The 60,948-nt window shown below is 28.7% G+C and overlaps 1 protein-coding gene across 1 annotated transcript; it reads right to left on the bottom strand.

Annotated features, from left to right (window-relative positions):
* Positions 1-9,317: 9,317 nt before the first annotated feature.
* LOC107447757 (putative arginine--tRNA ligase, mitochondrial) lies at positions 9,318-45,146 on the bottom strand. Its single transcript, XM_016062758.5, has 19 exons — positions 44,976-45,146; positions 44,639-44,727; positions 41,196-41,301; positions 38,060-38,152; positions 34,768-34,865; positions 34,028-34,167; positions 29,581-29,657; positions 26,323-26,401; positions 26,157-26,221; positions 23,768-23,874; positions 22,078-22,173; positions 21,907-21,967; positions 19,044-19,117; positions 18,822-18,946; positions 17,823-18,000; positions 16,786-16,881; positions 13,476-13,550; positions 11,867-11,936; positions 9,318-9,473 (listed from the first exon to the last, which is right to left on the bottom strand). The coding sequence occupies exons 1-19, from the start codon at positions 45,009-45,011 to the stop codon at positions 9,366-9,368; spliced, it is 1,773 nt and encodes a 590-aa protein (XP_015918244.3). The 5' UTR covers positions 45,012-45,146; the 3' UTR covers positions 9,318-9,365.
* Positions 45,147-60,948: the final 15,802 nt, after the last annotated feature.

The raw sequence follows: 60,948 nt of genomic DNA, 5'->3' as shown, positions 1-60,948 counted from the left end.
GGTAGTATCATGTTACATACATAAATCTTGGTTTTCAAAGTTTCAAAATTTAAAAAAAAAGAAAAAAAATTATATATATATATATATATATATATATATATATATATATATATATATATATATATATATATATATATATATATATATATATGAAAGGGTAGCAGTCATGGTGAGTGATGTTAGGCCACGCAGATAGCAGTTGGAAGGCAAAACATATTTTATTAACTTCACATAGTATATTTAAGACATTTTCTAGCAAAGGCGGAGCTCAAAATCGCACTCAAAAACTGTGTGCTTAAGTTTTTATCTTAGGGAAAGTAGCAAAGGAATTTCCCTCTATTTTGTTATATTTGAGGGGAAAAGGGAAGTGATAAGGATTACTATTGGTTTATGAAAGAAATCTAGCTTTTCCCACACAGAGCATAGGGAGATATGTCCTGCTCTTAATTAAATGCATAGTTGAGCCAAAAATAGATTTAAGAACAGGATGTGGCTTTTAAAAGTGTGAGAAAGAATTTGGAATAGAATAATTAATTAGTAATAAAGTAGGAGTTGTTTTATAGCAAAGAAACTAACGTAAAAAGATTAATAGAAGCTTTTTATGTTACATCCCCCCTCGCCGAAAAATTTTAACTAACATCAAAAATTTTTTTTTAAAATTATCCCTTTGCAAAACTTTCCTTATGATGACACAATTAAAATAATAATAATAATATTTGTAAAATCAACAAGATATAAAGTAACATGAATTATAAAAAAAACACACTTGCACACTATGTAAACAAAAGTTTCATACAGAGTTAGAGGAAGAACAAGCCGGCAGGATATCTGTTTCACGAGCAACGCCGGCATCTCCTAAAACTTCATTCGATTATTTTCTTTCCTTTTATATTTATATATTTTTTACTTATTTGAAAAAAGCATTTTTTTTTAATGGAGCCAGTGAAAAAAAAAAGTGCCAAACCAACTGCAAAATTTATCTATCCTGCTAGGCTTGAAAGGGTAGCAGTCATGGTGAGTGATGTTAGGCCACGCAGATAGCAGTTGGAAGGCAAAACATATTTTATTAACTTCACATAGTATATTTAAGACATTTTCTAGCAAAGGCGGAGCTCAAAATCGCACTCAAAAACTGTGTGCTTAAGTTTTTATCTTAGGGAAAGTAGCAAAGGAATTTCCCTCTATTTTGTTATATTTGAGGGGAAAAGGGAAGTGATAAGGATTACTATTGGTTTATGAAAGAAATCTAGCTTTTCCCACACAGAGCATAGGGAGATATGTCCTGCTCTTAATTAAATGCATAGTTGAGCCAAAAATAGATTTAAGAACAGGATGTGGCTTTTAAAAGTGTGAGAAAGAATTTGGAATAGAATAATTAATTAGTAATAAAGTAGGAGTTGTTTTATAGCAAAGAAACTAACGTAAAAAGATTAATAGAAGCTTTTTATGTTATATATATATATATATATATATATATATATATATATATATATATATATATATATATAAACTGCTGTTTGTAGAAAATGCAACACCATGAAAGAATCATCAGAATCAAATGAAATTTAATGCAGAAACGACTTGTACTGATACAAATAAATGATGAAATTTTCAAAACAAAAGAAACAAATTAAGCGTCCGAAATCAGTATTTGGTGCAGCCACCACGCGCTGCAATAAGTGCTGCTATACGACGTGGCATGGAGTCAAACAGATGTTGAATATCTGCTTGAGGAAGAGAATTCCATATCGCTTGTATGCGCAACCAAAGTTCGTCTTTGGAAACTGCAGGACGCGGATCACGAGTGAGACGCCGACCAACCATATCCCACACGTGCTCAATAGGCGACATATCCGGCGAATAAGCAGGCCAAGGAAGAAGTTGCATGCGTTGTGCTGAACAGAAGTCTCTAACAGTCCGCGCAACATGTGGGCGTGCATTATCCTGCTGAAAGATAGCTCCAGGGATGCCTTGAAGGAAAGGAACGACTTCGGGCTGTAGCACTTCACGGACATATCTGTTGCTATTGAGATTACCCTCAATTCGTATCAAATTGGATCGTCCATGATACGAAATCGCACCCCAGACCATAACTCCGGGTGTTCGACCACTATGTCGTTCAATAATACACTCAGGAAGGCAGCGTTGACCGGCATAACGTCTAACACGAACACGGCCATCATGGGTCCACAAATTGAAGCGTGATTCATCTGAAAAGACAACTTGGTGCCAATCAGCTCGCCAGTCTCTGTGCTCAAGAGCCCACTGCCGACGCAGCCGTCGATGATCCGCCGTGAGGGGAATCCTGTATAATGGCACCCTTGCACGCAATCCACGGCGCAGCAGACGACGACGAATTGACGAAGCCGACAATTGTACACTTGTAGCAGTAGACCAATGTGCTGCCAGCTGCCTGGAGGAAGCTGTGCGATCATTCACCGCCATGCGGAGCAGGTGTCGATCATCGCGCTCTGACGTCACCTTCTGTCGTCCAGTGCCTGTTTTTCGAGTTGTTCGGTGCTCGTCGGTCCACTGCTTCCAAACTCGCATCACTGTGGAACTGTTCCGCTGCATACGAGCTGCTATTGCGCGATAGGAAAATCCTCCTTCTCGAAGGCCGATTATCCTCCCTCGTTCAAACTCCGTAAGTTGCTTGAATTTCTTATTCTTCCGTCGTGGAGGCATACTCAGGTCTCACTAAACGTTTGCCACTAACAAATAATCATAGACTATTTTCAACGTCCCGCTACAGCACTTTATTTATACGCTTTCAGCATCAATTCAGAGGGCGCTGCGCGCGCCACGCACGCGCGATGGCTCTGAAACTTTATTAATTTGCATAATATCCTATAATTGACATTTGCTGCGAATTTCATTTGATTCTGATGATTCCTTCATGGTGTTGCATTTTCTACAAACAGCAGTTTATATATAACAAAATAAATAAATACCAGAAAACACGAAGAAAGTTAAGAAAAACAATAAAATTCATTTATTGCGCATAAGCTGCAAGTAAACAGAACTCATTAGATAAGTTTAAAATGAAGATAAAACAATAAAAAATAATAGACATATGCAAAAAAAAGGGGGAGGGGAAATAATAATGAAAAAAATAGCAAGCAACTAATTCAAAGGAAAAAAAAAAAGGACGAAATTTTTTAAAAAACAGGAAAATAAAATATATAATCCCCTCATCAGCCCACACGATCATATCCACAAAAAAGAGTGCTTTCTGGTATTGTATCAATATAGCCAAAGCAAAATATATTAATACAATAGTGTGAGGAGCACTCAAAAAAAATGTTTGCAAAAATTACAACAAATAAAATAGAACACAATAAGTAAAAACAACACGTAAAAACAGAAAATAAAATAAAAGAAAAGAAAAAACAGTATAAAACAAAACAAATACTATAAAGCGAGTAGCGAAATCAGATGTACTTACATGAACGGGAAATTTTTCAAGAATGATTTAAAAATATTTTCGCAACAAGATTGCCAGATTGCAAAATATGAAAACAAATGCGCAAATAGAGGATTTTAGAGTGCCATTCTTACTACATTGCTGAAGTGATTTGCTATATATATATATATATATATTATAAAACAAATTAATTATTTAATATGGTGTACATTCTCAATAAAACTCTCATTTTGAATCATTGAACAATCTTTGAGCTGTATTTCGTTACTTTTGAGAATCATTTCGCCACGAAATCAAGTGATTAGTGACAGAACGGGAACTTTCTAATATATGACTAAAATGTTTCTTCAATTCGAAACCTAATGGTAGTGCATTTCGGGAGATTATTAACTAGAGTGACTAAACTAGAAGGAAGAGTAAGCGATTGAAAATAAAGTGACAAAATAAGCCGCTTGGCTCTATGGTGGTTAAGGAGTTGACCTCGTACCTTGGGAGGGCCCGAGTTTGAATCTGGCTTCGGGCATCCGTGTAAATTATCTATCTGAAGTTATAGTTTAAAAATGTAAAAAAAAAAATTATTTTTATTATTTTCTCTATTGGGATAATCTTGAAATTACTATACAAATTACTTGAAAGTGTATCGAATTAGTCTTAACATGAATGCCAAATAATTCATACATATATATCTATATCATAGATATTTTTTACATCACAACGAAATGTATTAAAAAGCAACTACGTGCAAACCGGGAGAGTTAAGTATAAATATAAAGTTTGTAAAAAATGGTAAAGCTTGTAAGTCCTTCTTGTTTCAGAAGAGCAAGTCTGCTGGGAAAATTGTAATTTTTTCTTTTTTTGTTCCATACCTTCCAACATGAGATTTTTTATGAATTGTTTTCATAGCAGTAGTTAATTACTGCTGCACTTGAATTTACAGCAAATAGAATATTCGACCATTTGGTGACCAGCTAGAGTGCTTAAATTTCGACTGGGGGAGTGCAAGTAGAAAGAATTAGCATTTTATCGTCAAATATACTAGTAATCTCCATTATCAGTCGAAATTTAAAACAAATTTGGGACTAGCTAGAGTGCTCAAATTTTAACAAAAGCTCTGTGCTTTTTATAGCAATACAAGTTTCAATTGGTCCCTGACGACTGAATTTATTGTCAATACAAATTTCGACCACTTTCTGAAATAAACAAACAGAGACAAAGCTTAGCGTTTTTCTTTTTTATTCTATTTGAAAAATTCTATTCTCTATCAACAATTGGCGATGCTCACGTCACGGTTGAGTACAATACTCTTTCATGAATGACCATACAATTTATGTCTCTTTAATTTTGCGGCTCTTCGCCATTCCTTCGGTTTTGTTTTCCTAACGATAAATAAAGAGATAAAGAAAACACTTATCCACAAAAGCATAATAAAGACTACTACCTATTTTTTTTAATGAAAATATTGTTTTTCATTTTTCTTTCAGGTAAAAATGATCAAATGCCGGTGTTATTTAAAATCATGTCCATTTTGAGAACATTTGATTTTTATAAAGTGGCAATAAAATATATAGTAAAAGAGTTTAAATTTTTTTAAAAAAATTTTTGTGAAAGAATATAGGTTGTGTCACGTAAAAGAATTGGTACTTGCGGGCTTGGCTTACTCTAAATAGAATAGAAAGAAAAGTTACTAACGTAAATAAATGCCACGTTTCAACAACCAATCAGGATCGAGATAGTCACACTACGTCACGTGCAGGTATCCCATTGGGTACTTGCAACTCGAGAAGAAGTGAAGTGATTATGTTTAACCATTTGCTTTGGATAATCGTAAAATATCACCATGCTAATACTGACGCCAATGATGGTTAATTAAGTTTAAGAATATGCACAAATTGAAATTAAAAAAACAAATAAGCTATTTTAGGACAAGCGCAAAAAATCGCTTTACAAATATTGAGGCCAATGATGCTTAATTAGTATGATAGTAATAGTTACTAATTGAAATAAAAAAATAAGCTATGAACTACTAAAAAAAAACAAATCTAATGGAGAATGATACTGATTTGCAAAAAAGTAGCGTTAAAAATCGCTAAACTATTAGTAACGCCGAAAGTTGCTTAATTATTTTTGATAATAGGTTTCAATGTAAAAAAAAAAGAAGCTATGTCTTAAAAAGCAAAATTAGCTGAGAGATAGTTCTAATTCATTCAGGAGTAACGAAAAAAAAAATGCCATACCATTTTTGACGCCAAAGATCCTTAGTTAATTTTAGTAATGGTTACTAATTAAAAATAAAATAAACTATGTAATATGAAGAAAAAATATTGGAACTAACCCGGATTGAAGAAACTTAAAAATTCGCCATACCTTTAATGACACCAGTAATGCTTAATTAACTTAGGTAATAAGCACTACTAGAATTATCGTAATTGGTGCAGCTGTGGACTCAGGTGATAAGAGCGATAGCCTCCCAATGAGGTGAATCGGGTTCAAATCCCAATGATGGCAGTTCGATACGAATTCTACACCCGCCTCCTACCGCCTAATGGAGCTAATAAAAAATATCTTCGATGGTGGCTGGGTTAGAGTCCCCTTGCTTTCAAGCTAACCGTGGAAGGTTTTTCTCCCCATATAACGGAAATTCGGATTTAGTTCCATCAAGTCTTCCACGAAAACAAATTTCTCCTAATACTTGATCCAGGAGTTTCCTTGTCTTCTGGATTGGGTTCAAAATTACAAGGTTACGAATTATTATTGGTAACCACAAACTCAAAAAATTGGGCCGACTGTTCAACAACGATTATAAAATAAAATCCCGGCGATGGCTTATACTGATCACAGTGCTGACGTAATATATTCTCAATAGTAGACGAATTATGGGTTAGAGTCCCCTTTTTCCTCTCTATGTAATGCAAATGCGAGTTAGTTCCATCAAAACATCCTTCAGGAAGGAAAATTTCTCCAAATGCTTGAATGAGGAGTCCTCTTGTCTTCTGGATAGGGGTCAAAATTACAATGATACGGAGTTGGAACATAGGTGGTAGTAAACTAAAAATTTCGGTCTGATGTTGATCGACGGTTATAAAATAAAATCTAATCACGCAAAACTACAGTGAAGAACATTATATAATGATAAATACAAATAATTTGGAATTATAGCTTCATTGGCTGGCTAAGTATATTTCTTTCAGCTCAGTGTATGATTTTGTAGTGCTGATCAGTACCAATTTATTGTTGTTTTTTTTTCTTCACATCATATGAAGAACGAGTATTCAGCTAGTTAGTATATAAATGGTAAATTCTAATTTAGATATTCCTTTTCTTTTACGTACGATTAGAGTTGAATATTGTTATTTTAATTCGAATCGCATTTCATTTATATTCTAACATATACATAATAATTAAAGAGCTAAATTAAAAAAATTATGTTTGTTCAAATTATAGAAATTGTGTTAACTACCGTAAAAAAAGAACCAGATATCAATATTTCAAACACGTGTACTCCTACATATAGCATTTTCAAAATATCATTCGTAATAATTTATATTATTACTATTTATATAGTCTTCTTTTGAGAAACCCACAGAATTATGGTAATTATGATAATTATGTTTAAGCAAAGAATATAAAGGTGCCTTAGACGTTAGGTAGCTCCAAGGAGCAAGGCACATCGACCAGAACTCTCTTGTACTCAAATTCTAGATCATGACTAGCGGAATAGCTTTATAGTTGAAACAAAGTTTGGCAAACACTTGAGAGAAATATCTTGTAGTTCTCAGGCCTTATTACAATATTGTCCCAGATGCTCAAATCTCTGAGCAGAATGCTGCCGTACAATTGAAAATTCAACATAAATGATAAAAATAAAAAATTGAAATTTTTATTTACTTGGCATTTTTGTATAGTAAGCTACATAATGCAAGAAATTTTTTTTAAAAAATAAATTTTATTTCATCAGTTTTTTGAAATTCTATTTTAATGTTCATAGCATTAGCAATAGAAGAAAAACAGCTGTCAAACCACTTTTTTTGAATCAATCGTGAAACAGTTTCAATTGCACGGCAGAATAGATCTCATACTCCGAAAGAATATGTCGTGAAGTCTCCTTATCAAAATGACGACCATAACAAAGAGAATCGGGTGTTATACCCATAACGTAGAGGTGTCTCCTGGGAGTGCAGTGACCAATGATCTTCCTCAAGCTATTCCTGTTAAGCTTAAGAAGTTCTTATTGAAGCACACCAGGACAGCCACGATTAAACTCCTTAGCCTGTATTTAACCGTCTGAGTTGCGTCAAAGCGATGACTTGAAGCATAGGGGAAAAATAAGTATTAAGTATAAGGTGCCTTACAGTTTCTTCTATATTCTTTGCCCTAAGGACTCGGTGCGCTTAAAATTAATCTTCTTAGCTCCCAGATTGCTATATAGTTCAAATAGAAAACAAAATCTTCAATGCGAAATTTTTTAAAAAATTAAATCTTAACTTTTATAACTCTTCGTCTTGGGCACTACAACCGATGAAGGCCGCCCCAATAAGTTTTTGCCATCTTGATTTATTCTGAGCCATGACCTTCAAGTAAGTTATTTCTATTATGTTTAGGTCCTTCTCAACTGCGTCCAGCCACCTAGTCTGCGGGCGACCCCTTTTTCTTGTACCTTCTGGTTTAAAAAAAGTGACTTTTTTTTGCAGAGTTTTGGTTTTCAGATCTATAAATTTATGAACATGTCTGGTTGTTCATATTTTATATATAATTCATGATTGTAAAGGGTGCGCCATTTGTTATTCATAATTATGAAAAGAATATTTTTTTGAGTATAACTGGCACTAGACAATCCTGAACTCTAGAAATTTGGGGCTCTGGGTAAATGGCCTTCTTACCACACCTTTAAGAAAACTCTAATCACCCATGAAGTATTCATAGCAGCATAGTCCAAAAATTAAAATAAAAAGTAGTGAAGTTCTAGGAGTAATGCTGACAAAGGTTAGGAAGTAAAGTTCAAAGATAAAGGGCAGCATATGAGTAGGAAAAGCTAGAAGTAAGACAGTAAACTCTTCATCAACAGATAAGTGGATAAGCTCCCTAATGAATATTTTAAAATCCTCGGCAAAATTCTATACAACATCAGAGGTAGTAAATGTGAGAAGAAAAAAAACTGTTATAAAAATCTATCAGTAATTATTAAGTTGGAATTAAAGATTTAAAAGTTTGTTTGATTACCAGCGTTAATAAGTGAAGGTGGCATTTTTGTAGTGATAAAACTGTAAAACTATTATGAATTGTTTTTATGAGTGTCTTCGAACACATCCTTTCATAATTTTCTTTATTTCATGTTTTCTAATAAAATTGCATTTAAATAAATATTAGATTTTTAATCGTAATTTAATGATTTGGCAGCTAATTTGATAAAGTGACTCACAAAAAAAAAAATTCATTTTTATAAATTAATGAGAGCAAACCAAGAATTCTTGCCATGTTTCAACAAATATTTATTTTTAGAAAGATTGTATTTAAATTTATAAGTCGTTAAAAAAAATCATAATGTTTAAAAAATTAAATTGCCACTTACATCAACTGCTATAAAAATAAATTTAAGTTAAAAATAAAGTGGTTTTTTACAGAATATTTTGTTCTGTATTACGGTTCAAAATCAGTAACAAGCAAAACTTGAACATGTTTCAGATGTTTTTTTCCTTCTTTTTTTAAAATATGTCTTTTCTTTTTCTATTTTTTTAAAAATAAGTCTAAACTTTTTCTGTTTGTGTATTCAAGCCACAGCTTTTGTATTGGTGTGTTATTCCTGTTTTTTGTACACAAACAGCAAAAATTGATAGAGAAATATTTTTTTTTGACTCACTAAATAAAAATGTTAGATTTTAATATTATTAAAATAGGATTCTTGAAAATACAATAAAATTTATTTACATGACATCTAATTCAGATTTTATACAAATCTTGGTTGAGAATATTTGTTTACATATGGTTTTACTCCCAATATTTTTAAACATTTCTGCAGAATATTTAATGTAGCAGAAAACAAAAGCAGACGTGCCTAAAAAAAAGAAAAGGTAAAGGTCAAATTTTAATCATCTAAATAATAAATATGTATAACAATAAAAAAATATGAGAAATATTCTTTTTTATAAATAATGCATAGCTAACAATCAAGATCAATAATAATAAAAAAGAAGAAACAGAATAAAAATCTTATTAATCCAAAAAAAAAGGTAAAGGTCAAATTTTTAAAATCATCTAAACACTAAATATGTATAACAATAAAAACATATGAGAAATAACTTTTTATAAATGATGCATAACTAACAATCAAGATCAATAATAATAAAAAAGAAGAAACAGAATAAAAATCTTATTAATCCAAAAACTTATAAATATTTTAATAGCTAATTAATAAAAAATTAAGACACTTGTTTTTAATTTGAAAGCCATAACTTTTTTATACAGAAAATAACCTTGTATTATATAAATACATTTAATTAATAAGATGCTAGTAAAATTAAACTATGAAAATAACAAGTAGGTAATATTGAAAAAAAAAAACATACTGAAAAATATTTTTTACACATGAATAGTAAATATTTTAAAGTAATATAAGGACACACAACTTAAAAAATAAATAAAAATATTACTTGATTGCAGAAAATAAAACTAGAAATAAAACTAGAACAATTAAGCAGATTAATTAATTCTTGGTAAAAAAAGGTTAAAAAAAGACTTGAAGTTTTAAGATAAAATCACAAGATTTCATATACAAATTAAATATTTTTATTACATTGCTACAGTATTGACAATTGTAAAACTTAGCCAGTGATATTTAGAAAATGCAAAAATCTTCGGATTAACAAAAATCTTATAAGACCTTTAGTATGAAAATTAATTTCTTCCTGCCTCCTGCTAACTAAGATGGTTTTCAATGAGAAAATAGGTTTTTCATGCAGCTTCTTGTTACGTTTTTTAAAGTTGGTTCACTAAAATATCCTAGAATTTAGTTACACTAAATTTTTTTAATTAATGTGAATAATTATTTCAAATTATCTTCATATATTGTTTTAAAAATGTTTAAACTTAAGTGAGCAAATAAAAGTACATAACAATATCAGAACAATGAACAAGCTATTAGCATTTGATATTTGCAACAAGAGTTAATGTTTTAAAGTATAACAATAAGACTTCAAATACTAGTAGTTACACTTTCATTGATTATAAGCAAGTACAGTTAAAGAACATATTTATAAACAATTATGAAGATAATTTGTTTCTAGAAAATGATGGATTTTACTTTTTAATCACTAAGAATTGATAAACCTACAATTTATTAGCAGCACAAATTTGAGTTTTGAAATTAAGTACATATGCTATGGACAAAACTATGGAAAACACATCATTGATAGATTAATTCTTTTTTTTATGAATTATCACTTAAAAGCAATGAATTATCCCTTAAAATATTTTTTCAACCTATATAGAAGTGAATCCTGGACATAAATAAAAAAAGATCAGAAGAGTTTGTTAATCTAGAAGAGAGATGTAATGAGAAATTTTTTTTGATAACTGTGAATGATAGAGGAGTTGTAAGAGAAACAATTCAGATATGAAAAAAATATGGACACATTGATGTTGTCACTGATATAGAGATAAGGAAACTGAAGTGGTAGTGGCACATTCAGTGGAATGGAGCTACAAAAAGGGTCTTTTATTAAAAAACAGATGGCTCTAGGTATAGGGCAAAATTAATGGCACGCACCAGTAACAGGGCAACTAAATATAACAAATGGTGATTCAAAAACTGCCTGTCCATCGCCACTTTTTACAATAAAAATGCACCATATGTTCATTTTATTATTATTTTTTTTAATGAACATAGAATTATCATAAATATTTTATAATCTGAAAATTTATTTCTTGCTTGTTTCTGAAAATTTTCTTCATTTTAGAACTAACCATTAAATGTTCACCATATTTTGATAAATGCTTCAAAAGAAATGCTTCACACTATTAATATTAACTGTTTTTTTAATAATTTAAAATTTTCCATTTTCTCAAAAATGCAGTCATATGTTTTAAAATTTGACCACTATTAAAAAAGTTACAACTGACCAGTAGCAAAATTTACCAATTATGCTTTATAGCTCTAAGTCACTTAAAAAACTAAGGAAAAAGAAGTTAAAGGATGTGGAAAGAGAACTTCAAAAAGATAAAAAATAAGAAGCTGGAAGAATAAAACTCAAAACTGCAAAGAAGGAAGGCTGCCCTAAGGCAGGCTTCAGTTCTCAAAGGGCAATGAGTAATAGTAGCACTATTTGACTTAGATTCAAGTCTGGTATTTACTTGAAATTACTTTAGATTTAATACATAAAAAATAATACAGAAATGTTGAACATAATAAACATATTTTGCAAACTCTAATGAAGCAAAAACAAACTATACCTTAATTACGATCAATCGGTCACTTTTAAGATCAAGCTTTAAAACACTGGCAGCTCTGTCTGTATAATACCTGATAATAAAAAATAAATAATAAATAACCAGAAATGAAAAAATATTAGTTTACAAGCAATGATCAAACAAATTTTGCTGAAAAATGAAAAAAGATCCAATAAGAAATTCAAAAATAATAAAAGGATTTTAAGCATATTTATACAAATTAATGTTTAAGCATAAATAATTCAGCCTCTTACAATTTTTAAAATAAAAATTTAAAAACAAAATTATTTGCAATTTAGCCACAATTGATTACATTTTGATTAGGGCAGTTTGACATGCACTTATTCGAGAAAGAAAAATTTAAGTTTTGGGATAAACAGAGTAAACTTAAATGCTGTTATTCATGCGGTCAACAACAGTCAAATGCATCTAATATAATAGAATGATATAGTTTAGAAATTAAATATGAATCAAATATTCGCTAAATGCACATTTCTGTTTGGGATATGTAAAATAAAAAATTTTTAAACCAAGAACACTTATCATAATAATATTAATATTAGAATTGCAAGAGGTAATTAAAAATTGTTTTGAAATAGTTGAAATTGCTAAAATTTAGACAAGTTTTTGAAAAAAGTATTGAAAGTTAAATAATCTTTTTCACAGTAAACAACAAATTAATACGTTTGTCACCTGTTTCTATAAAAATATGATAGCATTTGTTTTGTTCAACTTTTTAAATGAAATTTCTCAATTTAATAAAATTATAATTAATAAAAAATGAGTACATTTGAGGAGGAAATACATGGTAAAAACTGGTTGAATGAATTATTTTAGTGCATGGGAATAGCAAAAAAAAACATGCTTAGCTAGGGCAAGAAACAAAATTGTAAGGACGCAAGATGATGGAAGGAAAACACCATCACAAAGAGCTCAGTATTTTTAATTGTAAATTCACATTAAACATTTAACAATAAAGAGTAACAACATAACATTAAGTAACATAAAAAAAGAACTTGAAAGTTTTGCCCAAACTGAGTGGGGAAAAGGGAACCAGGAAGGTTCGGAGCTCGTCTTACGTCAGCTCACATTAAGTCAGGATGAAGACTGTTGTTATTGTTTTTGCGTATAGAGGGATAGCGCCATCTGGTGCTACGAATTATCTATCCGTTACAAAATAAAAATACCTTGATAAAAGATCTCATTTTGTATGTAATCAAATAACTGAACAAAAACATGAGATGGTTAAAAAATCTATGAGTCAAGATAAAAAATAAATAAGAATAATATGACTGATTTAAGTCAAATTTATCATTACAAATTCTAGTAATAATTCAAATATTAATACATAAGAACAAAATTATAATTTTAAAGGTTTTTAAAAAAGCCAAACAATTAATCATTCATAAAATTATTTCACTCAACATTTTTTAATACCTCTTCATGATTTCACAGCTGTTCTTAATTAATTTAGAAATGTATGCTTGATAATCATTCAAATTGCAAATGGACATTAAACTTCTTATATTTATACAACATTCAGAATTTTTTCTCATTGTTAATTTTATAAAAATGCTAAAAATTTTAAAAAACACATAAGAATATGACATACCATAAACTTGACAAGTATTGGCACAAGAAGAATGGTTCAAGAGTTGAGTAAGATTTGTATACCATCTCATCAAATCTGAAAGCATAAATTATGTTAATAAATGAAAAATACAAAAAAATATATAAGTGTGAATAATATAAGTCAATATAAGTGTGAATGTGATAATTAATATTATAATTAGAGAAACTATTTCTTTTCAATAGTTGTATTTTCTCATTTTTGAATTTTTTTTATTCCTGGTTCTTTTGTGATACCACAATAATTCCACAGAAATTCTTATTAAAAAGAAAATTTGAAAGGATTCACTTCATTTAAGAAAAATTATAACTCTGCTAAAAATATTTTTAATTATGCTTATGCTTAATAAATGGCCACAGAAATGTTTTATTAAGAAATCATACACGTGGTGTTTAATTTTCAGTGGCAAACATAAAAAAGAACCTGTCAGAACAAGAAACACATGCCTGTTTTAGTAAATATATAAGCAACTGCTGGGGAAAAATTAACAATTAAAACAAAGCATTTTTACAAAGAAGCATAATTAAGTATATTTATACTTAAAAAGATAAGGTTATGTGGTCTTATATTACAGGAAATTGGTTTTTTAAACACTGCGTAAAGTTAGAAGAGCACTATTAACTATATTAGAGTTAAAATGTACTTAAAAAAACTGCAAAATCAATTGATTTTTTCATTTATATATTTATTTGAAGAATAGAGACAATGACAAAATTAGGATTCATTGACAAACTGGTCAAATACCCAGAAGTATATTAGTATATGCAAGGTGACCACAGGCATACAAAAAAAAAAAAAAAATCTCAGTTTCTTTCCAGATTTTTTTGGACTTATTTACAAAATTTCTCTGGTTTTTTAAACTGGTGGCACAAATGTTATTAATTATTAAGTTATGCCTCAGTTTTATTTTTGGAATACCTATATTACAAAAGACTTATACACACACTTAGAGCCAGAAATAAGCAATTTTTATTTTAAAAATATTACAAGACGAATTTGTTTGGAAAAAGTATTGGACTTCAAACTCAAATTAATTCATTTCCCCCGACTTTTTATGTATTTTAACTAAATTCCTCGAGTTTTCCTGGTTAATAAAACTTTCTGTTCTGGGGCTACCTTCATACGTCACTCAAATCTAAAAAAAAAAATTCCCTGAACTTTCCTAGTTTGAAAAGAAAAACTCAAAATTCCCTGTATTTTTTCTGTTAATTTTGGTGATTTTTAAATTACCGCTATTTTCCAGGTTTTCCCTGTGGAGTGGTCAACTACGTTTATAATAATAAAAAAATATATTTGGGCTTAAATTCTATACTAAAGTGAGGAAAAAAACAAAACATAATTAACATTAAAATCTGACATTAGTAAGGCAATATTAAGAACATCCAAACCTGTTTGATGGCTGGAGGAAAACAGGGAGATAAATGCTGATTATTAGAAACCATATGAAAGTTTTATCGAGCAATGAAAATGGTTTTAAAATTTTTAATCTTGTTTTCTCAATATATGCTTTTATCTGATTCTCTGATTTATCTTTGCTAATTTAATTATTAGTTTGTGACCTCTAATGACCATATTTTTACTTTACTTTTTACTAGGATTCTAAAAACATTTATCAAGGGAATATCATGCCTGATAAGACATATTTTAAAATACAGGAATAATAATACAACTTAAATAGGAGACATTAGGAAAAAACTCATTCAACTATTTTTTATTCATTGACAAAATACTGGATAGTCCCTTGGATACCATAATTCTTAATGAAAAGGAATAGTAATAAAAATAGAGATATGTAGCATAATCTGTGATTAAGGTCTATTGAGACTTTCACATGCATTTGATATGATTAAATTAAAAAACATTTTGGGCTTTTATATAATAAAAAAAAAAGAATTCATAAAGACAAGAACCTGAGAAAAATAACACTTTTTTTCCCATATAATAATAATTTGAATAATTGATAAGAACAAGCTAAAAATATTTTTAATGACTTTTATAAAATAAGCAGTTAACATATTCACATAAAAAATTCAATTAGAATTTTTATTTCATCACCAGAAATTTTCAAATTATCTTATTTAAAGATTTAACATAAGAAGTCTTACGTTAGAATAAATCTAATACCAAAATTAAAGAAATAAATAAACCTGTAATCATAAGCATTTGTAAAGAATCACAGTTTAATGCTGATTTATCTAAATAATTTACCCCATTAAAACTTTCATATAAAAACTGCTGATTAGTAATAATAATAATGTTGTCAAAAAACACGAAAAATTCATTAAACCTTGTTTTAATATTGAAATGTGAGCAGCCACATAAAATATATCTTAAATTTTTGTAGGCTTTGTTTATTAATGAGTTAGTCAATTATGAGTAATAGTTAAAATAATTCGAGAAATAGAACATGTTAGGACCTGACCATAATATTTATGCTTTGTTCTTTCAGACATAGACAGTTTTACAGCTGATATCAGATTTTAAGATGTTTTGATTAGCGGCCTTTACTAACTTTAGATTATTTCTTACAAGTTGTGTTTATAAATACCCATGTTACAGCATAAGTAATTTTTAATCACCCTAAATATACATATCATAATATTAACAAGAAACCAGGATATTGAAAAAAAGTATTACATCTTTATAACATTATTTTGGAGAACATAATTTATGCATATGTAGGTGATAGAACATCTCAGTTGGAGAGTAAGTGTAATTATGTAAATTATAATATGTAATAATTATGTAATAATTGACTTATCAAATAAGATAAATTGATTTAGTTTTCTAGCCTTTTCAACACAGACCCGATTAAATATTATATAAATGCATACAAAAAATTATAATAGTAAACGCAACGTCAAAATAAATAAATTCATAGCAATCATGGCTTTAAAGTTCCAAAACATAGCACTTTCATACATACTGTTGATCTATTTGAATGCATTTTGAGTAGTATATACAAATTCAAGACACAGAGAAAACATATAATGTTTATCATGTGCATATTTTTATTATTTATTTCAGAATTTTTTAAAAAACAGGTTTAAATTATAATGCTTATAAAGAAGAAAAAAATAAAGTTAAATTTTTCACTTAAAGATTTAAATTTGTCTCAAATTTCTTTAAGAAAAAGACTGACAATCTTATCTTTTTCTTATTTTTTCAATGAAAAATTTCTTAAGAAAATTTACATCTCATAGAAGATACAATTATAATTTTTTTAAAAAAAGAACATTTTTAGATGATTGTTGGCTTTGAAATTTATTTTAAGAAACAAATAAAATTTTACCTAGAGAGGTGTAAAATTAAGTTCTGGGCTTCAGGTTCTAAAAGAGGAGATGTGTCAATATCCACCTTGAAAAGAATCTCATTATCTTCAAATAACCTAATAACAGGAAATTGCACCATTTCAAAATACAAGTTATAGAAATAATCCAACAAGTCTAAGGTTGATAAAAGAAAATCTGAACTTTCATTGTTTTCTTAGTGAAGACGCGATACAGATTTTGAAAATAATTACAATAAAAACACGATCAACTTCCGTACAATATTAAGCGAATTTCCGACGAGACAAGCTCAAACCTTGAATTAATTCATCTCCCCAGACTTTTTATGTGTTTTCATTAAACTCCCGGTCATTTCCAAATTGATAAAAATCTTTGACTTTTTCCTGATCTCTATTCTGTGGTCATCTTACCTATTATTACATTTCTATTAAAAGTAAAGACTTAAACAATTATAACATGACCACTTTTTATATATTAACACAAAAAAATTTATCGATCTGAGGGAATAGGCGCTAAAATTCAAAGATGAGTAAATATTTTAGTCATTCCACAGTATAAAAATAACATGCTAAACTATGTATTATTACATTTCTATTAAAAGTAAAGACTTAAGCAACTATAACATGACCATTTTTTATATATTAGCACAAAAAAATTTACCAATCTGAGGGAATAGGTGCTAAAATTCAAAGATGAGTAAATGTTTTAGTCATTCTACTAAACTAAGTGGCACGACAGCCCATAGAGGACCAAGGCCTAGTGTGCCCATCTCAGTTTTCTTGACCGTGGGCTCTGGGGTGCAGGAGCAGATGTTCTGGTTAGGTGGTCAGCCGAACGCGAAACCCCCAGTGTTTAGTTCCCAAGCATGCTTGGTACTCATTTATCAACCCACTGAAGGGATGAAAGGCTGAGTCAACTTTGCCCGGCCCGAGGATCGAACCCAGGACCTGTGGCACGGGAGCGCGAAGCGCTACCATTTAGTTATTCTACAATATAAAAATCAAACTCATTCCTTGATAAAAAATAGTGCAAAATTTACCCTTTCAAACCAGCGTGACAAAGTTGAAATGCTGCTCCACTGTTTCTTCCAAAACTCAGTATTTCATTCAAGTTAAGAGAGTAATTAAAGTTTCTTCGATGTTTCATATCAAACATAAGTAAAGAGGAGTAGCTAAGAATCTCAGCAACTCTCTCCAGACTTTCATTTGTCTCTAGATCTAAAACAAAAGAGTTTATTAAAACCTTTATTAACATAATTGAATAGGAAAAAAAATAATATCATAAAACCATTCGACTGAACTTGCATAGTAAATTAAATTTAAAATGTTTTATTTTTATCTATATTAAATATGTGATTTTATAAGCGATAAGAAAATAATGATAATATTCATCCAATGATAATAAAAAAAATTTAATGTGTTCCATGGTAGATATTATAAACATTTAATTTCGAAGAATTTTCAATATTTGTATTATTTAATTTACTTTCTACTAACTAAGACAGCTTACATTGAATAACAAGAAACAGTTAAAATATTGGATATATTTAAATTTTTTTACAAGGTATTAATGATTTTGTATAGTGCGGCTTTGAGGAGAACTCCTCCAGACAGAAAGTCTGCGGCTGTCTGCTGCTTTGGTAACAAGCGAGAGCACATTTCTAATTTGGGTGAAATGGTGGAAAGAAGGTGTCGATTGGTTTACTAATGACGACCCACGCTAAGACTAAGACAAAACTATTCACCCCACATCCCTATTCGAAGTGGTCTTTCCTCGTAACCATAGTACCCGCCCCGACGCGCATCTGGAGGAGTTCTCCTGAAAGCAGCACTATAAAACTACTTTAATTTGAATTTAGTCATTCCAACAAAAATTTTAGGCAATTGAGTTTCTAGCGCCAGGTAATAAAATTCATCAATTTGAGAATTAACAAAAAACTATTTGAAAACTTACAGCCACAACCACACACTGTTAAAGAAAACTGTAACACTTAACAAATTACAAGAATGAAAATTTGATAAAACATATCATGCCTTACAAAGCTCAGTTTCCAATTTTTTCAGCATAAAAAGATTCATTTCATTAAGTATGTCTTCAACTGATGCCCTTTTCTTTCTCCCATGAAAGTCACTAATGTTTTCCACACCAATGAAGCATAATTTTCTGCAAACAATAAAAGATATCATAACATGAATTCAACATGATTCCATATAAACAATGAGAATACATTATTAAGTAAAGCGACAAAAATATTACCTACTCTGACCAACTATAGTTCAGCTCTGTTAGCAAAGATGAAAACACTTCAAAAAAGTTTTCCTGAGATTTTGGAGCCTGAAAAAGAAAAGACAATTTAATTAGGGGGAAATATAATTATAATAATACATTATATAGTGTGCCCACTAAAGTCTATATCCATCATCTTGACTACTAAAGGGTTGAACTATAGATATAAAAGTGTCTAGGTATAGTAAAGTGGTTCCGCATGAGATCACTGACAGCACTACTTAGGAAAAAGACTATGGAGGTAGCATTCCTGTCTCAAAAACAGCATGAGATTGGGTGAAAGGTGAACTACAAAGCTGAATAGCGCCATCAATTAAGTACAAAAAAGCACCTAGTGGACATACTGCAAAAACCAATAAGACTATATGTTTGTTTCCAATAACTTAACCTGAGGGAATATTAGAAAGAAGGGGGGGGGGCAAATAACTAGGGTCTACATATCAATGAAAATTTAGTGGCCCAATAGGACCACCTAGGTATTCATTTAGTGATCTGAAAATTAAATATAGTAGACAAACTTAAAATAAAATCGAACTTGGCAAATGTATAATTCATGTTATGGTATACATCAAAAAATTATTAATTGCCACCAATAACACCCTGAGACTAAGTAAGCTCATTATCTCACAATGGTTGAAGATTATTTTATAAAATTAAAAAATATTAGTAAATAGATTCAACATATAGATTAATATGCTGACATCAAATAAATAGAGGAAAACCAAGGAAGAACTAACAAAATATTATATTAAAGATTTATTTTCTAAAAATTATACAATTCTAAGTAAAGTTAGTTCTAAAAAAAACAAAAAAATATTTTATTGATTAACAATTATACTAGTAGTACATGAATGCTAAGAACAGCACAACATAGAAATTTGAAATTTCAACATTTAAATTAAAATATTTTTTATATCACACTTTCAGTTATTCCAATTGAAAAATTTTGAAACTAAAAAAAATAAAGAAAAGAACAAATTGTAATTAATTTAAAGAAACACGTTTAGTCATGTCATAGGCCTTTAATAAAATAGGAGTTCATTTTTAATGATCCATAAACAAATGCCTAATCTTTTCCTTTCTTCATTTAAAAGCTGCCTTTCCAAATCGAAAAACTTAAGGGTTTGGTTCCATTATTCGTTACTATTTTGTAAATTCCAAACATATTTCAAGGCGACAAATTCATTGCACATGTGTATGATTTTAGCAATATTTGTAAAAACTTCAGCAGCAATTGTCGCCTAACTGGTCTGAACCCTACAAATAACAACAAAAAATACTTTTATGTCAGATGTTTAAAGCTAAAGGGGTTTCAAAATCTTAAACTAAACACTAAGTGGTGTGGAAAGTTGTTTTTCATGTTGTGTAACACAGCGAGTTTACTGTAATTAGCAACCACTTTTAAAACAATAGCTTTTGGCAGTTAAAAGGGTGAATATGGACTTCATTGGCACCCTGGATAATAATACAATTACGGAGATAGTAATACATTATGTATTATTGACACAAGCTTTTTTTTTCTTTTTTAAATTAAACAATTTGGATCTAAACTATATAAAAAAATTATTAAGGTAACACATCTTTGCAATCATTTCATAGCAACAATATGCAGGGTATCTGCTACATTTTAGATTTTCAAATCCATGTCTTTTCATGACTAATTCCAAGAATGACTTAAGGAAGTTACTATTTTCTACGCCAAAAACACAACAATAACTTTAAAAAAGCATTATAATAACATTAATTGAAATGATAAGTACAATCAAAACTGTTATACTCTGCATTTTCACATTTATATACTTTAATTTAAAAATCAGAGTAAAGAAAGAGTCGAAGCAATAAAATAACTGATAAAAATACAAAAGCAGATAATTTTTTCTTTTTTTCTGCAGAATTATATTCTAAAGATACTTTTCTCATTCATCCGAAAGGAAAGAAATACTCCTGATTTTTCTGTTCTGATTTTGGAATAAAAACAATACGCCAGTGACTGGCTTGCTTCAGCTAGAATTTTTAATTGATAAAATAAAATAAAAAAAATAAATAAAAATTCTGAAATTACAAAAGTTAAAAAGATAATTTGATCTAGAAATGTTTTTTCCTCCATTTTTTGAAAAAACACCATAATTTTTACAGACAGGGGAGCTGCAGAATTAATCAAACCAGAGAAGTTTGGAGATGTGTTGTAAGAGAGGTCAAAATACATCATAGGCTGTAGTGCCAAGGAGTAAGCTAGGTTTTAAGGATTAGATAAATCTGCAGAATTAACCAATCCAGAAAAATAGTTTTAGCAAATATGTTTCGTGGGTTTCTCTTAGAATAAAAATCTTTTACGAAAGATTATTGCAAGAAATAAAAATTGGTCAGATTAATTATTCACTTGCAAAATTATAAAATTTTTCATTTATAAAAATTTCATATTTCCAAAAAAATATTTTTAAAATTTCTTAAATGCAAAAAGATTTGAATTTTAATGACATAAAATGTTAATATTTAACTTGTATCAATACTCTTATTTTGCTCTTTTTTTAATAAAATATTCCACACAAGACAAATATTTATCAAATAAAAAATTTAATTTTCTAATAAAAAATAATATCCAATAAAAGAAATACAAGATTTTAAGTTTTAGCCTATTTAGTTGTGAATTGATGTCTTGTTTGATTGCCTCATGCTATTGTCACCCCTCCATCTGTTGATACTAAGTAAAAACAAATATAGTACAAAATTCTCCTTCTTAATATATTTGTACATCAAAATATATTAAAAAGGAGAAAGTGATGTTTATGAATTTCTGTGTTTAGTTAAATAATAATAACCACAACAAAAATACTCACCACATAATATAAAATATCAAAATTATAAGTTGCTTCTGTATGAATAGCTGAATGTATAGCACTAAAAAAAAATTACTCAAATTAGTTTTGACTTACTAATAAAAACGTCAAAATACAAACGATAAAACAAAATTGTCAAAGAATTAATATTATGATGATGAAGTAACTGACTTGCACAGACTGTAAATAAAAAATTTTGAAATCTGAGAATTAGATGCGGCGTCTTCTTTATGATTGTTCATAAAATTTGCTTTCAATGTACCATCACTAAAAGAAAGAAAAATTTACAGTTAATAATGGGTAATATAAAAATAATATTTCTATACATTGCACAATAAAATGATGACTTTCTAAAGGTGAATTTGTAATATGTTTTTATGTTTAAAATTGAGTTTTAAAATTTCAACAATTTATTAACTTTTGCTTATTTACAATTTATAACCTAGCCCTTTATCTCAACACTTCTGATTTGAGAAAAAAAAATTCAATGTACTAGAATACATCATTTGAAGCACAAAAAATATTTAAAAAAAAACTACATTATAAAATTAAAAATTTATAAAAAAAAAAGTTTGAAGCATTTTAATAACATAATGCAAAACTACAAAATATTGATTGTTGTATTTCTGCATCATTGTAAAAAATGCCTCACATATTCAAGAATTCAAAAATTTCAATCCAAATTTCAGTTTGAGTTATATTACCAAAACTAATACATGTATCCTTGTAAGCAACAAATTGAACTTCAATTAAAAAAATCACCACAGTAGAAAAAAGTAGAACAATATGTGTTAAAAGTAATGTTGCAGAATTGCAATAATTGTGAAAATACATATGCTTTTTGTGTTTGTTGCAGATGAGCAGCACAGTGATATAAAATGTTTAAAAGAAGTGTAGAGACGATAGTACTTAAATAAAGATTTGTTAGGCTTCTTGTTTCAGTTCAAAATGTTTGCAAAAGTAGTCATAGTAACTGTAGACAAAATAGTATATTTAATTTTAAAAAAATGTTAAACGTTTAATCAATGTTATTATTTGACAAAAACATAGTTAAACAAATGCAAAAAATAAATAAAAGATAAAATAAATAAACAAATTTAAAATTCTGTTTTCCTTTAAATGGGTACAAAATACTTTAACTTGACTGATTTTTATTATTTTTTTGAAAGACATTTCAGTATCACATTCTAAGTCTGCCAAATGCAATCTCTAAGGCACCAAAGTGCCAAAGAGGTTTCTTACCTTTGAGTTTGCCCCTTTCTGAGGTGTTTTTATTAATAAATAAATTTATTTTTTAGTTTCTTGTGTACTACTGCCAGGTTGTTGCCAAAAATTGACAACCATTATGACACCAGAGCTGATATCAATGTTTGTCTGGTGCTTAAAAAACAAAACACTACCTTTTTTACTAGTGTTCTTTTTATACATTATTTATTAGATAAAAATAATTATATTTTATGCATTCAATTAGCACCATTTTAAAATAAAAAAGAACACATATGATAAATAACAAACACAGTGTATAAATATACCAGTCAATATATAAAGTCTATGAGAAATATTTTTCTTAGAGATAGTAATGCATAAATATTAAAAAAATTTATAAAATATTGTATTAAAAATATTAAAATATTGTTAAAGCATAAATATTGAATTTTAATACTTCAATCTACTTTAATTATCTTAACTGTTTTTGTATGAAAAATCAATAATTCAAACATAAGTATGTAAGGTAGATTACTTTACTACCTCCTGCCAAAACCTTTTCCAGCAACCATACAATATGAAAGGTATGATAATAATATAAAGGAATATAATATAAATATAAAGGACGGCTTTGAATTTTTAAAATATTACTCACTGTTGAGGAATAATCAAATTCTTTGCAACAAGATCTTCATATACTTTTTTAACTTCTGATGAAAAGGAAGAATCAAAACGAACATTATCAAAACTTAAATCTAACTTCTAAAATAAAGAAATTAAAAATTGTGTATTGTTTGCAAATAACATATACGCATAATCACTTGTGAAATAAGGAGCGTTTTACCTATATTTTTGAAAAACATCACATATGATTATTTTGCATTATATTAGCCCCAGAAATCACATGGGAAAAAAATGCTATACAATTTTTAAGCATATTTCAAAAAGGATACTAAAGTTCAGTGACCATGAACCACTATGTTTAAATTAAAAATCAGATTGTGCAATGTTAAAATACAGTTTTCGAAAATCACTATAGTTCATATTTTTAGAGCAATTTAAAGCAATAAGTTTATTTCTGGTAGAACAAATACGAGTTATAAATTAAAATATCATTTTACAAAACTGAGAAAATATTTAATAATAATAAAAACAGAAACTGCGAGAAAAATAATACATGATTTATATTTCAAATGGGATGCTAAAATTTGATCAAAGAGGATTGTTAACAAAACATCAATATCAATGTTAAATATTTTGTGGCACTTTTACGGAAAACAAAAAGAGCATTTCAGTAATTTTAGTACAATTAAGAGCAGTAGTTTTACAGTCTTGACACAGTTTTCATAGGCAGATAATCTTTTGAGGCGATAATTTTATTCAAATTTTAACTATTATATTTTTTTACAAGCAATATAAATAGTATTAACATTTTTGAGAAATTTCCTGATATTTCCAAAATTAACTATTTCCCCGATAATTCCCAGTTTTCTCTATTGCTGGATAATTTGCAATTTAATGATCATATAAATTCAAACATAAATACAAATGTTGTCTTTTTAATTAAAAGTAATTTTAAAGAGAGTAAAAGCAAGTAAGATTTTGACAAAATGCCTATTTTGATGTAAGTAAAATAAAATAAATATATATAAGTCTGATAGATTATTTGAAAGATAGATTGGAGTGATTCTAAGTAAAAATATTAGTTTGAAACAAGTTAAAATAGAAGTTTGGAGAACCATATATATACAGTAGAGTGCCGATTATCCGAACTGCTCGGGACCGAACGTGGTTCTGATAATGAAAAGTTCGGATAATTGGAAAGTTGTTTAAAATCTAGTTTAAATGATTAATATTTATGCACTAACTTCCCTTCACACCTTTTCCAGACTTAGGACTGGTAGTACTATCTAAAATATCTCTGGTGCGTTTAAAAAATGTTTTCTTAAATTTTTAAATATTTTTCATTTATTTATTTATTTTCTTAAAATTTTTTTTTTCATTTTGAATTTTTTTAAAATCATATTTCAGCTTTTTATTACTTTTTTTTGTAAATTAATGATTTTACCACATTTTTCTTTATTTTCTTTCGCATTTCTACCATTGTAGACTGTCAAAATGAAGCTCCCATTCTTGGAAGATAATTTTCAGTTGAATAGGGCTAAGGGGTATGTAGGTTTAACTGTATAACAATACATGTATGTATGGTTACTATAAGAAAGCTGCTAAAAAAGGTTGTAAATTAAATAAGGTATTCAGATGTAGTGGACATTATTTATTCTTCTAAGTTTAGAAAATTTTTCGATAAGTTGAATAGTATTCTAAACTTAAAAACAAAAAAATGAATTCTGACATAGTGCGGATAATAAGGGTTCGGATAATCGGCGCTCTACTGTATATATACATAAGTTATATTTAACAATTTGATATATGATTTTTGATTAAGTGAGATGCTTTTACAGTTTATTTAGATTCATAAAAGCAATATTAATATGCAAACACATTTAAGTCTACTTTTTTAAAAAAAAAATAACAGAAAGTTACACTATATTCATTTCTATTTTTAAAATATGGGCAGGTATATGCACACATAACCGCATTAAGGGTGGTGCTTGCAGAAGACTTGGTTTCAATTCATAGACAACTTTCCCAAGTACATAGTTTATGGTCAGTTTGTTTCTATAAAGAAATTGGACAATCGAGCAATAAAATTTTTGCATTAAAATTAATTCTGTTTTAAAAGGAAAATAAGGACTTGACTTTTACTAAGACTACTTATAAAAAATATGCAATCCTAAGCGATTTTAGAGATATTAAGTTAAAATAAGCACCTAAAAGCCTTTTCTAACACCATGAGAATTCTATTATTTTGAGTAGATTTATGAACAGTTTAATGATTACAATTTAAAAAAAATTGATTAAAAAATTTCAGATTGGGAGCTGCTGGGATATACTCCTGGCTACAGTATTTGCAAATGTATATTGCCCATAGCAATTTTACCTACGTTACAAATATATATATAATTACTAAATATAAATTTTACCTCAAAAACTGGTGTGTATTGCTCCCAGCATAAATTTCTGATATTAAACCATTCAGAACATTTATCTAATTGTGATTTAAAAAAAGAAAAGAAATAAAAAGCATAAGTCAAAATAAGTAATTGTTTGATCAAAAAGAGATTATTATAACAAACAAACTATGATTACCTTCATCTTTAAAACAAGAATTTACCTCGTTTTGAAAGCTTGGGTCACTTTCATATAACTGTTTGGCTATTTTAGAAACCTATTAAAATGGACACAATTTTTATCCACATGATCATAATAGTAAAAAAGAATTAGTACACTTAAAAATGATATTGCCATTTTTGTATATATTTACTCATACAGGTTGTCTTCAACTTTGGAACAACAGCAGCTTTTGCTACTAAAGTGGTAGCTTGGTGTGTAATAAAGTGGCTATGTAAGACATCGGAAAGAGATATGGGGGAAAAGTGAAATACAAAGTTATAGAGCATCAAGAAATGAGTACAAATAGACATCTTCTAAAAGTTAATGTTAAGAAACGTTCACATTTGCTTGTTCAGAATTTCTTACAATGAAACATGAAGAAACGATCTTAATAAGGAAAAAATTAATTATCACAAGATATCTTTACTTCTCGATCTTCAAAACTTTAAAGCTTTGAACATTCAAAACAAATGCAACTTGAGATAACTAGTTATTATTTTCTAAGACCATTTCATCCCACACATCATAGAAAATTCTAAATATTAAGAGCATGCTTTCTGCGTTCTTTTCTTAGGATCAATATTCACCAGGCATCTACTTGTACCAATTCAATCAATTAATTAATGTATTATAATTTTGTAATTCCCTTTTCCCTCATACACTTAGACTTAGAGGTCGGGCAGCTCCAAAGAGCAGGGTACATCGACCTGAGGTCTGTTGAACCCAAACTCTAAATCATGATCAACAAGAAAGCTTTATAGCTGAAATAAAGTTCAGCAAACACCTGACAGGAATGCCTTGCAGTTCCCAGTCCATAATGCAATGTTGCCCTAAATGCTCAATTCTTTGTGCAGAATAAACCTCACAATCATAAAGTATATGTGGTAAAGTCTCTTCCTCAAGATGACAACCTGGACAAAGAGAATCACATTCAATACCCATTATGTATAGGTGTCTCCTGAGGGTGCAGTGTCCAGTAAGAAGACCAATGAACTTCCTCAAACTGTGCTTGTTTAGCTTAAGAAGCTCTTTTTGACGTACACTAGGACAGTCGCGATTCAGCTTTTTACCTTGTCTCAGACCATCCGAGTTACGCCATAGCGCATGGGCAATTTTGCCATACAACTTGAATATAGTTGCCCTGAATGATGTGAGAGAGAATTCCAAGGCTGGTTCAGGGCACCTGAAAATTACACTGGAGCCAGCCGTGCTGCTTCATCAGCCAGTTCATTTTCAAGAATGCCCATATGTCCAGGTATCCAATGTAGGTATACCTTGTTATAAGTAGAGAGCTTACAGAGGACTGAGAAGCACTCCTACACTAGTGAAGAGGCGAATTTACACCATGATAGTGATAGGAAAAATTTTCCCTCATAACTTGTACAGTTTGAAATAGAAATGACAGCTCCTCAGTTTACTACAAGTTGGAGTTGTAAGTAGTTTCATCTATTTGTGCATAGCCACTTTATTAAATCTAGACATCACTTTTATAACTATAGCTGCAAGAGGTTATAAAGTAAAATGGGTGGTTTTGAACTGTAGTGGGCAGAATAGTAATAACTAAGAATACTAAAATAAACATATGGATAATTAGACTAGGAGTTATTTAAAAAAAATTCGCGGCAATTTCACGGCTACAAAAGTAAGATTTGTAGATTTTAAATGCATATAACTTAATTAAAAAACCATTAAATACTTTGGATATTTTTTGTAGTTATAACTCTTGTGGTCCTTTGTACTTTTTCTTAAACTTTTCTACCTGCATAAATTTTAAAATTTTTAAAAAAAATACTGACTGTTATGGGCGTAACTCACACAAATGCCAAAATTGCAAAGCGGTCAATCGTTTACATATTTCCATAAATCATAAGGAAATTAAAAAAAAAGTATTTTCATATAAATTTTGAAAATTGTTACATTTTTAAAAACATTCAAGTTTTAAAGATTGTGACTTTTAATAACTATGAAAAATGCAAATTAATTTGTTCTGGATATAACACTCTATGATTTTAAATTATGGATTAACTGTTGAAAAATTGAATCGGTTAATAAATAAAAGAATGCAAAAGTAAAATGATTTATAACTAAGATTGAATAGTCTTAATGATTTCATGACTATATTTTATACTCAAGAAAGAATTTTATTAAAAAAATTTTGAGAAAAACAAATACTTTATTTTATAAAAGAAATGATTACATAAAGATAAGTTTAAAAAAATGAATTTACATAAAAAATTATAATACAGACTCTGCGTAACATCATAATTATGATGAAATACGCTATTTTGTGAAAAAAACCATCAACAAAAACATGAGACGGAAAATGAAAATAATTGATTTCTGGTCTGGGGGACTAGTGCTAATTATTTTATGGTGGTCAGAATCTCATTTTATTAGTCTTGGACCATCGGATAGCCATTAATTTTGAGACCTGTTATCAAATAATGTTGCCAATATTCAAAATACAATTTTTTTTCAAAATATTATAAACTTCATAGTAAAAGATTTCATTTGAAACCTTATACATATAATACATTTTAAATTATATAGAATTGAATTTTAGAATAATTAAAAATAACAAAAGTTAAAAAACATAATTATTTAGTCTCTTTCAAATACTATATTAAATATTGGCACCAATGATGTAACAATGTAAATATGTTACGTCAGTAACATAAAATGTCCCGTCTTTAACACAAATTTAAAATTGCATGCTAAGAAAAAAATTTTGTGGCATTTAACATTTTACTAAAGTGATAAAAGAGTCAGAATTTTTTTTAAAAAAAAATATCGCTTTCATTTGACAAAAATTTACATTTTGCTTTATTTATGGTACGAACGTAACAAAAAATTTTACAATTGAAATTCTAAAATTAGCAAAAATTTTTTTTCATCAAAGAATTACTTTTTTAAGTACATAATTGTAGTAAAATGTTACAAGAAATTTAACAAAATAGGTTTAAAGCTTAAAATATTTTATAAAATATTAAAATGGAGCATTAAAATAAGGCCTTTATTTCCTATAATTCTTGCAAAAATGAAACATGAGTTCGGAGCTATAAATGCTGGTATTAATTAAATGCTAATAGAAATCATGCTGCCTAAGATTAAAACATACATTTAAAGTTTTAAAATGATGATATAAAATATGTCAAGTTTGCTGAAGTTTGAAATTTTGAGTTACTTTTCGTGGAATTGCCCATAGGTAATCAGAAAAAAAAAAAGGTACAATACCTCAAACAGATGACTTGCTGGATTATTAAGGAGTTCTTTTTCATCTCCCAACTTTTTGAAACCTGTCAGAGTTATAGCTGAAAACAAAATTTTATCATTCAAAACAAAATTTTTTAGACAGTTTTATAAATTTTAATCAGTACTAGTTCTTTTGAACCTAAGTGTCTATAAACAAAAGAAAAAATAAAACTCTGGCTCAAATAAAAAAAAATCAAAACTTTTATACAATCTGTAATGACTAATATAAGAAGGAAACTTTCACTGGCTAAAAACGTAAATAAATCACAGTTGTATAGCCTCTCTTTTCAATAGATGAGAAAATTACTATATATATACACATACACACACACATACATATATGCCGGTATGGTGACATAAATTGACAATTGTTGCCAAATGTTCCACAAATGTTGCTAAAATTATACGCATTGGCGAAAAATTTGTCACCTTGAAATATGTTTAGAATTTACAGAATAGTAAAGAAAAATAATTTTTTTGTATTAAATTTCATGCATTTAAAAAAAAACAAAAATTGTACTAATTTTATTGTTCTATGCATGTTATTGAATTCAAATGGAATTACTAAAAGCAGTCTAGTACAAAAATTTTAAAATTAAATACGAAAATTGCAAATTTACATGTTATGAGCTACTTTACAACCGTATGCAGACAGTATAATTGTTTATAAATAAATTTGTTTTCTTTCAGAATTAACTAAATTTAAAACTTTATAATTTTTAGATAATTTTTAATGCAATATTTTTTTAGATCTTACTTTTCCCATTTATTTATTTACCTGGTCTCAGCATTTTAATCTATTTATTAATATTATTTAACATTTTTTTCACTTAATTTAAATAAATACCAATTTTTAATCATTACGAAATAATGAACCTAATTAGCTTTAGGGTGTTATAGATTGCAATAAATAATTTTTGATGTGCACCATAACATAAATTATGCAATTTCGATTTTTTCCCAAAATTTATCTAAATTCTAAGTTTATCGACAACTAAATTTTATATATATATATATACAGTAGGGAACCGATTATCCGGAACGATCGGGACCATCGCTATTCCGGATAACTGATTTTTCCGGTTTTCTGAATCGCTACAAAAAGCTGTTTTTTTTATTGTTAAACCCAACTTAAAAAAAAAATATTTGGAAATAATCTTAAAAAGAAGAAAAAACGATGAAGTAATACACTAATGATTATTTCCAAAATGATGGTAAGGTAAACATCTTTCAAAAAAGAAAGAAAAATCCTAAAATCTTATGAGGAAAAAAACATTTTTTTTAAAAAAATGGCTGGAAAATTTATTAAATTTCGTTCCGGTTTTTTGGTTTTCCGCTTTTCTGATTTCCGGATAACGGGTTCTGTACTGTATATGTATATATATATCAATAAAATAGAATCTGCATGAAAATTTAAAATCCAATGGCTGCAAAAAATTTTTGTCAGCAATACTTATTTAATTGTGGTAATAGGCACTGTGATGATACTAAACTATGTATTCATATAGTGATATAGGTTTTTTAAGATCCCTAGAAACAGAGTAGTACCTATTTAAATCCATCAACAAAATTTACCTATTTAAAAAAACAATTAAACACATTGAAAAACAATCTAAAACTTGTGAGTTCTCATGATAAAAGTCAATGACACATACTGCTATAATACACCTTGAATATTAATTTTTAATAAGATTTTTAGTTATAACAAAAAATTTAATAAAAGAAGAAAGGAAAAAAATTGAAGAATATGTTTAAAAACAAATTTGATGACTTTTTTGTGTGTAAAAAATTAAAATAAAGGTTATCTTTGTAAACATAAAAGCTGCTTTATGGAGTAAAAATTATCAAATTTAATGATAAATTATAATAATTTGCAGAAGGTTAACTTATGTCATACCACTAATATGACAGCAGGTCAAAAAATAGAGCATTTGAAGAATATTAAAATTATCTTAAAAAAACAGAAGAGAACTTGATTATGATGTCTACATGAAGTCAAAATTATGATTAAATTGTGCCAAAATTATTCATATTAATAAGACTTGGATTGCAAACCCAAATGTAGAAACATCAACTTAATTGACAAAACTTATAACTTAATTAGTGAATGATTATGGTGTATTATTATTAATGAATTACTATGATGTATTAATTATTATTGTAACAATGACAATTCCAAATTGACAGTGTATAACCTGAATCTTTATCAATTAACGAATTTATCATTCTATTTAATCAGTTTTTATACATTTTCTAAGTTGTAATCAAAATATTAATTTACAGCAAGTTAACATAATGGCACATTATTTACAGGTCAAAGAATACAGCGACGGAAAACTGTTCAAACTATGTTGGAATAATGGAATAATAGCAACATAAAGTTTCAAGTATGATTACATAATACCGAAATAAATTGTTTGTGTGTTCACATGATTTAAAATTGTTCATGAAGATTAATATTTACGGGATTTAAAATTGCACACCGCGTTATGCATTTTCACAATTTTATATCAAATATTTCCGTATTCATGCATTTCAAAAGCCAATATGATTTGTTTTCAAGTGACTTAAATTTGTACACCAGAATTTGTATTCATGTGATTTTAAAATCAAACACTGATATTCAAACTTATGCAATTTTAAAATCAAACATCAAAATTCGTATTTTCTCGATTTTAAAATTAGACATCGAGATCCGTATACACACGTTTTTAAAATCAACTATCGAGTTTTGTATCCAAGCGATTTAAAAATTAAATATCAAGATTTATATTCGAGTGATTTAAAAAGCACATATTGAGATTCATACTCACATAATTTAAATGAATACATAAAATCTCCCTTTGACATTTTTATTAAAATGTTGATAATATTCTGTGGATAAATTCATACACTTTAATATAAACTTTTTTCTCCCTCAAATTTCAGTTATTTTTTGCTTGTTTAAAAAGTGTTTTCGCACATAACATTTTTGGATTGCTACTTTCAGCTTTTCTGTTTTTTTAACAAACTCATCCTTGTGGTATGACTAAATATAGAAATTAAAATATTAATTATAAAAATTAAAATGGTTTGAAAAAATCTGTAATTTTCAAGCTAATTTCACCAAAATGAAAAGGTTGAAATTTAGATACAAGAGTTAATCAATTGTTTGCGAATACTTTTTTAATTGAGATTTTGTATTCACAGTAAGTTTTTCATTTTATTTAAGTTTGGATGTAGAATTTTAAGAACATTCTTTTAAGAACTTAGATTTTTTGAACCCAATTCAAAGGGTAAGGGCTTTTTCAAGTCAAACATTAAAAGAATTAGACTAAACTTTTTTGAGTAAAACTATAATTCATGTTTGGGTTCAGAGGCCAATTCAGGTTTCCTTAATTGGGTCTTATTTTTTTAATTTTATAAAAAATAGTTTAGAATTCTATAAAATTTATTTGTCATGAAAATAAGTATTTTTATTTTTTTTAAAGGCAAAATAACAGAAAGAAATTTCAACCAAATTAAAGAAATTTTAATATTATTAGCTACGTTACTGCTATTGTACATTTAATTTAACTATTGCACAACTTTCATTAATTGCCATGGCTAATACTGGTTGCTAAAAAAAGTTGTATCACATTCCCCTCTTTTTTTGTTAGCTTTGTAGGTTATTCTATTGTTTTTTTCTTTTTTTGTCAATAAATACATGAGGTCAACTGAGGTCCCAGGGATGTCTAGTCGCTATGAATTCCTCATTTGGTTTGCACCGACCACAGAGCTGACATAAAATATCCTCAGCGGTAGACAGATCATGGGTTAGAGTCCCCTTGCCATCAGGCTAACCATGGGAGGTTCTTGTGGTCTTCCTCTCCATGTAATGCAAATGTGGGTTAGCTGCATAAAAAAGTCCTCCACAAAGGCAAATTTATCCCTATACTTGTAGGAGGTCCTCTGGATTGAGTTCAAAATTACAAGGCTACGCAGTTGAATATTAATAGTCGTAAACCCCAAAATTGGAGTGGCTGTTCACTCACGGTTATAAAATAAAAAAATAATAAATACAAAAGAGCGAATTTTCATGAAAATTACTTTTGCGTTGAAAGGATGTAAACAAAATAAATTATTAATCAAAGAGAAATTTTTTTTTCAGGAGTTTCGAACTTTGTCAAAGGTACATGTGAGTAGCTAGGTAAAGGTCTTATTTTAGTTTATGAATCATTTTTTGGAAAGGTTCTTTGTGAAACTTGGATGTAGGTAAAGAATCCCATTTACGGGTTTTCATGCACCTAAATTGCTACTAAGATTACCACAAATGTGTAACAAAGCTAATGCAACTTAAGTGAGAACTAGAGTTTTGCAAAAGATAGTGGTAAAAGCAAAAATTTTAGATTACTAAACATTTATATCATCATAAAATGCAGATATTTTTAATTCATAATCATAAATTTACCAGACTTTAGGTTCCAATCTGCCATGGAGTATATTTTATTGACTTGATTTCCAAAAAATGTACTGATATTTTCTATAAAATTGCAATGGATAATAGTACGAAAATCACTCATGTTAAACCTTTCACCAACTGAAGGCAAGCTACATAGAATAAAAAACAAATAGAGATAGTTGAAATTAAAAGTAATGAAAGACCACATAAATATAAATTAAACTATGACATATGTTTTGACGACAATATGTAAACAAAAAAAAAAATTCATACATTTTTAGTTTTGACATTTAATAATCTTAAAAATAAAGTTAAAAAGAGTTAAATTTATAAATTAAACAAATTTTAAAATAAACACATGACAAATAAGAAACATGAAAGAATCACACAAAAAAAAAAAAGAAATTGATAGAAGCTGAGCTAGAGATAAATTTCTAGTTTAGAAAAAAAAAAACTTTATAAAAAAAATAAGTTCTTATTATAAATCATCTCATAAAAACAGAATTCATTTCACCATGCTTGAAAAATATCTTTACATGTTAATAGTTATTGCAAAAAAAAAATTTAAAAATTTTTTTTTTAAAAAAAAATTATTGAACAAGTATTCCAGACAAGTGTTGCACGTTATTATGAAATAAAGAGAAAAGTTTTTATTTATTGGCAGTATTTAAAAATAAAATGCTTTCTTCAAAGCTCCTTTAAAAAAGAAGAAAAAAAAAGTGCACTATAGAAAATAATTCATCAATTACCTGAAATGCACAGCAATTTTCTTAAGTGGAGTATTATGAAAAAATGAGTTATCTACTGCCAAAAATTCTTCATTTTCACAAATATCTGTCAAAACAATCTAAAATAAACAGAATATTAATTTAGTAGGAACAGTAATAATTTAGAAGAAATAAATAAAAATTAACCTAAAAGTTTTATAAAAAAATACTTGAAGATAAATATCAATTTGTTTTTTTAAGATGCTGATGATTCATTTTTAACTGTGCATTATTTTACTCCTAATTGATATAGGGAAGCAATTAAATATCATAAACTGCTTTAATAAAAAATCAAACTTGAAAGAAAAAAAATTCTTTTAATTTTGAAAATATGAAACTCTGTTAAAATAAAAATTAATCTTCATTTTTAATATATATATGAATAACCAAATAAATAATTTTGAAAATAGCCCAGAAGGTGTGTTTGCAGGGACAAATCACACAGGACAACTCCATCGACCAAGAAATTAAAAATGCAAGTATCATGTACATGTTACAATATTATTCACCAAGGAAAGTTAAGAAATCCGTGTATTGGCGATTAATCACTTTAAATTTATGGTCATGGTTCTTTTTCGTAACCTTAAGCTTTCAAATGTGTTAGTATAAAAAAAGTGTGAGAAATAATAACAAATTTTAATAGTATAAAAACATTTATCAACCTTGAAGCAGTTTTTGAATTCTATGCTAATGTGTTAGATGTAGAGGGAATCACTACAAATAGATTTTATTCTGTACTTAAGTCAAGGCTATTGAATATTAAGATTAATCATCATATTTATGATTTTTATTTATTGAGATAAGAATTAAATGAGATAATTTAGTTTTTAAATGTTAAAAAATATGTTGTGAATGTTTTTGTATGAAAAGGTAGTTTAAAAAAATATATATTTATAATATTTACCAAAAAAATATTAAAAAAAAAGAAAAAAGAATATACAGTTGATTTTTTATAACTTGAAGAATTATAATCTGAACAGAGCCAACCGAGTCATTTTGATCATATTTTTGTGTAATCATAACATTGTAACTTTATTTCACTTATTGATTTTAATCACTTAATTTTATTTTTGTTATCTCTGGTCCTATCCAAAATAACAAATAAACTCTAACAAAGAAAATGTCAGTTTAGAGTTCACCAGAACCAATTTTCCACCAATTTCCAAAAAAATTAGTAATACAAGGTTGACAGCTTGTCTTAAATTTTTAAAAAAAATATTTTACAGTATTTTTTATACAGCTAGAAAAAAAAGTTAATGCAACTAAAAGAAGAAATACATTTAAAAATCAGCAAAAATTGAAAAATGTAATTTTTAGTTGACTTTCTTGTACAGGTTGCTTATTACGACTGTGGGCTAGGAGAGTCAGGTTAAGACTGTACAATTTCGTGACCAAAAGTATGATTGAGGCAATGTGGTCCTCAATGAGCACAGACTGCTTTTACTATGCAGACAATCTGATGCCTATCAATCTGAGTTGAGTGAGCTTTAAGCTGCCACTTTTGATCAAACTCCATTTCTTTACGGTAACAGTTCAGTGTCTTAACCATTGAGTCATCACAGGCATTTACTGTCCATATACCAGAATACATAATAAACAGGGTCACATAATAAAGTTCATGAAAAACAAAAACTATGTAAATCTGTAGAATTGCTAGTGATAAAGAACATCATAAAGCAAGTTTAACGGACTGATGAAACTTGAAGGTGTTTTTTATTCTATTATCTGTCAGATCTCGATAGTTTTTTTTTTCTTCCCCTCATTTAAATTCTTATTTCTGGACACCCTGTGTACTTTTTATGGCAAGGATGCAAAACATTTACATTATTTAATTATTATTAAAAAATTTATATTTATTATATATTATTCTTTTTTCCCTAGCTTTGTTATTTCGTTGTTTCTGACTTGCTGATTATTCTAATTCCTTTATCCTACCTTATGTTGCTTTTTTTTTCTACATTTATTTTCCTACTGCCCATTTTCTTTTATTGTATTTTTAACTGTCTGATAAAAGAAGACTTCTTCTTTGGGAAATATGTAGCTTAATTTTTCTGCACATGGTGTTTAAAGAAATTTTAGGCCTAAAGGAGATTTACCTAATCTAATATAAAATTCACATCTTTACACCACTTTCTCTAGATTTGAATCCCATTGAAAATATGTGGGATGCTGGTTGAGATTGCCCCAACATGGAAGGACACTCTCACTATTATAGCAGAGATGCCAACCTGCTCCGGACAGCAAATATATATTTTAAAGTGGTAGTTCATCAATTGGGATTCTTGGTTTAATAAATTCAATTTAGTAGATTTTATCCACCACTATTTCTAAAAAATTAGTAGGCTTATATAATTCACCACTTTATAGTACTTATGTCATGCTATACCTTATAATAGCAAGCAAAAATAGTTAAATATTTGCAAAATTTACTTTGTAGTTATTTACCGTTTTTTTAATTATTTCGGCGTGTCCGGAGCAGTTGGCATCTCTGTTATAGTGACATAGGAATGGGACAAATTGCACCAACAGCTACCATGGTGGTAATACCCCATATTGGCATATTACTTGGCCCCTTATTGGCACAAATAGTATTTGCTTCTTATTTTCACGTTTTTAGGACAAAACGACTAGTTTGTTCCTTGAATGCATTTCAAACCTTTTGGGTATCAGAGCACATTTTTTTAATGTCCTAAAAACACTCCGGCATTCTTCTATTTCACTTGGCATTTAACTGCCCTTATTTTTTCATGTGCTATGCAGCCATTTGTGGTCCATCCTTAGCAACTGTCCAGCCGAGTACAGTTGGTGTGTATCTCAATGATTGAGGGTATGGGGATTTGTGAAAAATAGTCTTTTCTTATTTTCAACCAGATCTTTTTCAGTTTTCTTATTTCTAGTCAGATAAAAAGGGATTAGGAATAAAAATTCGGTGATAGAAATGATGACCATTATTGAAACATTGTAACAATGATAACTATTGAAAATTGCAATGGTTGGAGAGTTTAATAAATTAATGAAAAAGATTAGTTTCCTAAAATCAATAATGAAACAATTTGGTAAAATAATTTGGAGTACAAGAACAAATGTAAATAAATTATACCATTGACAAAAGTGTTTATCAACCCTAAAGGAAATTCGCAGATAATTATGGAGGTTTAGTTTAGTTATGGAGGTTTAGTTAGAAGATTCTGTTCTTCAAAATTAATAATTGAACAATTTTGTAAAATAATTAGGCATATACCATTGCAAGAGCAAATGTAAATAATTTATATACCTTGGAATATACATGTTTATCAACAGTAAATGTCAGTCCTAAAGGAGATTCACTTAATCCAATGTCAATAACACCCTCTGCAGTTGGAAGGCCCTGTGTAAAAGAAAGAATTTCTAAGTTGTATTTTTAATTTTACTGTGTAATTAAAACAATAATGTAATACTTTGAAGATGAGTTAAAATAATAAAATCAGATATATTTTAAAATTAAACAATTAAAGGAATATTTTAGTTTCAAGACTTTTATAATTATATTCTGAGTAATTTTTAGCGAAAATTAAACTTCAAAATATGGCATACATTTGTATTGAAAAAACTCAGAAAAAACTACAACACGGATTTAAAAGCATTGTGGCAAAATATAAATAAATAAAAAACATCCTATATCTACCACCCCTCTCTCCTTGTTTCGGTTATGTTTCCAGATATTCAAAAGAATGCAAAATTTAAAACTTTGTTAATAATAAATAGCTCAAATAATGTGCATTTTGCTCTATTATAACAAAATTTGTCATCTAGCATACAATCGAAAGCCTTAGCAATTATTGAAACTTTTTAATGTTGCATATGGACCAGCAATCAGCATTTAATGAAATGCTTGGGATGAAAATTCCCTGATATCTCAATGTATTATAACAGGGATGAGAGTAGTCAGAAAGTAAAAAAGAGGAAATCCAAGAATATATACATATATATAATCAAAAATTTGACAAAAAAGTGCGATTTTTAAACTTATAAACCATGTGATTATAAATCCCGATATGAGGCTTATGATATGAGGCCGATATGAGGCTTCCCGATATGCAAAACTACAAATCATGATGCGTAATTTTTAGATCAAGATGCATAATTTTAAAATCGCGCGATATTACAACCGCAAAAACGAATCACGACATTGGATTTGCATAGTCTGGACTTGGGATTTCTAAATGGCTTGTTTGAATTGTTTTTTGTTTACACAATAAATAAAAATTTACAAGATTAATTGAATGAGCAAATAAATATTTTCACCGCAAATGCACCTCTATTTTTTCCCGCTTTTTTTTTTGTTTGCTTTCACTCCAGAATACAAGAAGCAGCGACGTCTAAATTACGAAAATACGAGCTATTCCGCCGACGGATAAAAGATACAGAAAATTTTACTTTCTGTGCGTGAAATCGGAGAAAATAGTTAATATAAGTAAACATGCGGAAGGGCTGAATTTTCTATTTTTCTTTGAAAATCGTAAATAAATATAATTATTTGACTTCAACGACTGAATTTTTTTTTAGAAAATGGGATATTTATAAATACATTTTAAAAAAAAACGAAACTTTTAGAGAATCTGAGTTTTTGATAAAAAGGCTGAAATTCGAGAGACAAAAGCAAAAAAAATCTCATCCCTGTATAAAGGTCAACCGGTTTTATCCCAAGGAAATGATTTTTAGAGAAACTTCAGAGGGAGGAATGAGGACTTCAATAATTTCGTTCCGTGGAAAATTAAATTCCTCATAAAATATTTTAACTTGTGCAAAAAAAATTTCAGCGGAAATTAGCGGGAAAAATCTGAGAAAAAGCGGAAATCCGCGAATCCGCGGAAGAATCTCATCCCTGATTATAAGTAAGTTTCTTAAACTCCTAAAACTTTGCGAAAATCAGGGGGGTTGACTTATACACAGGTAATAAAGTCGGACATTCACTGGTCCTGAAATATTGATGCATTATAAGCAATGACATAGATATGAATAACTCTGTTTCAGTTTATTCTGCTCCAAATCTATTTTTAATATCTATTTATTATACAATTAATTTTGCATTTTCTCTGATTATCTTTACATATGAAGATTTTTTTAAACATCAACTGTGTCAGATTCAATAACATTAGCAATGGATTCTCCTTCATCCTCAGTTGCATAGTCCGGAAAAAAAAATAGCCTTCACTCCTATTCATAAAATTTGAAATTCCACACTTTTTAAAATATTTTATAATAACTTTTGAATTCACATTTTGACACATGTCTAATCTCATTTGACATATAGGAGTGCAGCGTGGATATTTATTAAGAAAACAATGTAAAGTATTTTTAATGAGAAAATTTTGTAGACTTAATAACTTTTTTAGGTTCAGAAGTCTGTCCAGACATTTTGTAAAATGTCCTGTTTTTGTAAAATTGTGAAAAAACTATTCATATTTTTTGAATATAAAACAAACATTACGCCACATTCTTTCAACCAGGGTCTTGCTTTTGTGAATTTGTGCAAATAGGGTCCTGTTATTTGGTATTTAGCCTATACTGCTCAACATAGAGTATTCATTTCGGACGAATAATAGAAACAAAATCATTCACATTTTTAATAATTTCAATTGACAAATTTTAAATAATACAACTTAGTAATGTATCACTTTTAATGTGTTACGCATTAGGTACCTAAACTTAAACAATTCTTAAATTTATATTATTTTATTTAAAAAATTGCAAGAAATAAATTTATATTTACATAATACTCTATTAATTAATTTTATGAATAAATATAAATTGATCAATTATTTATTTACCCCCCAAAAAAATTATGATTTAATATAAATAAGAATATGCACACTGTTTGTAAAAGTAGAAATATTTTCTTAGAATACTACACTTGGAATTTAAACTTAGGGAAACTTGGAAAACTCAGTTTACCGTCTTCCTCCTCCGGGAAAGGTTTATTGGATTAACAAAACAATAATGAAGATAAACAAATTTGTGAAGAATCCGATTGAAAGATTAATTATTTTGTGAAGGGTCCGTTTTTATAATTGTGAAGGGTCTGTTAACGGACCCAGATTTCTTCTAAACAGACCAGGTTAATTATAATTTTAGAAATATTTAGATTTTCAGTGGTCGAGTTATACATCCGTCAAACTAGAAATTTGCTATCTCGTAATCAATAAATTATTATCTATTGGTTATTATTTGGGCCATATTGGGGTAAAAATAGGGGTTTGACTTATGCAACAGGATACATGTTAGACATAGGATGCCTAATTTTAAACTTTGCAGACAGATATATATGAAACATAAATGCATATATATGCATGATGGTGTGTGTTTGGTATGACACAATTTTCTAAACCACAAAACATATTTTGCGCAGTAATATTTCTCTGTAGTATTACCTGGTTTCTAAGAAGATTCACAAGTTTTGGTAATGTAAGCCAGTCTTCTACTTCTGGTGAATAATGAACTATTTTCTGCCATGACATCAGTAATTCAGGATTATTTCTGAAATAGATGGTGGAGACTTATTATAAAAAAAAATGACTAATAAACAAATCATATCATTTTTATTAAAAATATAAAGATAAATTGCAGACCCAATTTTCGGGCTTACGACTACTAATGATCAACTATATAGCTTTGTAATTTTGAACCCAGTCTGGAGGACAAGGGAACTCCTGGATCAAGTATTGGGAGAAATTTGTGCCTTCGTGGAGGACTTTTTGAAGGAACTAACCAGCATTTGCGTTATGTGGAGAGGAAGTCCATGAGAACCTCCTATGGTTAGCCTGATGGCAAGGGAACTCTAACACATGAACCGTCTTTAACCACTTAGGATATTTCAAGTCAGCACTGTGTTAGGTGTAGGCCGGATGGGGAATTCGTATTGACTGGGATTCGAACCTAGTTCGCGTCATTGGAAGGCAAACGCTCTATCCCCTGAGCCATTGCGGCTCCATTCACATGCTTTGCGAAAGGCAGTAAACTAGATCAGTAGGTAACTTTTTATTACTCTTTTTTCTTATATAAATTTATTCAGTTCAGAGAGGCCAAGTTAAAACGTTTTGGAGGCCATTTTTGGCATGCAGGTCATAGGTTAGGAATCCCTGGTATAACTCGTAATCACCTCAGCATAATTACTACAGGTCTTTTCTTTAAAATTTTCAAATACATAAAAATTTGGTGCCTTGACAATTATAGTTAGAGTAAACAAATACCAATATGGAAAAATTGGTATTTGTGAGTTAAGAGACCATGTGTGGGCAACTAATTTTCCATGTTGAATATTGAGTCTACATGAACATTGATCCATATAAAATATGAGTATTGTCAATAAATATTGATCTTTAGCATTAGGTCTTTCAAATTTGTACCTTTTTTATGTTGTCAATATTTTCACTACCCCAAAAAAATATATTAAAATTTATAACAATATTGTATTCAATAATTATTGTTCCATGTAATATTCATAGTACAGTGGGTGATCGGTTAACGAACAGATTGGTTAACGAACACTTTCACGAAAGATTTTTGTGTTCGGATAACGAACACTTTCAAGAAAGATTTTTTGTGTTCGGACAACGAACACATATTCAGATAATGAACAAAACAAATTCTAACAAACACTTCTCGGCCTGAAAAAAAATTAATATTAAACATTTGTTATCATTTTGCATACAAAATAAGATCACTGAAAGGAGAAATGTTTAAAGCATGCTTAGTATATTGATAATTACTAAATGAAACTTGAATTGTGGAGAATGAAGGAGTACAATGAAGGTGTAACAAAAATCACATCTGCGAAGCAAAAAAGTGCCATCCATGATAAAATGGAAAGGTTGCTTTTAGTTTGGATAAATAAACGGGAAATGAAACGAGATGTAACTAGTATGCTTATCATTCAAGAGAAGGCTAGAAATATTTTTGAGAAATTGAAAGAGCAAACTCCAGGTTCGTCATCCGAGGAGTTAGAATTCAAGGCTACCACTGGCTGGTTTACTAAGTTTAAAAGAAGGTCTGGAATTAAACATGTATTAATGCATGATGAGATGATGAGTCTGCTAGTGCAGATAAAGAAGCAGCTGAGAAGTACTGTCTAAAATTTCAAGAATTCATTGAAACAGAAAGGTATCGTCCACAACAAATATTTAATTGTGATGAAACTGGTTTGTTTTGGAAGCACATGCCGAATTGTACCTACAACACGAAAGATGAGAAAAGTGTTCCTGGGCATAAACCTATGAAAGACCGATTAACGTTACTTTTGGGAGCGAACGCTAGTGGTGATATGAAGCCTAAACCACTTCTCCTTTACCACTCTGAGAATCCCAGAGCATTCAAAAAAAATTTCCATAATTAAGAGCAAACTGCCAGTAATGTGGAGATTGAATCAGAGGGCATGGGTCATGCAGTATCTTTTCAAAGAATGGCTAGTTTGTGCCTCGAGCATCAAGGACTACCTTGATACCAATGACTTGCCGTTGAAAGCACTGCTGCTATTGGGCAATGCACCAGGACACCCAAAGGATCTTGAAGATAATTTGTTGACAGACTTTCCTTGACTGACAGTTCAGTTTTTACCTCAGAATACGACTTCGCTGATTCAGCCGATGGATCAGGAGGTTATTGCGGCTTTCAAGAAATTGCACACTCGCGCGCTGTTCCGTCGGTGTTTTGAGGCAAGCCACTTCTCCTCAACAATGACTTTAAAAAAGTTTCGGAAAGAAAAATTTGACATTCTTGAAGCTATTCGTATCATTCAAAAGGCGTGGTCAGAAGTCATACAGCGACAGTTGATTTCTGCTTGGCGGAAGCTGTGTCCCTCCTTCGTTCAAAGAGACGGAGGTGATCAGGGAGACACCTCTGAAATTTTGACAACTGCTAGAGATCTGGAATTGGAGGTGAACGAGGATGACACAGAAGAACTCATAATGGGACATGAAGATGAACTGACGACAGAAGAACTCCAAGAAATTTTGAATGAAGAACACCAAGAAACACAGCGAAATGTGTCTCCTTCTGAACAAGAGGAAGACGAAAGAGGACCAATGCCGACATCTGCCATTAAAGATCTTTTGAAAAGTGGGAGGATGTCAGAGCAATGGTCTTAGAATGGCACGCAAACCAAGCTGATGTCAGTAGGGACGACAATGCTATTAATTACTTCCGGAAAATCCTGAAGAAGAGAGAAAAGCAATCGACGTTGGACATGTTCTTCAACGCCCCATAAGCATGAAATGAAAAGAACTGATTAATATGCAAGACTATATGTATGTATTATTTTTTAAAAAACTTACTAAGAAATTATACATTTTTTAAATTTTAATTTCTTGGGTCTCCAGAACGAATTAATCGATTTTACATAGAAGTCTATGGTGAATCGATGATCGGTTAACAAACAATTCGGATAGCGAACATAATCTTGGAACGGATTATGTTCGTTAACCGATCACCCACTGTATTATATTTTTAATACACAATTTTAATAAAGATCACAGCGTTATCACAATTGATATTTTTTTGTCATTAATGATTGCAAAATTGTCACATTTGAAACCATGTAAACCCCATTTCGGCATTCTTCAATCATGTTGACAAACTTAGCATCATGGCTTCTAGAATAAATAAGGGTGAAATATAGCCTAATTTTAAAATTGCAATTGTATTAAACACAGTTTTAGGACACTCTCTTTCAAATCTTAATTCCTACTGCCTTAAAGTCAGAAAAAAATTATTTTAACTGTATTAGTAGCATCTATTTCATTTAATTTAAAGTTAATAAATTAAAAAAATTATCAATTGAAAAAATTAAAATAAAGGACAATATTGAACTTATACTTACTTGCTGCGACGATTCACTTTGATAAACGAAGAGATTAGATTGGGAGTAACTGAGCTAGAACCTTCGTTATTCCTTAGAAAGGGTAAAACCTAAAACAAGTAAATAGTATTTGAAAATATTGCCGTTACGTACTCATAGAAATATTTCTATACTAATATTTGAAAGTCTTTTGAGATAAACTAGTTCATTCAAAAAATTACAAGAGAATTCAGTTTTCGTTATAAAAATATATTTTTGAAAAAGAAAGAAAAAATTGAAATTCCATTGAGTTGAATAAAAATAAAAAAGAGTAAGGCTGTCGAAGTTCTCGTTAATTATTTCCTTTTAAAATCATTACCTTTCTTGCAATTTGTTGTCGAAAGAAAGAAGCCATTGAAATATCTTTCTAAAAAATCAGAATTATGAGCAATTATTTTAAATTTAATATAACGCGCGTAGAAGTACAATCATTGTTCATTGCTTCATTCAAAATATATAAAGTTTAACATGTACCAGAAATAACCCAACTGCCTATTTTTGCTCAGCTTAAGACACATAAGTTGATTGAAAGAATTAATTTAATCGATGCTAGCTACAAGCAAATATTGATAACTCAAGTATATCTCTAAAAATAATTAAACAGCCTTAAGTTCAAAAATTTTTTCTCCTATTTTTGTTAATTTTTTTTCTCTTTATTTAAATACAAACACAGCGGCAAATTTCAATAATTAAAGTTGTTATTTTATATTACAGAAAATTTCCTAAAATAGCGAAAAATCGTGAAAAAATACCGAAATTCACCCGCTATTTATTTTTTCCTTTTTTCTTTCTCCCTTTCTTTGTCCTTTTTTAAGCTTGGTTTTTATTTTAAAGTGAGAATTTATACAATTAATATTGTTAAGTAATTAAAAATTATTTTGGGAAGAAATAAAATTTAAGTTTTATTAAAAGTACTTAGTCTTAAAATTAAAGAAAAACTTACAAAATAAATAAATAAATAAAATTTCCAAAACAATGGGCAAATTATTTAAATCAGTTCAAATATATTTTATTTTTATTATTATGAATTATTTCTTTATTTCAAAAAAATTCTCTTATTTTTTTAAAAATTTGTTACTGTTTCAAATAAATTGCATTTTTTTAAAAATTTTATTTCATTATTTTTGATTTAGATATGTTGTTTTATTTATATCTTAATAAATTTCTTTACTTCCCAAGAAATCTAAAAAAATTCGATTTCTCAAGCACTATTTGACAGATTTCCCCCAAATTTTGTATTTTGTCATGTAAAATTACAGTCTTCAAAATGGTGTCGAACATCGTTTTCCTTAAAATTCAAAATGTTTTTGACTCGCATTAAATAATAAAAAAAAATATTAAATCTATACTAAAAGTTATTTTTTACACAGAATTATCTTTGGCTAAACAAATTTTACAATTGTGTGGAAAATTTTTTAATCTTTAAAACCTCAATCTGGGAAATATGGTCCCAACAGTCTGACGAAAAGTCTAAAGTTTGGACTTCTTAATATTATTTTTACTTTTAGAATATTTTTCCATGTCTCGTGAACTTTACAAGCAAATTGAAATTTTTTTTTTTTGCATACAGTTACAAAATTTGTTTATCCAAATTCCATGAAAAAATAATCTATGTATATATTTCTCTTACCTGCACTATAAACTATAATGGCAACATTATAGTTAGTATTCATTTTTTTTTAGGTTGTCTTGAGAAATAATTAAAATAGTGTTAGAAAATAAGTTAACGTTTAACTTGTTTTAAAAATAAGTTAAACGTTAAGCATTTATTTAGATTCACTTTATTTGGTTAGAACATTTAAATGTTATGCGTTAAGTATTTATTTAGAGTGATTTAATATTTTTATAGAAATAAAAACTTAATTACAAAAGTAATTATTTAGATTTAGTTTTGATCCTTTCTGAAATGTCTGCAGAAATTTTAAACACAAACGGCGTTATAGTGCAGCATTCAGCCATAACAATTTTTTTTTCTAAAAAAGAGCAAAAGCAATAGCATATATATTTCATACAATACTCAAGTTTTGGCTCAAGTGGCGCGTGAGGAAGTAGTATAGAGCATAATGGAATTTTGGGAGGAGTTTTCCATGTCATCTCACAACTGAGATGGAAATAGTTTTATTAATTCTGCTGCCTATTACGCTGAAATGATCCGAACTCATACTTACTGTAGTTTGTGTGATTTAATGGTTGTCGGACATATTTTAAATTAACGCTATATTTCAATAATAGAGAACGTTGACAATGTTGTGAACATCTTTTCACAGGGGAAAAAAGTACGGTCAAAATTATCAGAATATGTTAAAATTTACCAAAAAGTTCAGTACTTTTTAACGATGCGATTTGGTAATGTTTTTGGTTTTTACAATAAAATATGTTTTTTATGTGATAAAATTTACTAAATGTGGTAAAATTTGGTAATTTTATCAAGATACTTTAGAACATGGCATAAAAAACATTTATTTGGTTAAATTAACTTTTCAGTTTAGCATTTTTTGCTAAATGTGTGTTTAAAGAACCATAATTTTTAAAACCAGAAATTCCGGTCAATATATAAACGGAAAAACTACTAAATGAATACTTTAAATACCATATATTTTGATTTTTTTCAAGGCAGAATTATGTTTTTTTTTCTTACCAGAAATGTCGTACGTTACTATACAATTCGGTAATTATACCAGAATTTTTTCCCCCTAGTTGAAAATAGTTAAAATTTAAATCTAAATACTTCCACGCTAGCAAAGCGGCGGGAAACAGCTAGACTGTGAAAATATTAAGGTATGAGGGGGCAAAAGGGGGCTATTTAAATACAATTGTGCTGTGCATTCGGATTTGTTTCCATTAAAGTTTATATGTTGTATAAAATAATTTTGTAAGGTGACCGAGCTGATCGCCAAAGCTAGCAAGTTTTTAATAATTATTTATTATTATTTTAATTATTAATAGTCGTAAAAAATTGAATTGTAATGTATTCAAGCATTTGCATCAGTATAAGGAATGTAATTTCATACGTCAAATTATAAAATTTGAAAGAAATGGCTTGAACAGTTCCTGAAAAACCAATTTTTAAAAATGCAGGCACTTAAAATTCGATTTCTTAGGAATTATTTAAGAGATTTCGTTCACATTTTGTATTATGTCATAAAAAAGTATGTTCTTTAAAATGATGTAAGAATTTTTACTCTCGTAAATTCAAAATTTTCAATTATATATCGGCTATCATTAAATAAAATTATAAAACGTGATAAATAATTATTTATTAAAAAAATCCTTTTTTTGTGTAAAATAATCTTTGGATAAGCGATTTTTATAATTGCGTGCATATTTTTTTTAATTGACTTAAAAATTTCTCAAGATATGGCGAAATAAGCAAAAATAAAATAAACATAAAGGACTTTAAAGCTTTGACTGTTCTTCTGACCAAACTATTAGGACCATATTTCTTAGATTGCTGCTATTCCTTATATTTTGGTGGTCGGAAATGATAATACTCCAAAAAGAGATGCGTTTATTCAGCGGAAGTACGTTTCTATGTCTGATTTCGTAACTAGAACTATCGTCTGATCGAGCAATTACCATATTTGATGTCACCTCCTTGAACCATTAAGATCGATTTCTATTGCGGAAAATTCTCATCAATAGAGCAATGGTTACTCATTATCTATTGACAATAGTCAATTATTGCCATGTACCAACACAATTAAAATATCTTAACTTCCTTTATTATAATTACCTGCCCTGCCCGATGACTTCCAGATGTTGGACAAGGATTTTCTTAAAAATGCACTTTAAGTCAGGTATTTTTTATTCTTTTGCTTGAGTAGTAACTTTAATTTAAAAAATTATAAAATCCTTTAAAATAATCGCTAAACTGCAATTTTTATACGTTTTTGAACATTTTAGCGAATCGCTGAAAGGCAACCTTCTGCGGTGTTTATGGAATATCTTTCCTCTCGGTCAAATTTATTGCTTGAAAAGAAATTGATGGTTGATAAGTTTTTATGAAACAATGGATTTTTATGCGTTTAATTATAGGCTGGAATATTTTTTCGAAAAAAAAATAGTTCAGGTTAGTTATAATATATTTAATTTTCACCGTTATTTATTTAAAAAAATATGCCTAGGGATCGAAAGAAGTTGAACAAAAATCTCTGGACTTATATGAAACAATAAATGCTTTTCAAGGAAAATGTAATACTATATGTTAAAATGCTAAATGTTAAAATGCTAAATGTTGAAATGCTTAAAGTTACGAAGCTAAATGTTAAAAATAAAATAATAATACTGTAAAAAAAACTTTTTAAATTTCCTACTAAAAAAATGTTCTGAAGTGATAAAATGAAAATAGTGTTAAATGGGTAATTTATTAAAGAATTTAAAGTTCAATAAAGTTCAATAAACTATTATCAGTTCAATAAAGAAAAAAAAAATTCAACACTTAAAAAGAAAAAAAGGAACGAAATCGCACTTTCAAAATCAGTTGCATAATAGCACAAAACAAAGAAAACAAAGATGTTAGAGAAACAGAGGCTTTACTTTGATAACCGAAGAATAGCTTTGAAAGTTTTCAGAACATATAAATGAAAATAGATAGCAAAAACAATAAATACAAACCATACTCTATGATCCGTATGTTTTAATTATCTGATGTAGGTTCGTTCCCAATGACTTCAGATAATCGAGATTCCATTGTATAGTAAAAATATTGATTTCGATTTTATTTCATGCAATAATTACCTTTCTTTTAATTAAAATTACTTCTGTGTAAAGCTATATATACTTAATTTTCAGTAAAATTGTCTTTATTCTAATAAATACTTTACTGATCAATATATTATATTTTTCTTCTTCAAAATTATACTTTTTAAGAAGGATGAAGAAAAAAACCATATCGCATATTTGTATGTTTGATAGAAAAATAGAATTCAATTTAACTATTGTTCGATAGCAACTAATATAAATGTACTTCTTTTAATGCTTTAACACAACGGTGCCCAATTTTTGCTTTAGGTATGGAATCCTAAATGATACCCCGATACTTAATAAACTTCATTAACAATTCTGATCATATAAATCAACGAAAAACTATTGATAATTTTGTAAACATTTAATGATTCGAATTTTATGAATTATTTTGAAAACATTTAGTCAATGAACGAAGAATATTATCTTTTCATCATATCGTTTAATCAATAGTCTTAGATTTATTTCCACTATTTTAACGAAATTATTTAATTGATATGCTGGCTGAAAAAAGAAAATCCAAATTAAAAACAATGTTTTTTCCGATAGCAAATATCGATGAAATGAAATGGATACGCATTTATAAAAAAATTGTATTGGTATCCGCATCGAATAAAAACAACCACCTTTAAGAATGTTTTTCTGATAACCGATCTCAACGTCTACTTTCATTTTTATTTCAGTGGAAACCATATTTCAACTAATTCATTTTCAGTTTTCATCAAATTAAGATCTATACAACTAAAAAAAATTGAGAGCTAGAACAAAATGGCTCTCAAGACCTATGGATTCATTTGTTCGCCCGAGCCCGAAACCTTTTTTCAGTAAACGAGCCCGAGTCCGCATCGCTCTTGGACTCGAGCTGTCGGGTTTGGGCTGAGCCTGTCTCATCTCTAGTATATGTACACAATAAAGAAATTAATTACAATGATAAGGAACACATTGAATCAATTTTCGAACATTGTCAAAAAATTAATCAACATACATTCTTATTGAACTTCTCAGCCCTTCAATGTATTTATGTTGATTACAACTTATATTAAATATATTTGTAAGAGCTTGAATAAATCATTGTAATTATTGGATCATTTGCTGGAAAGTGAAACAAGAATATTTTCCTTCTTTAAGAAAGCATTCTTTAGAAAATTCGAAAAGTATTTACGGCTTACAGTTATTACTGTACCTGTGGTTTCGAAGTCAGACCAACTTTTTTAAGTTGCCCATACATCTAGGCAATTATTTTATGCACAGCTGGATTTTAACAAGTTTGGGATGATAAAAGCTCCATTCTTGTCTACCTAGAATTCTAAAAGAAAAGTTACAATCGCTATAATTCAGGTGTTACAAAACTACCTTTTGTAAGTTCTTACTCTTTTCTTCCTTTCTCCCTTTTTTTTTAACTCGTCAGAACTGAGATTTTTAAAATTTTTGTCCTAATACAAATGGCAGAAACAAAATTATCTTCAGTATCTAACGGAATGAATCTTATCCTTATTACTGAATTTATGTGCGTTTACTTGGCATTTGCTGTTTAGGAAATAGTTTTGCTGATTTGTAATTGGCTTAAATGTTTTGAAGCGGTTTTTGCTCGTTTTTTTCTCCTGCTGTTCGAAAATTGCTATTCTTCTGTAAGTCCGGTCAAGTTTGTTTAACTCCTCAGAGATGCCAACTTGCTCCGATCAGTAAAAATATATATTTTAAAGTGGTAGTTTATCAATTGCGATTCTTGATTTAATAAATTCAATTTAGTAGATTTTTATCCACTACTATTTCTAAATAACTCGTAGGCTTATATAATTCACCACTTTATAGCAGTTATGTCATGCTATATCTTTTAAAAAGCAAGCAAAATTAGTCAAATATTTGCAAAATTTAGTATGTAGTTATTTACCGTTTTTTTAATAATTATTTTGGCATGACTGGAGCAGTTGTCATCTCTGGATGCTGGATATTCGGGTTATTTCGGCGTTTGGCGCGGAGCGCCACTAACCGATTCCTCGATTTTGTTTTGTCGTATTCTAAGGAGGTCCTAAATATCTTTGAAGTTGTAGTATGTTAGTTGTCATCTCTGACGATATTCTTTCTAAAGTATACGAAAAAGTGGTAGAGCTTAGTGGTAACAGCATTTAAGCTAAGTCGATAATTTCTAGTGTGATTACCACTTTCGTTTTTAAATACATAAATTAAAAAAACTCAAATCTAATACAGTTTCAAGATTTCTAGTTCAAGATTTCTAATTAAACTCTTTATAAAAATGGATGGAAATTATTTTCCATACAAAGAATAATCTGGATATGGATGTTATTTTCAATATAAATGTTAACAGCAACAATTTTGAGCTCTTGACCTGCTCTATTTCCGGTTTAAAAGTTAACAGCTGCTTACTATAGCTTATTCTACGAGGCAATATTTTCAAATAGATAATTTTGTTTTTAATAAATTATATAATTTCTGTGCTTAAATCTGCTGTATTTTATAAGATATTAATGATATTAAGTAATTCTAGTAAGTTTGAAGTGGAAATTTGTTTTCGTTATTTATAAATGTATTGCTTAAAAAGGAGATATGGTTGCTAGATTTAGAAAGAACTTGCTTTTTTGGCAGTTCCGATTTGGCCGCTTTTCTATTAGTTTATTACTGTTTGTTCTTGTTGCAAGCTGTGCACCCTCATATGTTGGTGTTAGCATATCGTTCGACTAGCGAGTTGTTATATTGTTAACAGTGTAATGTCTTATAAAGATTCTTTCATTTTCAAATGACGATTTTTCAAATGACGATTCGTCCCTGAAATGCGCTATTCTTGGTTCTATAGCAGCAGACGGCCTCAGACTTTGTGGCGAGAGGGGGGTTCTTACCATAGACAAACTGTAGTGTAGAAAACACCATCCATAATATGCTTAATTTCAAAAAATAAATTTCAATTTGATAACAATAGAAGATTAATGTAAAAACTGTTTTCATTTATATTTCTATTTGCACAGTTTACATTTGCAAGCATATTTCAATTAATACTACGTTGGAAAAAAAATTATGTTTTTTCTAAAAATAAAGAAAAAGAGATTTAATGCGTCGTGTTTAAAAAAAGAGCTTTAATGTGTTATGTTTCAATAAGAATGATTTTTGTTTCTTCTAAATAATACAAAAATTAATTTAAAAAAGTTTGCTATTAATGTTTTTCACATGAACTCTGTTAAAAGTAGTTTTCAAAAATTTCCACTATTAACAAATAGAGTTTAAAATTATTTATTATCCAAAATAGAGTTTTGAAAAAAATAATATAAACAAAAAGTGTTCAAAAAATACGGCTGATGAAATTTTTTTCTTTTATCTCTTTACTCTCTCTCTCTCTCTCTTATTAAACAATTTAAAATAAGTCAAGAATATTCATAAATAATATAGATATTTACACGAATTGTTTGTATTTTGAATAAAATTTTAATAGATAATTAATATTTTGCAGAAAATTTAACGTTCAAAATTTAGAAACAATTTACTTTAAATTTCTATAATTTCAAAACTCTATTAAAAAAAAGCGAAATCACTATTTATTACGAGTTATAATGTACAAATCATGAATTTTCACAGGAAGGGATAGTCACGGACAGGTTATTTCTCTTGGAAAAAGATATAAATTAAATGTTTTTATTTCTAGTATTTCATCTTTTCCTAAAATTAGCAAAGCAGGTAGTTTAAATACCAAATGTTTTGCAGCCTAGAGTCTTCCATTGTTATTATTTTTATCATATTTAATGAGTGAATTGAAGGCATATCTTTGTTCAAAGAGTGTGAAATAAATTTAATGGCAATAAACCTAGATGCATATTAATGTATTTTTTCAGAAGAATTAGATTACAAATCTTCGGCCCAAACGATGGATTTTTTTTTCATTGTGGTAATTGTTTAAGAGGCAGGTTTTCTAACCGGAAATAATTCATCAAATATTGCGATTTGATCCGAAAGAAAAATAATAAATAATTTCTCACGAGAAAGCTGTAAGGACAGTAATTGCTGCAGTTCTAGACGAAAGAAACGTCAAAATAGGAAATCAATAGAAAGAATTAGAATTTTTTATGCAGCATTCTGCACGTTTATGTACGTGTAATTTCAGCAGCGCACTTTCTGCAAGACAATTTCAGTTATCTCAGAGCTCTCTTTTATTAGAAAGAATTAACTTTTTTTATGCAACATCCCGCATGTTTATGCATATTCTGTGCAGTTACTGCAAAACAATTTCAGTAACCACAGAGCTCTCTTATAATAGAAAGAATTAGCCTTTTTAATGCAGCATCCCACACGTTGATGTGCGTATATTCTGCACAGCGCAATTACTGCATAGAAATTTCAGTTATCTACAGAGCTGTCTAATATTCGAAGGAATTAGCCTTTTTATGCAGCATCCAGTTCATTTATGTACGTATATTTTGGGCAGCACAGTTACGTCATAGAAATTTCAGCTATCTACAGAGTTCTTTTATATTAGAAAGAATTAGCCTTTTTCATGCAGCATCCCGCATGTTTATGTACGTATATTTGGCACAGCGCAGTTACTGTAAGACAATTTCAGTTATCTACATAGTTCTCTTATGTTAACACGTTGAATGTCACGCTAATTTTACATGGCTTGCCCGCCTGACCAAACGGTAAATAACTGCAAACTAAATTTTCAAATATTAGACAGACTTTACTTGTTTTTTTGAAACGTATAGCGTGACAAATCTAAGAATAGTGGGGAATTATATAACCCTACTAATTGTTTATAAATAGTGGTGGAAAAAAATCTACTAAATTGAATTTATTAAACCAAGAATCACAATAAATAAACTACCACTTAAAAATATTTAGTCTCTGTCCAGAGCAAGTTGGCATCTCTGTGTTTATAAATAAAACTATTTTTCTGTGTTCTATATTGCATTAATTTCTTCAAACCATTTTAGTAACGATAATAATATAAAATAATTAAATATTTACTCGAATTATGTGTTTCTAATAATCTTGGCTTTACCGGTCACCGGTGACCCCCGTGGCGCTACGAACAAACTCAGTGCCGGTCACCGGTGACCCTCATGGCATTCAACGAGTTAAAGACGATAACATTTTTACTTAGCATCCAGCGCATTTATGTATGTATATTATGTGCAGCTCAGTTACTACTAGGCAATCACGGTTATCTCCAAATTTCTCTATTAGAAAAATTTAGAGTTTTCTAGTAGCGTGAACGCATGCTCTGCGTGCTTCGTTGCTATTAGAACATGTTTCTACAAGACTATCTCGGTGCTCTACAGTGTTTTTTTTATATATATATATATATATATATATATATATATATATATATATATATATATATATATATATATATATATATATATATATATATATATATATATATATATATATATATATATATATATATATATATATATATATATATATATATATATATATATATATATATATATATATATATATTAGAGAGATTCTGATTCAGCTTTTCCGAACACTTATATACACTCATTCTGTCAATCTCTGTAGGGTGCTCTGTAGGATCTCGTTTTGTTATAATTCCGTATTGCAGAGATATACATATGTGTAGTTTACTACGTCATAGTTCGAAATCTATATTCTCAGTAAAGAACATTTAATGTTCTTGACAATGAGATGATTTTTGCACAAACGCTCTAGAAATAATTAAATTTTTTTGAAGATATAAATTTTGGAAAATTCATCTTATTTAAGTTACTATTTAACAACGCATTTATATCGAACGGACCATATTGTTCTTTATTGTGTCCCTTTCGCCCGAATAGAATGATAATATCAAAAAAATGCGAAGTACCACACGGAGTAAAACGTAATTAGTAAGTAATGTAATTTAGAAAAAAAAAATTGTTTTATCCCCCTCCTTATTTCTCACCGTGTAAACTAGATAGTTGAATAATATTAAGAACTGAATAATAAATCATAAATTTTGATACCATTTGAAGTATTTATTAAAGAAAAATCTCAAGTCTTAAGTGGAATGAAGCTTTTCATTCAGGAAGGGTCTGTTTCCAGTTTCAACGTTTTGACATAGATGGCGCTATTGACTTGAAATAAGAAATTTATAAAAGTAATATCTATGCTTATATATTTTTCAAGAGTGCGTATGGTTTGCTTGTTTCAACGAAAAGAGAAAAAACAAAAAACAAACTGGTAGTGAAACAATTTATTTCTAGCATGATTTTGCAAAGAATAAGTGTCCGTGATTACTTAAAAATCATTTTCCCCCACTGGAGAACAGTGTTGTGTACAACTTATAACTTCTAATAAATCTTGGTTACCTGGATTGTTTATTTTTCGCGTAAACAAGTTAAATATGAAATACAAGTTTAACTATCAGTTTTTTCTCTTTTCCGGGGCACAAAGAGCTTCATGGGTCACAGTTTCCAACTTTTTTAGGGCTAACGGGGTAAATAACTTAGCCCTTAACGTAAAAGGGCACATATGTAGCTATTTAATCTGCATTTTGAAAATTTTATTTAATAAATAAATAAATTTCATTTTAAATTGAGAAAATTATTCCCTTTTTCATATAAATAAATGTCATTTCGAATTGAGACTTTAATGCTATATATTTATCTTTTTCATGAATAAATAAATTCCATTTTAAACTTCGAAAATTATTTTTTTTGTATACATAAATGAATTTTGTTTTCAATTGATACCGATTAATTGATTATTGAGTGATCCGTTTTAAATATCTTAAATTGTTATCTTAAATGGTTTTCTGAACAGAAATTAATCAAATAGGATTGGCATCTTTACCAGAGACTGCAACTATTTGAAGCTGTCACAAATTATTATTATTGTTTTTTTTTTTTTTTTTTTTTTTTTTTTTTTTTTTTTTTAGTAGTAGCTAACATTTTTGAAACTAACATATATTTTTTAAATGATTAGAGATTAAATATTCTTCTATATGATCTAATATATTTCCGCTTAAATAACTTGCGCTTAGAAATGGGCGAAATTCGCGTAATTCTAATTCATTAAAATAAAACACCCATTAGGAAAAATATATTTTTAAAGCTAAGGCGAATCCGTAGCAGTTGTTGTCACTGATCTGCAGATGTAAGACAAGAAAAAATTATAGTTATGCGTAGTAGTCTATGTTCAATTTTTGAGCACGTCATTTTTTAAAAAAAAATATCGAGACTGATAACTTAATTTTTTAGTAATATACTAAAATGCTTAGTCATGCATACTAAAATACTTAATCATTTAGTAAGTATCAAAATTACTAAATACTGTAGAGCTAATAGTATTTAGTAACTTTGTAATGTCTATAGTATTTAGTAACTTTGGTTAAGAAAGACATTTAAATTCACAAGTATATTTTCATTAATATTAAATTTACCAGCATATATTTTTTATATATTTTTATTTTTTATCAGTATTTACTATGTTTAGTTCAAAAAACATGGAAGTTTTAAATTCTTAATTTAAATTGGTAGCTGACTGAATAAAATACCCTCTTAATAATCACAAATGTGATTCCTTTAATAATCACAAATCACCTTTAACACTCCTTAATAATCACAAATGCGATGCCCTTTGTAATAATTATGCTTTTTTAATTATTACAAAATGTCAGTCTGGCTGATAAAAGGTTAAGAAAGGGGCTCTAAATAAATATCTGGGGTGAGCGGGATAAATGTCTAAGTCTGTAGAAAAATTATGCAGATCCTTTAACAATCACAATTTACTTTTAATACTCCTTAATAATCACAAATGCGATGTCCTTTGTAATAATTATGCTTTTTTAATTATTACAAAATGTCAGTCTGGCTGATAAAAGGTTAAGAAAGGGGCTCTAAATAAATATCTGGGGTGAGCGGGATAAATGCCTAAGTCTGTAGAAAAATTATGCAGATCCTTTAAGAATCACAATTTACTTTTAATACTCCTTAATAATCACAAATGCGATGTCCTTTGTAATAATTATGCTTTTTTAATTATTACAAAAGTTCAGTCTGGCTGGTAAAAGGTTAAGAAAGGGGCTCTAAATAAATATCTGGAGAGAGCGGGATAAATGCCTAAGTCTGTAGAAAAATTATGCAGATCCTTTAAGAATCACAATTTACTTTTAATACTCCTTAATAATCACAAATGCGATGACCTTTGTAATAATTATGCTTTTTTAATTATTACAAAATGTCAGTCTGGCTGATAAAAGGTTAAGAAAGGGGCTCTAAATAAATATCTGGGATGAGCGGGATAAATGCCTAAGTCTGTAGAAAAATTATGCGGATCCTTTAAGAATCACAATTTACTTTTAATACTCCTTAATAATCACAAATGCGATGACCTTTGTAATAATTATGCTTTTTTAATTATTACAAAATGTCAGTCTGGCTGATAAAAGGTTAAGAAAGGGGCTCTAAATAAATATCTGGGGTGAGCGGGATAAATGCCTAAGTCTGTAGAAAAATTATGCGGATCCTTTAAGAATCACAATTTACTTTTAATACTCCTTAATAATCACAAATGCGATGTCCTTTGGAATAATTATGCCTTTTTAATTATTACAAAATGTCAGTCTGCCTGATAAAAGGTTAAGAAAGGGGCTCTAAATAAATATCTGGGGTGAGCGGGATAAATGCCTAAGTCTGTAGAAAAATTATGCAGATCCTTTAAGAATCACAATTTACTTTTAATACTCCTTAATAATCACAAATGCGATGTCCTTTGTAATAATTATGCTTTTTTAACTATCACAAAATGTCAGTCTGGCTGATAAAAGGTTAAGAAAGGGGCTCTAAATAAATATCTGGGATGAGCGGGATAAATGTATAAGTCTGTAGAAAAATTATGCAGATCCTTTAAGAATCACAATTTACTTTTAATACTCCTTAATAATCACAAATGTGATGTCCTTTGTAATAATTATGCTTTTTTAATTATTACAACATGTCAGTCTGGCTGATAAAAGGTTAAGAAAGGGGCTCTAAATAAATATCTGGTGTGAGCGGGATAAATGTATAAGTCTGTAGAAAAATTATGCAGATCCTTTAAGAATCACAATTTACTTTTAATACTCCTTAATAATCACAAATGTGATGTCCTTTGTAATAATTATGCTTTTTTAATTATTACAAAATATCAGTCTGGCTGATAAAAGGTTAAAAAAGGGGCTCTAAATAAATATCTGGTGTGAGCGGGATAGATGTCTAAGTCTGTAGAAAAATTATGCAGATCCTTTAAGAATCACAATTTACTTTTAATACTCCTTAATAATCACAAATGTGATGTCCTTTGTAATAATTATGCTTTTTTAATTATTACAACATGTCAGTCTGGCTGATAAAAGGTTAAGAAAGGGGCTCTAAATAAATATCTGGTGTGAGCGGGATAAATGTATAAGTCTGTAGAAAAATTATGCAGATCCTTTAAGAATCACAATTTACTTTTAATACTCCTTAATAATCACAAATGTGATGTCCTTTGTAATAATTATGCTTTTTTAATTATTACAAAATATCAGTCTGGCTGATAAAAGGTTAAAAAAGGGGCTCTAAATAAATATCTGGTGTGAGCGGGATAGATGTCTAAGTCTGTAGAAAAATTATGCAGATCCTTTAAGAATCACAATTTACTTTTAATACTCCTTAATAATCACAAATGTGATGTCCTTTGTAATAATTATGCTTTTTTAATTATTACAAAATGTCAGTCTGGCTGATAAAAGGTTAAGAAAGGGGCTCTAGCTTGAGTAGAAAAATCATAAGATCCTGTATTTTGTAATAGCGTTATTATTTTTTGTGGATTCGGTAAAATTTTTTATGGATTATAAGTCTGAGTCAAGCTCTTAAAAAATAATAATAAATAAATAAATAAATTGTAGTTGGAGTCAAACTTTTCAGCTATCAACGCCTCTCATCGATTGCATTTACTTATATATCATTTACTTTAACTGCAGAAACCTCTAATCTCCATAAAACGAACTTTTTTTCCATTGGAAATATTTCAATTGAAAGCAATTGATTTCGTTATAGAGAGACTTCACTGTATTCGAATATCAAACTAATATAAATCAGCCAAATTAATAACTGGTTTTGGGGTAAGGACAACGAATGAATTTTTTTTTAGTGAATTAGTTAACAAATCTGACCTGCTACCTACACTAAATACATTCAGGGCTTCCAACTTTCAGCGGTTTTTGAGAAAATTTCTTCTAATGGTTTAATTGGTCTTTCAATGTACGATTCTGTACTTGGTAAAATAGATTTAAAGTTATTTTCTGCACAACTACATGTAAATGCTTCAAGAGTTCTTATGTAATGTCACTTTGTTCTAGTTCAATCGTGATGAGGCTTTTGAAATATTTGCAAAATTACCAAAAAATCTGAAATCTTCAGTTTTTAATTGTCTACCATGCTATAAAATACTTTCCAAAAAGCGTAATAGTTGACAGATCTGTATATTGTTGTTCATGTGGTTTGGGAGTTACCAATGCATATTTCTGAAGTAAGCTGGAAGCAAAATATTTCTGCCGTTACGAGAGGCAATTGAGTTCAACATTATTTCAATACACAGTTTAGGCAACGCCTCCTATAACAGAAAGCCTCCACACGATTTTTTGTAGGTAGTCCGATCAGACCACTGTGAAGGATATCCACTTAATGAACGAGTCATTTAATACAGAATATAGTTAAAATAAGAAAGTGGTAGCAAATATATGACTAGAAATTTATTTTATTTATGAATATTATTGGTTTGCCTTATTCACTTGTCAACCACTACAGATTCAATTCTCAAATATATAAGATAAATTTCTCTCAATGACTTTTATAAAAGGTTTTGGGTTCATGCGCACAACTGGTTCACTTTTTAAACAGTCTGCGCGGACTACTTATGAAAGACCGTGTGGAGGCTTCTTGATGTAGGAGGTGATGGTTTAGGCATAGGGGAGGGAATATATACAGAAATGCCAACTTGCTTCGGGCGACAGATAAATATTTTCAAGAGGTAGCATTTTGATGCATGATTCTTGATTTAGTATATTCGATTTATAGGTTTTTTATTCACCACTTACCTTCTAAAAAATTGTCAAAATTAATCGAAAATCTGCAAATTTTAGTTTGTAGTTTTCTACCGTTTTTTATAATATTTTCTCGAAACCGGAGCAGTTGGCATCTCTGCATTTTGGACTATATCCTCTTTATGTCCGATTCATATTTTGCACGGGTAAAAATGACATCGTTTCTAAAAGCTTCAGTCATGATCTTGTAAAGTATTTTCCAGAACATTTGCTGCTGAAAGAAAGATTATTTACATAATTTAATAATTTTAAAAATTATATTAAAATGCGCAGTACTCGGAGTGCAAAAGGTTAAATTGAATATTTTATCTTTTCCTACTCTAGCTTCTACGTAAAAATAAATATGCTGAAAAAAAATGTAAAACTGATCGTATGAAAAATAGATCAACACCTGAATAATTTTGCTCTAAAGATCGGATTTTCAAGTACTATCACAGATTTTAAATAATTCAAACATAAATCGGTTCTACTTCTA

This window comes from Parasteatoda tepidariorum, chromosome 5 (assembly GCF_982258835.1).
Source record: "Parasteatoda tepidariorum strain Cologne lab strain chromosome 5, Ptep-v5.0, whole genome shotgun sequence".
Classification (NCBI taxonomy): domain Eukaryota; kingdom Metazoa; phylum Arthropoda; class Arachnida; order Araneae; family Theridiidae; genus Parasteatoda; species Parasteatoda tepidariorum.
This window is presented reverse-complemented; position numbering and strand designations above follow the sequence as displayed.

Coding starts and splice junctions, on each gene's coding strand:
- LOC107447757 (XM_016062758.5), bottom strand. CDS start 45,011: ATGGCTTCTTTCTTTCGACAACAAATTGCAAGAAAG. Junction 23,875..26,156: donor AATACACACCAGTTTTTGAG/GTAAAATTTATA, acceptor TCTTTATTTTAG/AAGTTAGATTTAAGTTTTGA. Junction 16,882..17,822: donor TGTCACGCTGGTTTGAAAGG/GTAAATTTTGCA, acceptor TCCTGTTATTAG/GTTATTTGAAGATAATGAGA.